Source organism: Eriocheir sinensis, chromosome 23 (assembly GCF_024679095.1).
Source record: "Eriocheir sinensis breed Jianghai 21 chromosome 23, ASM2467909v1, whole genome shotgun sequence".
NCBI lineage: Eukaryota > Metazoa > Arthropoda > Malacostraca > Decapoda > Varunidae > Eriocheir > Eriocheir sinensis.
The window spans coordinates 10,160,068-10,232,156 of record NC_066531.1 but is presented as its reverse complement, the minus strand read 5'-3'; the positions used below and the strand labels follow the sequence as shown (position 1 = coordinate 10,232,156).

At 44.3% G+C, this 72,089-nt stretch overlaps 1 protein-coding gene across 1 annotated transcript; it reads right to left on the bottom strand.

Annotated features, from left to right (window-relative positions):
* Window positions 1-29,824: 29,824 nt before the first annotated feature.
* Window positions 29,825-57,098, bottom strand: LOC127002467 (uncharacterized). The gene is made up of 7 exons (XM_050868453.1): window positions 57,073-57,098; window positions 49,073-49,202; window positions 48,719-48,870; window positions 46,726-46,838; window positions 46,023-46,115; window positions 30,642-30,753; window positions 29,825-30,285 (listed from the first exon to the last, which is right to left on the bottom strand). Exons 2-7 carry the CDS (start codon window positions 49,196-49,198, stop codon window positions 30,090-30,092), a joined length of 792 nt encoding a protein of 263 aa, XP_050724410.1. The 5' UTR covers window positions 49,199-49,202; window positions 57,073-57,098; the 3' UTR covers window positions 29,825-30,089.
* Window positions 57,099-72,089: the final 14,991 nt, after the last annotated feature.

Below are 72,089 nucleotides of genomic sequence, written 5' to 3'. Positions count from 1 at the left end.
TCGTCCTTGGTCATACGAAAGTGTCCGTGACCGTCGCTCGCAGACAGCCTTGACCCGTCTTCGGACGGGTCATACGCGTCTAACACATGGTTACCTCACGTCCCGGGGAGTGCACCCTTATTGTGATGACTGTTTGGTTCCCTTGACCGTGCGGCACTTGCTGGTCGAGTGCCCCAGTTTGGGGGACCTGCGAGTGCGATACCTGTCGCAGTGTCGGGGAGAAGACGGATCATTCCGTCTCTCGCTGATGCTGGGAGGGAGATGCCTTTCCCCGGGACATGAGGTACTCCTCTTTATGGAGAAGGCTGGCCTTCTCCATGAGTTATGACCGTTTTCTGTGTGATTTGTTTCGTCTCGTTTTGTTTGGCTTTGCTCTTAGTTTACTTTTTTAGGTTCCTTTTTTAGCCCTTTTAGTTTTTTTTTTTTCTTCTTTTCTTTAGTTTTTAACTCATTGAATGCGGCGCCATATGACCCTGGCTGTTGCGGCGTCTAATTTAAATCAATCAATCAATTATTATAAACTTGAACCACTGTGGACAAGTGTTTAGACACAGTGCGTCCCCGACAGCTGAGATGACAGCTGTCTGTGCAGTATATCAAGGAAATTAAACAGTTAAGTGTAAATTACTGAACTCTATACAAATTGTGTTCTAGGGTCCGGCGATTTCATCAAATAACCATTTTTCATATTCTAGTCTATATTTAGTAGTACTATTCTTGAAGGCAAAGGATGCAGTACAATAACTTAAACAAAATATCAGGAAAATTTTAAAATTTAACTTTTCCTGCACAACCACGCATAACCACATCTGAAAAAACGTCTGGGATAGCCCGCCAAACACATTCCCTCAAAATCGAGTATTACTTCTTGAACTTTTAATTGTTCTCCCAGAAGGCAGTTTCTCATTACATTGCCGTGAATGTTATTGTCTTAATGACGCGTGAATTTTATTGTTTCAAAGTTTTTATACTTTTGTTTTTTTAACTACTACATTTTAATTTTTAATTTCTTAACCTTGTTGTTTTAAGTTTTTGTAATTTTAGGTTTGTTAATAATGAATTGAAAACAAAATTCATTGATGATGGAGATTTGTTGTTTTAAAGCTTTTGTTTTTACCTTTTGTTCTGTTCATTGATATCTAGATCTGGTCCGAGTTGGTCCACTATTGTGGTCCGAGTTGATATCTTGTGGTCCGAGTTGGTGCCGGTCCGGTCCGAGTTGGCAATGGTCCGAGTTGGAGGTGAACCCCATACTTAATATACAGTTATTTAGTATTCATCAATACCTCCAACGAAGTGTTTGCTACAGATAAACTTCTGGGCTTTCTTGAACGTCGGAGCCTCCAAGCGAGTTGCAAGACCACACAGTCTCCACCACAGGCAGTGTTTGTCTGGATAGTACTTGCTGGGTGGTAATGGTATGTAATAAACTGGGTTCTCCTGACTTGAAGAACCTGAATTCACCCGCCCACAGCCTAAATAAGAGCACCCCTACGCAGGCATTGTCCCAAAATGAAGTATGTTGTTGTTTCGGGCCGCGGCGATCTAGTCGCTCACATGAGCCCTGGTGTCGTCCTGTGAGGGCTTCACAGGCGCGTCAGCTGCCCCGTCTTCTTAAAGAAGGCGCTGGTGAGGCGGATGACAGAGTCCTGCCGTGAGGGGTGGACGCCTGCCGCCGCCAGCAGCGTGGGCAGGTCAAGGGTGGGCACGTCCAGGGCGCGGAGGTGGTGTCGGAGCAGCACTCGGTGGGAGTGGTGGCGTGGGCAGTGCAGCAGCAGGTGCCCAATGGTGTCCTCGACGGTCCTGCACCAGGGGCAGGGAGGGTCGGGGGCCAGGCGCAGGTGGTGGAGGTGAGCGCCGAGGCGTGTGTGGTCCAGGCCACATACGCCACATACGTGACTGGAACAACCTCCCTCAACAGATTTTAGACTGCGGTGCAATAGACTGATTCAAAGAACAAATACATACTCACTTGTAATCATAACACACCAACACTAACAATTACACTTGATTCACTTCCCTCCCCAGCACACTCGGGTCCCCCGTCCCCCCAACAGCCAACACATATGCGTGTTATGCACCTATACAGGTGCCCTACGCATCATTGATCCAGATCCTGATCAAGCTGTAGGCAAAGACTAAAAAAGAAAGATAGAACAGCTTGTATCTAAAACCGATAAAGAAAATGTGAGGTAGATATAGACCAGCAGCGCCATCTGTTGAGCCGACGCCAAACTATATCAAGTACGTCGTCTGCAGGTGTACGGTCTCCTCTTCATCTTCTTGTGACCTTATCGCTTTGTAGTTTGTATCATATGCGTAGATCTTATTTTTGACATTATGTATCAACAATAATTATTTTTTCATCATTAATTATGTATTATATGATTATTATATGCTATCTTTCATCAGTGGTGGGTGGTATAACCACAAAGACCATAGTTCATGAAGTGTAATTTTTTACACACACACACACACACACCTATTTACTTAACTAATTAGTGTATTTTGGACAAAGAAACAATGATATAAAGGTGCAGCTAAGTTGTATTTGTTTAGACAATTATATACAACAAATATATGCTGGGATGTAGATATATGGCACGCCTTGTGCATTATAGAAAATGCATGAACACAGACACACAAGCAAAAATATTGGTCTCATGATTATACACAAAGTAAAGAAAAATAATTGGGCAGTAATGCAAAGGAATACTCTCATGCAATATAGGAATGAGCATAATAAAGAAAATTACACAACAAATAGACAAGTACAGTCACTTAGAAAAGTTACATAATACCAAGCCATATAAATTGGTGTATACCTTTCTTACACAAGGACATAAAGAAGAAGAGTAAAGCAAACATGTATAACAAGCAGAACAGAGATTATCTGAAGTACACAGTGCAGCAGGAGGTGCTTATTGGTCTCCTCGACGGTCCTGCACCAAGGGCAGTGACTCCTTGGGCGGTGAGGGTCGGGGGCTAGGCGCAGGCGGTGGAGGAGAGCGCTGAGTCGTGTGTGCCCAGGCGGAGGCTTGTCAGGTACTCCACGTGTCAAAGGTAAACAAACAGACTTGGGGTCTTGGTCTTGGTCCTGGGTGTCGATATTACACCAATGCCATCTAGCGAGCCGACGCCAGCTGCTGACAGAGTTTCGTTCAGCTTTCCTGTCTTTCTTTTATAGTCTTTGGCTGTGGGACCACGGCCGCTCCGTCAGCCAATATTTGTTTACATACGTTGCCGCTTCTTCTTCTTTAGACCTGGGCCCGAATTCACAAAGGCTTAGTTCATAGTTTTGGGCCCTTAGTGCGTAGTTTTGAGAACATTGAGATTCACAAAGCTCGCGCGGTAATAACTACCAACTAATCGATGACGTCACGGGTTAGCGCACGGATTTACAAAGCTTTACCGCGCTCTGTGTGACGCTAAATTTGTTGTTAAATAACTACTGCCTCGGGAGTGTAGTAAACGCTAACAATATTATCATAATTACGTACAAATGCTTATAAATCGCGTTTTTCAACTTGATATATAACTTTGCGAGTAGAGGAAGCCCATTTCTTTATAAAAATGATGAGATATACACCCTTTGAGAGGTATATGATAAGTGTGGGCCAGGGGATTGCCAGACCTCCCTCCTCCTTCATCTTCCTACCTCCTCATCCATTCATCCATCCATCTCTAGATTTGTCCCTCCGTGGAGCGACCATGGACCTTTGTCGGGTGACAGCTTGCCCATGAGTTGGGCTGCAGATATGGCAAGACAGTCTTAATTTTCCCTCGTTCCTTCCTTCCGTCCTTCGTTCCTGTCTGCCTCGATACCCGTCCCATATTTATATTTGCTTTCTTCCTGCCTCAATCTCCTCCGTATCTTCTTTTTCTTCATCTTAAGCATGCTCGTAGGTAACAAGACATCGAACGGCAAAGTTCCCTTGACGTAAATGTGCAGCAAACAATGAAATAATTGAATTCGTAGATTACGATTTAGTACAGTTTGCCTTAAAAGGAAGAAAAATGGGAAAAGAGAATGGGTTTCTTGAACCAGCAGCTGGAGGGGCCTCCCTAGGATTGGCTGACGGTGATTGTGCTTGCGATTCGCTGCAAGACCAATGACGTCATCAACGAATCAGCGGTCTCGCTGACTTAGCGCGCCTCTAACTACCATCTGAGGTTTGCTTCGTGAATCTGACGCTAACGTCGGTCGCTAAATCAATAGTGCGTAGTTATGTTAGTTCGTAGTTAGTGAGTATGTTTGTGGATTCCGCCCCTGTATCGCACGCAAGGGGCCTCTGGCGGCGAGGAGGTGAACTGATAGCCAATACGGTCCATTCAGCGGTTCTTAATCTGGGGGTCTTGATCTCCTTGGAACGAGGTGAGTAGTTTTGAGGAATATTGGATTTTTTTCGTATGATGTAAGGTTTTCTGCATGTTATACCGTATCAACAACTTTTGTAATAAATTATAAGTGGTAAGAATTTTACAATCTGTAATATCTTCCAAATAAGTCAATGAAGTAGTTAAGACAAATACATTATAATTTTACTGTGTACACTAGCTTATAGTTTTGCATTTAGTTAAACCAGGCTATTATTTTGCATTCATTTACACTAGGCTATTATTTAGCATCTACGAATAATATGCTATTAATTCGAATTCATGAACACTAGGCTATTTAGGAATACCAAGCAATCATTTTGCATTTACGAATACAAAGCTATTATTTGCATTTGGGAGACCAGGCTGTTATTTTGCATTCATGAAACTACTAGGCTATTATGCATTTAGGAATACTAAAATATTGTTTTGCATTTAGGAATACTAAACTATTATTTTGCATTTAGGAAACTAGTAGGCTATTACGCATTTATGAATACTAAACTATTATTTTCCATTCAGGAAACTAGTAGGCTATTACACATTTAGGAATACTAAACTATTATTTTGCATTTAGGAAACTAGTAGCCTATTACGCATTTAGGAATACTAAACTATTATTTTGCATTCAGGAAAGTAGTAGGCTATTACGCATTTAGGAATACTAAACTATTATTTTGCATTCAGGAAACTAGTAGGCTATTACGCATTAAGGAATACTTAACTATTATTTTGCATTTAGGAATACCAAGTATTATTTTTCATTTAAGAAACTAGGCTATTATTTTGCATTTAGAAATACTAAGCTATTATTTTGCATTTAGGAATCTAGGCTATTATTTTGCATTTAGGAATACTAGGCTATTATTTTGCATTTACGCATAGACGTCATTATTATGCATTTAAGAAAACTGGGCTATTATTTTCCATTTACGAATACTAAGTTATTATTATGCATTTAAGAAAACTAGGCTATTATTTTGCAGTAACGTTTTTTTCTTAAGAGAATTCTCTCTCTCTCTCTCTCTCTCTCTCTCTCTCTCTCTCTCTCTCTCCACTTCAGGAATTCCACCTACAACACCTTTCCTCACATCCTTAAAATAAATACCATCTATAAATTTTTCGTGGACTTATGAGTGAATCATGTATTACAGAAAGCAATGCAGAACAGATGTCTAGTAATATAAGTAACAGGGAGCATGAAATTGGATGAGAGGTAATGATATTACGTAAAAAAAAAAAAAAGATAAATCGGTCCAGAGATGCATTAGGCTAATATTTTTTAGTATAATTACTCTCTCTCTCTCTCTCTCTCTCTCTCTCTCTCTCTCTCTCTCTCTCTCAAGCAAGAGTGGCTTAAAATACAGAAACTGAGCGGGCAGAAGAGATGTTAGTGTCGTCTTTTAGCGGTGCTTAATTGTTTTGTATATCTTATTGATACTAACACGAACTTAAATAAAAATGTGACTTCATGGGTCCATGAGCATTATCAGTGGCAGGCTACATGTAAAATTTAGTGAGGCTAGGACAAAAAATAAAGTCATGACGCCTTAGTTTTGTTTTGAGAGTTTGCACGCCTAATATTTAGGCGGTTCCGCCGACACCCGTCAAGGATACGGAGTCTATGGTTCAACTCAGAAGTTTTTTTTCTTCAGATATTCATAGAAGCGTCAAAGAGAGACTACTGGCTACATCTAGGGCTATGTGCTTGCAGCAACACAAGCGTGCCGCCCCAGTTTCCATAAAAGTGGGTGACTTTGTTATGCTTCGAGTCCCAGAGACATTCGAAGTTGTCCCCTAAATTCGTGAACCCACGCCAGATAGACAACTAGGTGGACACAAATTTGAGCTTTATGACCTCACTTTTAATTCGTATGGAATTGTGCATAGTGATCGTCTCAAAAAGACTGACGCCCAGCCTGAGGTCCTTGATTTGACTTTAGTTGAACCCGCGAGAACCGCCTTTTTGCCTCAGCCTGACGATGTCTTGTCAATCTATCTTTCCACCGTACGATTATAACCTGCGTCCTCGCCAATAAGAGTTTTCTGCTTGGTTCCAGGAAATGTTGCCCCTCGCCTTCTACTTCCTTCTGCGCTCTGTTCTGGCTGGAGACTCAAGCCGGGAGCCCTCTCTGCTCATTTGGGCCGGGTTTCTCTTTTTTTTTTACAACAAAGGAGGCAGCTCAAGGGCACACAAAAAAAGAAAACAATAATAAAAAAAAAGCCCGCTACTCGCTGCTCCTAAAGTAAAACAAATGAGGTGGCCGAAAGGAAGATCAAATACAGTTGGAGAGGTGTCCTGATACCCTCCTCTTGAAAGAGTTCAAGTCGTAGGCAGGAGGAAATACAGATGAAGGAAGATTGTTCCAGAGTTTACCAGCGTGAGGGAAGAAAGAGTGAAGCTGCTGGTTAACTCTTGCATAAGGGGTTTGGACAGTATAGGGATGAGCATGAGTAGAAAGTCGAGTGCAGCGGGGCCGCGGGAGGGGGGGAGGCATGCAGTTAGCAAGTTCAGAAGAGCAGTCAGCGTGGAAATATCGATAGAAGATAGAAAGAGAGGCAACATTGCGGCGGAATTTAAGAGGTAGAAGACTATCAGTATGAGGAGGAGAGCTGATGAGACGAAGAGCCTTAGCCTCCACTCTGTCCAGAAGAGCTGTGTGAGTGGAGCCCCCCCCACACATGAGATGCATACTCCATACGAGGTTGAAGATGTCCTGTCGGTCCAGTACCCGTTTACTGCTTAGGTGGAAATACCGGGCACTCTGAGGACAATAGCGGAACAATGACTGAGGTTGTGTTGCAGCTGGATAGGAATGCTCCTGTAGAGGGTATCACGCGTCTGATGCATGAACGCATATGGTACTTGAATGGCACTCTAACCCTGGCTTTGGAGAACTACGCAGACCTTTCCTTTTCTAACCGTACTAAGCGGGGCCTGGTCAATGGGATTGTACAGGACATTGCTTCTTATTCTCGAACCTTAGGGAGTTCCTTTAATGAGTTGTATACCGGCATGGGGAATCTGTACGAAATGGCACGTGTTCAACAAACCTTGCCTGCCTTGGAGAGTGCGGTCAACTCTGTCCTCCATACTAATGCACTAATAATTCAGAATGTAGTGGATGCAGATTGTGGTAGGGTTACTTCTTCTCTTTTCCCTGTCAGAGATTTACAAAGGGCTTTAAAAATAGGAGAAGATGAACACCAACTAACACCTTTATTTGATATGCATGCCATACACCACTACTATCCCTTGCTGGAGTCATTCCTGACGCCGGAAGCTACGTATAGTGATTCACCTTCCCTTCGAGTCAAAGGATGAGTTTGAGGCTTATCAGCTGGAACCTTTCCCTTTCTCTGTCAGTGATTCGGTGATGGTGCTAGACTTACCTGCCACAGTGCTGTTAATTCGTAATGATTTGTCGCTTTATGCAACAGGTCAGGGCCCGTATCCTCGACAACTATTAATACTAAACTTGGTATTAACTTTCGACTTTGGTATTAACTTCACTCTCAAACTGTATCCTCATCGAAAAACAGCAGATATTATTTTTCACCCCTTCCACCCTAACCTCCTCAGTAATAAAAAAAAGTGACAAAATCATAGCCTTGAGGCAGTAATATTCAGCCCCAGGATCAAAAAAAGTATACTGCTGCCCTATGAAAGGTATCTCTTAACCCCGATGAAGTAGGTGGTGACTGTGGTGGAGCAGCTTCATTGTCATCCCTTGCAGTGGCAGGTGTCATTGGGCCAGCAGATGATGAAGCAGTGGCAGGTGTCATTGGGCCAGCAGATGATGAAGCAGTGGCTGGTGTCATAGGGCCAGCATATGTTGAAGCAGTGGCTGTTGCCGGAGCAGCTGATGGTATCTTTTCCACAAGTAATGAACAATGTGCTGGGTTGGTCTCTAGCAATACAGCAGCGGGGCTGAAAAAAAGCGTATATATTAGTCATGATTAATGCATGTAACTTAACCACTTAACTGCGGATTTCCTACAAGAAAACATCACCAAACTACAAAAATGGAACAAAAAGTGGCTGCTACAATTCAGTGAAGAAAATGTAGTCCTACACCTTGGGAGGGGATATCCAGCATACCAGTACCACATGGGAAACACTCCACTCTCCACCGCAGAGGCAGAGAAAGACCTGGGACTATTATGTTACCAGGCTACCAGTGAAAGCCAAATCCATGCCAATCGTAGCGGATGGGTTAAATAGGTACGTAGTTGAAGAAAAAGGGTCTTAAAGGTGAAATATTACTTATTAACAGAAATATTCCACTATTTGTTATTGGTTGTAAAATAATTGACTGATAAAGTGTGTATATGCAAAGTATATCAATTTAAGACTGATTAATAAATTGTCTTAATGAAAATATAAAAGTTTTTGCCAAAAACATACAGGCCAGTCAATATTTCACTGCTGCTTGACTGCTGCCGCTGTTGCTGCTGTCCTAACCCTAGCCCATCATCAGCTGTGTCAATGCTGAATGGCTCTGGTACCCCTTCAAATACATGAGACTAGCAGCCTATGATGTCATACACCAGTTTATCTATCACAGTTAATGTCATAGTTAGGTAGGCGCCTGCGTATCTGTGGTGCCACACGTGGGGCACTCAGGTGCTGGGGAAATGTCATTGTTATGAAGGGCAGGGTAAACCAGTGTATGCTGAGAGGCCTTGGTGTGAAAGTTCCTGTCTGGTCCCCTGCCCTATACAGTGAGGGCAGTGAGGGCCTTTTTTACTCCCTCAGGGGCTGTGCAGCTGAGAGAGTGGTGTACATGAGGGTGAATGTGTGAGTGAGTGTGTGCCTGTCTTGGCTACCACCCTTCATTGGGGGAAGATAGCCAAGGTATTTAGATAGATTGATAGTCATTGACAGATGGACATTAAAAAAAATTATATATCAAATATGCAGTTCACTGCTATGAACTTATTAACTTTAAGCTGAAATAAAGGCATTGTGGCCAGTATAGCTGCATTCTGTGAGCACATAAAAAACTAACTAATATAAGTTTTACATATAAAGACATAACAACAACAAAAAAAAAAAAAGTCTGCCGCTACTCATTCTTGCACTTGGCAATGCGAGGCTTTGATTTTTGTTATACGTTGTACCAACGCCTCTCACAGTCATCCTGCGTACGGGGTCCACTCCCAGGGAAGGCACTGTCAGGGTATAAATGTTAAGCAAGTTTCTTAATCGTTTCACTATGGCATGCTATTTATTTCCCATACCTTCTCCAATAACATTTAATACTTCCTGTGATGCAAAGCTAAATCAGTACCGGTATTTTATTTACATGCATCATAAGACATTAACTTTTTAGTTGTTATGAACATGGCCATAAATACTACTTTTCATTACCTACTTTTCTAAAATGCTTTTCTCTAAGTAGGATGATATTACACAAGACAGCTATACTAAAAAAATCAAAGTATTAATCTTAATTCCATTCTTTTGAGTACTTCTAACCTAACATTATATCACCATAAACTGTTTGACCAATGCTATCAAAATAATATTTTAATCTTACTTTACCATTCTCATCAAATCTACCTATTCCGATATAGTCTTAACATAAAATACTTGTAAAAGTGTTGAGAGAGTGGCATGCCCAACCCCCCCCCCAAAAAAAAAAAAAAAAAAAAATCTAAATAAGGAATAAATAAAATAACCGGTAAATATGACTTGACTCTCTTATACTAACCCCCTTTCCACCGTAACAAACTTGGGGACCTACCATGTTAGGTTAGGACGTGTTAGGTAGGACAGGCTTAGCAGGAGTTGGTTTAGTTATGTTATATTGTTGAGGGAATGGGGGTTGCAGCAGAAATGGTCATGATGATGCTATTCACGTGGAGCAGTAGGAAAAAGTATGTCCTGTTTGGAAACTCTGTGGTTGTGTTTGTATACAAAAATACCCTTTTTTTTTTTTTTTTTTTTACGGCGCGGCCGATAGCGCCGGTAGGCTTCTTCCCGGTGGGGCCTGATGGTCGGCCCAAGGCTTCTTCCCGGTGGGTCCTGATGGTTGGCCCAGCCCGTTCTGGCGCAGGCGAGTGTTTATAGTGGCGCCATCTTGCATTAGCTCATGCTGCCCTCCCGGAGCTCGTCTTTAATCCAAGAATCTAGAGTCCGGGTTGATAGGGGGTCTTCTGGACAGCATGTGGTAGTTTTAAGCCACTCGGCGGCTGAAAATCCTAGCTAGGTGGCACCGGGCGATTAAACTCGTCTCCTGAAAGCGGTGCTGTTACTATGTCGATTCAGCCACCGCCTCCCCGAGGTTAGGTTAGTTTGTAAGTTACTTGAATCATGGATATGTGAATATGTAACAAAAAAAATAAAAGCGTTAACCTTAATTTCATTATCTTGAGTACATTCCAATCTAACATTATATCATCATAATCTGTTTGACCAATGCTATAAATATACTATTTTAATCTTACTTTACCATTCTCACGAAACCTACCTATTCCCATATAGTCTTGACATAAAGTACTTGTAAAAGTGTCCACAGTCTGGCATGCCTAGCATCCCCCCCCAATAAAAATAAATAATAAACAAATAAAAATAAATAAAGAATAAAAACAGGGCAAATATGCCTTAACTATCTATACCAACCCCCTCTTCCCCCCCAACAAACTTGGCATGTTAAGTTAGGATGTGTTCGGTAGGACGGGGAAGGTTTGGCACTTGGGGACCTACCATGTTAGGTTAGGACGTGTTAGGTAGGACAGGTTTAGCAGGAGTTAGTTTAGTTATGTTAGATTGTTGAGAGGGGTTGCAGCAGAAATGGTCATGATGATGCTATTCACGTGAAGCAGTAGGAAAAAGTATGTTCTGTTTGGAAACTCTGTGGTTGTGTTTGTATACAAAAATACCCATTTGACGAGGTTAAGTTAGTTTGCAAGTTACTTGAATCATGAATATGTGAATATGTAACAAAAAAATAAAAGCATTAAAAATAAAAGCATTAACCTTAATTTCATTATCTTGAGTACATTCCAATCTGACATTATATCACCATAATCTGTTTGACCAATGCTATAAATATACTATTTTAATCTTACCATTTACCAAAACCTACCTATTCCTATATAGTCTTGACATAAACTTGCCCTGTTTTTATTCTTTATTTATTTTTATTTGTTTATTAATTTTTTATTGGGGGGATGCTAGGCCATACTATGGACACTATTTACAAGTACTTTCATGTCAAGACTATATAGGAATAGGTAGGTTTTCTGAGAATGGTAAAGTAAGATTAAAATAGTATATTTATAGCATTGGTCAAACAGATTATTTGGAAGGTCAGTGCTTGTGTTATTATGCAAACAATACCCAATTGATTAGGTTAGGTTAGTTTGTAAGCTAATTGAACCATGAATATGTGATTACTAACCTTGTTACAGCTTTTGCCACTTCAGTCCACGCTCTCTTCTTATCCTCAGGGGTGATACTCTTCCCATAACACCCTCTGATTATACGTATTTTTTCTTGAATTTGATGTAAGAAGACCGTTTCATCGGGCGACCAATTAAACTTACTCCTTTTCTGCGCTGGTTCCCCGGCCCGTAGATGCGCTCATTGGGGCAGATGACGTGGTTATGGTGCGGTAATTTCAGCAGAGCAAATCGTGACGCAGGAGGGGAGATAACGGTATTGACGAGTGACGGAGTAAAAGCAGCCTTTGAGGCTGCTTCTATCTGCCACAAAACTCAGTATTTTCTTGTGTTTGCCATTTATTATGTTTCTGTTGTACATTTATACATGTTTTCTTTATTTTTCTTTTGAAATATATACTTAATTCATGTCGGATGTTTACGTTTTGCACGGAGGCGTCCTTAGCAACGAGCCCGCCATAAAGAAGAAGAAGAAGAAGATAATAGTAGCCAGGATTTGCTAATACTTACACTCAAAGTTGACGAGGATAGCTTTTACACTTAATAATTTGAAACTATTAACTTTGATAGTAACTTTAAGAGTAAAAGTTAATAGCTCTCGAGGATACGGGCCCAGGTCCACCGCTCTGGGAGAGAGTGCCCTTATAAACGGCACCGGTTTACAAGCCACCTTGAACCATAGCAACACTCCGGGGTCACCAATTGTAGGTGGTAGCGAGTGTTCCGAGTGCTAATTGGTTCACGGATAGAGAAAGTCAATATCCGTCAGGGTTGTTTATTGACATAAAAATCGTACAGATCATAAGGACAAACAAAACATACAGAAAAGGTGTTTGTGTGTGTATGGGTGTGTATGAACGTTGTATGGTTTAGATGACATATAAATGTTAGTGTGTGTAGTAAACAATATGTATGAGTTAACAATAGGAGGACGAGGACAGACAGTGTAAGATAAACGAGTAACAAGAGAAACAAACATTAAAGACGCAACACGGACAACAAGGAGCGCGACGAGAGACAAGAACATCAAAACATTCACTAATTGAGTCTGTGCTGCCACACCATTTTCCTTGTCTCACCGGAGGAGAGTACGCGACCGTTTCAGCGGTGGCTTGCTACACACGTATTCCCGACCGTCTTGGAGACCGGCCCAACATACTAGACATCTTCCTTACCTCTAACCCTTCTGCTTACTCTGTCAAACTGTTCTCTCCGTTGGGCTCCTCCGATCGCAACCTTATTTCTGTATCCTATCCTATTGCTCCTGCATCCTCTGGAAGCACCGAAGAGTCGATACTTCTGGTACTTTGCTTCAGCTCGGTGGGACGACCTAAGGATGTACTTTCTTCCGATTTCCCGTGGAATGATTACTGCTTCCACAACAGAGACCCCTCTGTGTGCCCACCGCATCAAAGATGTGAGTGTCGCTGGAATGGAGGTATACATTCCACGTACTTTCTCTATTCCCCATGCTAAAAAGCCTTGGTTTAATCACGCTTGTTCTCGTGCTGTCTAAAATAGAGAGGCAGCTCACAAAGGCTACCAGAGCCTTCGAACACCCGCTAACCTTGATCTTTACATTTCCCCCCGGAATCGTGCCAATTATATTCTTCGACTTAACAAAAACGCCTTTATCCATAGCAAATGTCAACACCTTGCTTTCTCTAATTCTTCCAAATTCTGGCACTTAGCACAGTTGCTATCCATTTACAGGGGCCTTGTCCGCCCTCGTATGGAGTATGCATCTCATGTGTGCGGGGGGGTGTCCACTCACAAAACTCTCCTTGACAGAGTGGAGTCAAAGTCTCTTCGTCTCATCAGCTCTCCTCCTCACACTGATAGTCTTCTACCTCTCAAATTCCGCCGCCATGTTGCCTCTCTTTTTATCTTCTATCGATATTTTCATGCTGACTCCTCTTCTGAACTTACTAACTGTATGCCTCGTCCCCCTCCGCGGCCCCGCTGCACACGACTTTTTACTCATACTCATCCCTATACTGTCCAAACCCCTTCTGCAAGAGTCAACCAGCATCTTCACTCTTTCATCCCTCACGCTGGTAAACTCTGGAACAATCTTCCTTCATCTGTATTTCCTCCTGCCTAACGACTTCAACTCTTTCATGAGGGGGGTATCAGGACACCTCTCCTCCCGAAATTGACCTCTCTTTTTGGACACTCCTTTGACCTCTATTCAGGAGCAGTAAGTAGCGGGCTTTTTTATATATATTTTTCTTTACGCCCTTGAACTGTCTCCTTAGCTGTAAAAAAAAAAAAAACAGCCAAAAATATCTCCTCCAGTCTCACTTCTTCCTCTTTCCCGCCTCTTCTTAACCCAGACAGCAGCACTGCCGTCTCATATATCTCTAAGGCTGAACTCTTCGCTCAAACTTTTGGACGATTCTGGGCATATTCCTCCTACTTATCCCCCCTCTGACTTCTTTATGCATGTTATTAAGATTCTTAGGAATGATGTTTTCTATGCCCCCTCTGGCCTCAACTCTCAGAAGGCTTATGGACCTGATGGAGTGCTTCCTATTGTCCTTAAAAACTATGCTACCTGGTCAAACTCTTTCGCCTCTGCCTATCAACATATACCTTTCCTTCTTACTGGAAGTACGCCTTCGTACAGCCTGTGCCTAAGAAGGGTGACCGTTCCAATCCCTCAAACTACCGCTCTATAGCTTTACTTTCCTGTATATCTAAAGCTTTTGAATCAATCCTTAACCGGAAGATTCAAAAGCACCTTTCCACTTCTAACCTTCTATCTGATCGCCAGTATGGGTTTCGCAAGGCGATCTTCTTGGTCTCTCAACTGATTCTTGGTCATCTTCTCTTAGCCGTTTCGGTGAAACTTTCTCAGTTGCGCTAGACATATCGAAAGCCTTCGATAGAGTCTGGGACAAGTCTTTGATTTCTAAACTGCCCTCGTTCGGATTCTATCCCTCTCTCTGTTCCTTTATCTCCAGTTTCCTTTCCGACCGTTCTATCTCTGCTGTGGTAGACGGTCACTGTTCTTCCCTTAAACCTATTAACAGTGGTGTTCCACAGGGCTCTGTCCTATCGTCCACTCTCTTCCTGTTATTCATAAATGATATTTTTTTTCCATAACAAACTGTCCTATCCACTCATACGCTGATGACTCCGCTCTGCATTATTCAACTTCTTTCAACAGAAGACCCTCTCAACAGGAATTACATGACTCCAGACTGGAGGCTGCAGAACGCTTAACCTCAAACCTTACTATCATTTCCGATTGGGGTAAAACGAACCTTGTGTCCATCAATGCCTCAAAAACCCAATTTCTCTACCTATCAACTCGACACAATCTTCCAAACACCTATCTCCTGTTTTTCGACAACACTCAGCTTTCACCATCTTGAATATTAAATATCCTCGGTCTAATCTTAACTCAAAATCTTAACTGGAAACTTCGCATCTCCTCTCTCACTAAATCAGCTTCCTCGAGGTTGGGCGTTCTGTATCGTCTCCGCCAGTTCTTCTCCCCCGCACAGTTGCTATCTATATACAGGGGCCTTGTCCACCCTCGTATGGAGTATGCATCTCACGTGTGGGAGGGGCTCCACTCACACTTTATTCTATGTATTTTGAACCCTATATATCTGCGTCGCAAACTGCTAGAAACGCCACAAACGATTTTTGAAAAGTTAGTTTCTTGCGGGCGCAATGGGGAGGGGGCTGGTAGGAGAGCGTAACACCCATGGGATTCGAGGAGGGAAGACCCCAGCTAGCTAGGTCAGTCAAGTTAGGTTGGATTAGTTTAAATGTATTCGACACTGCGGGGCGACGAAAATATGCAGTGCAGGAAGGGACATGACGGCGGTGGCCCACTACACGGGCCGGTGTTGCGAGAAATACCTCTTGGCAGAAATAAGTGTCACTGCTGTCCACCATGCATGCTCACTGGGGGAATACACAGCAGGAAAAACATTAATTTCCCTGGTTTTGTTCTAGTTTGTCCACTTGTGATCTTGGTGAGCGGAGAGTGAAATACAAAAACAGTGAGCAAGTTGAACCTCTCTGAGATATTTTGTGGTGGCGGCAACAGGTGATTTGTAAAATCGAGAAAAGCCTTGCCCACCCAGTTCATTGGTTCATCTGTCAGCTCCATGGCAATGTGCTGTCACTACGTCACCTTTTTGAAAAACTCGATGGTAAAACAAGTGGGCCACATGGCTTCGCAGGACCAATTGGGAAAAGCAATCTCTAAAGGGACCGTTCCTGACACACTGTCAAGGAGAAATCCAGGAAACCTAAACCACTCCAGATGGCTCACAACAGCCAATAGGATTCTCCGCCTGTATGCTGGTACACAACATCCAACATAACAACGTAAAACACTGGTACATTTTGTAATGGTTGCCTACACTCCGATGTGGTTCAAAATTAAAATGCAGCCCCAGGTTGAATTTGGACCAAAGCATCTGTTTCAGACATTGCACTTGCTTCAAACATTTGATGATGAAGTGAAGTGTGTGGTGTTACCTGTAATTCATCGGAATGCTTTCTTTGAACACTCAGAGAACCTGTTGCTTGTAATTATTCAAGATGAGAGGGAGATATTGCGTAAGCTTGGATGGCGGCGTATCCTAAAAGCCATAAATGATCTCCAAGAAGGTGTACTGCAGTTCATAACTCCTGGCTGGGGAATTGTCCTAGACCCCGCTCAGTTCAACTCCTTAAGCGTGGCCTCTTTCACCATGATCCTCCCCTTAGAAGAGACATCCGTTTTTGGTCTCTATAAAAGGTTATAACGTCTCTCTCTTCCACTAGGTACCAGGACAGACCTTCAGAAATGGATTTCCTAATAATTCCTCGTCGCCCTCGCCTCTAGGTTCAGGTCCTCGCAGCTCAGGACTCTCACGCGTTTTCCCAGCTACACTACATTCACAACAGATGGACCTGCAGTGTCCTTAGCTTCCTCCCCAAAATCGCTAGCCAAGAATGAGCGCCTCGACCACTGTCTCCAACCAGTGGTCATACCAGTCTGGTGCCTGCAAGGCGAGCCTCACCCACTCTGCCCCGTGTCAGCCTTAAGGAACTACATAACAGCTTCTACGGCGCACGAACAACATCACCTTTTCTGTGATCCCGCTTCAGCCCTCCCTCTGTCAATCAGGAGGATTGCAGGCCTCCTAAGGACCGTCATAGAGGAAGGAGATCCGGGACATGACCCGCGTGCTCACGATGTCCGAGGGGTAGCGGCCTCCCTGGCTTTCCTTAGGACCCATTCCCTGGACCGGGTCAAGGAGAGCGTCCAGTGGAGCACTGCTTCCTGTTCCTATCTCTCCGTCTGTGGACGACGCCCCCTGCGTTGCGTTAGGACTTCCCCCGTCGAGGGAGATGGAATAGGAAGAAATTTAACTTTTTTTTTTTACTCCTCGGCAGCAAGGTAAAAAAAACGGAGGGTGAAGGTGCACTCCTACCTCTTCCCTCCTTGTATATATGTTCCTCTTTCTCCCTTGCGTTTTTTTTTGTGCTACGCTATAGGTCGTTGTGCCTATTTTTGCTATCAAATGAAGTTTCACGACTACCTTGGAGATTTATTCTGCTGGTATTTCTCTCGGGTAACGGAGTGGATTACTTAACTTTGACACTACGGTAAGTCCGGGCGACCTCAGTCGGTTCTACACTTACCAACTTCTAGACTCAAGTATGTAGTACTTCGATTGAGCTCCCTTTTCCCCGGCTCCAAGTGGGAGTTAGCTATCGTGCACCCTTTTTGGGGAACCCGGAATGACTAGTGCACATTCCTTACTCCCCCCCTCCTTTCCCTCAGAATGTTCCTCCAGTCTCTGTCGAAGCGCATTGAAGGAATGAGGTGTGGGACTGGCGACACCTTCCTCTACCTGTGCCCAGGTGGCGCTGCTGACGCCGTTCTCGATCGCTTCATTCGACTGTTCCACGTGTTATTACTTCATTTTGCTGGTGCAGCCTAGACACTTTGTAGACTAGAAGTTGGGATATCTGCCGTTTTTCTCGAGGCTTTATCGCGAGAGCGAGGATCTCTCTCCTATAATAACTATCGTCATTCCGGGTTCCCCAGAATAGGTTTTTCAGAGATCAAAAAGTCACTCTGGTTTTAGGCTTAATAGTTTCCTACCCGTGTTTATGTTGTTTCTGTATACCTGAGTGTGTTTATGTGTGTGTGGGGAGGGGGAGGGGGGGGGGTTCAAGGGTAAAACAAAACAAAACAAAAAATCATAATGGAAGAAAATATAGCCCCCTGATCACTGCCCCTATAAAGAGAGTTAGAAGAGTGGCCAAAAAAGAGGTCAATTTCGGAAGGAGAGGCGTCCAGATACTCTCCGCTTGAAAGAGTTCAACTCGTAAGCAGGAGGAAATACAGATAATGAAAGATTGTTCCAGAGTTTACCAGTTTAAGGAACGGAGGAGTAGAGATGACGCAGAGAATAGGAGATAAGACAGTGGGCAGCGGGTGGCGGACGGTGATATCCTCCGTCCGCGCTCTGTGGTGTGGTTGGCTCTCGTTTCGTGCGACTCGCTCACATAACTATTGTGTAAAACTGTTAATATAGTTAAAATTCATCACACCTTTTAATGTCCCTGTGAGAGAGAGAACTAAAGTGAACTAAAGTGAACTTATAACGGCTACCGCTCGGCCACACACCTCACTTAACTAAAGGCTATTGTGTTATCTCACCTACTACAATCAACTTGTGAAGCAGGCCACGGTAACACCGGCCCTGTGACGAGTGAGATAACAGTTCGCGCCTTAAACTTAACATTTAACACCAACCACTTTAAAAGTAACACTTAAAAAGGGTAACAACCTCAGTCGGTTCTATACTTACCAACTTGGCGGAACCCAGATGTAGACTCAAGTACGTGGTACTTCAAGAGAGTTCCCTTTTCTCCAGCTCCAAGTGGGAGTTAGCTATCGTGCACTAGTCATGAAGGGTTCACAAAATGACGGTTTTGATCTCTGAAAAACCTATTTTTGGGAACCCGGAATGACTAGTGCACATTCCTTACTCCCCCCCTCCTTCCCCTGAGAAGGTTCCTCCAGTCTCCGTCGAAGCGCATTGAAAGAATGAGGTGTGGGACTGGCGGCATCTTCCTCTACCTGTGCCCAGGTGGCGCTGCTGACGCCGTTCTCGATCGCTTCATTAGAATGTTCCACGTGTTATTACTTCATTTTGCTGGTGCAGCCTAGACACTTTGTACACTAGAAGTTGGGGTATCTGCCGTTTTTATCTAGGCTTTATCGCGAGAGCGAGGATCCCTCTCTTATAATAGTTATCGTCATTCCGGGTTCCCCAAAATAGGTTTTTCGGAGATCAAAAAAGTCACTCTGGTTTTGGGCTTAATACTTTCCTACCCGTGTTTATGTTGTTTCTGTATACCTGTGTGTGCGTGTGTGTGTGTGTTTGTGGGGGGGGGGGGGGGGGTTCAAGGGCCAAAAAAAAAAAAGAGATCATAATGGAAGAAAATATAGCCCGCTGATCACTACCCCTATAAAAAGAGTTAGAAGAGTGGCCAAAAAAGAGGTCAATTTCGGAAGGAGAGGCGTCCCGATACTCTCCGCTTGAAAGAGTTCAACTCATAAGCAGGAGGAAATACAGATGAAGAAAGATTGTTGCAGAGTTTGCCAGTGTAAGGAACGGAGGAGTAGAGATGCTGGTTAACTCGTGCATAAGGGATTTGGACAGTATAGGGATAAGCTTGATTAAAAACTCGTGTGCAGCGGGGCCGCGGGAGGGGGAGAGGTATGCAGTAAGCAAGTTCAAAAGAGCATATAACACTTTTTAGAAGTTGCTGGGGAACCTGAAGTATGGTGATAGCTCATTTTCTCTTTGGCAGACGTAGAGGATGGATGTATTGCTCCTCGGCCTCTACTGACGTACCACAAATCACGATGTCCCATAACAGCCAAGGTCAAACACAAAAACGACACTGTGTTCGTTTAGACAAGGCAGACATGTGTCCTATCTTTAAGCAAGTGGATGATCTCCCAGAAAACCAACTTCCTACATACAAAGATGTTCTATCATGTGTTCTGTGGCATAAATATAAACTGCTTGAATCATCAAAGAGTCCTTCAGTTCACATGATATCTAAGTGTGTTGCAGAAAAGATAGTTCACATTTACAGCCAGGAAAACATCCCCATAATCAGTCAGAATTGCATTGTTGACAAATTAGTAGCCTATCACAACAAATACAGGAACTTGCTGAAACGTTTCAAAGACCGAAAAAAAAAATGCCCAAGTTATGATAAGAAAGTTAAAGAGTTCATCAGAGATGCTGCTAGATTATTTGAAGTAACAGCTTGCAGGTGCCCTGAATTCCAGTACTGTGCCTGTCCTCGACAGAAAAAAGTCCCCAAAATAGAACAAGAATTTGTAGAGGACCAAATAAATGAACGTAAAATGTTCATTGGAGGAGTGGACAAACGAACAACTGAAGCCATAATGGAAAAGAAAAGAAAGAAGAAATCAATATGCTGCAAGACCATCAGCCAGTTACAAGCATCAGGATGTCTTGTTCAAAGTGATACCTCGTCCTCAAATTTGACTAACTCAGAAGATGAATACACCCCTTCCAAGTACCAGCTCCATCATAGAAAACCAAAAGAAGGTGGAGCTGTGGGACAACAATGAAGAGATGAAAAATAAAAAAAATAGAGAACAAAAACGTCTGTTCTCTTCTTTCCATGAGGTTTGTAACCGGGTTGGAGTGTCCGATCGTGGTGGTGCATTACTATCTAGTGCAATCCTTGAAGATTTAGGGGTTATTACAAAAGAGGATCCTTCCAAAGTCATAGATAGGAACAAAGTACGGAGATCGAGGCAATCAAACGGGAAGCACACGAGAAAGTATAAGTTGCAGGCATCTACTTTGATGGAAGGAAAGAAACTCTTACTACGGAGAAGATTGGAAATAGAGACTATAGGAGAGAGGTAATTGAAGAGCATATTGCTATAGCGGCTGAACCAGGTTCAGAATATCTAGGCCAGTATTCAGCTGCCACTGGTTCTGCAAAGATTATTGCCACTGAGCTAAACAGTTTGCTAATAGAAAAGGAATTTCCATGGAAAACGTACTGGCGATTGGATGTGATGGTACAGCTGTAAATACCGGGAATAAATCTGGGGTGATTTGTCAAGTCGAGAAAAGCCTTGCTCACCCAGTTCATTGGTTCATTTATCAGCTCCATGGCAATGAGCTGTCCCTACGTCACCTATTTGAAAAACTTGATGGTAAATCAAGTGGGCCACATGGCTTCGCAGGACCAATTGGGAAAAGCAATCTCTAACGGGACTGTTCCTAACACACTGTCAAGGAGAAATTCTGGAAACCTAAACCACTCCATATGGTTCACAACAGCCAATTGGATTCTCCGCCTGTATATTGGTACACAACATCCTACAGAACAACGTAAAACACTTTTTTTTTCAACAAAGGAGACAGTTCAAGGGCACAAAAACAAGAAACAATAATAAAAAAATAAAAAACGCTACTCGCTGCTCCTAATCGCTGCTCCTAAAAAAAGAATCAAAAGAGGTGGCCTAAAGAGTGGTCAATTTCGGGAGGAGAGGTGTCCTGATACCCTCCTCTTGAAAGAGTTCAAGTCGTAGGCAGGAGGAAATACAGATGAAGGAAGGCTGTTCCAGAGTCTACCAGCGCGAGGGATGAAACAGTGAAGATGTTGGTTAACTCTTGCATAAGGGGTTTGAACAGTATAGGGATGAGCATGAGTAGAAAGTCGTGTGCAGCGGGGCCGTGGAAGGGGGGGGAGGCATGCAGTTAGCAAGTTCAGAAGAGCAGTCAACGTGAAAATAGCGATAGAAGATAGAAAGAGAGGCAACTTTAAGAGGTAGAAGACTATCAGTAGGAGGAGGAGAGCTGATGAGACGAAGAGCTTTAGACTCCACTCTGTCCAGAAGAACTGTGTGAATGGAGCCCCCCCACACGTGAGATGCATACTCCTTACGAGGGCGGACAAGGCCCCTTTATATGGATAGCAACTGTGCGGGGGAGAAGGACTGTCGGAGACGATACAGAGCGCCCAACCTCGAGGAAGCTGATTTAGCGAGAGAGAAGATATGAAGTTTCCAGTTGAGATTTTGAGTTAAGGATAGACCGAGGATATCTAGTGTTGAGTTTTGTCGATGAATAGGGAATAGGTGTTTGGAAGATTGTTACGAGCTGATAGGTGGATAAATTGAGTTTTTGAGGCACTGAAGGACACAAGGTTCCTTCTACCCCAATCGGAAATGATAGCAAAGTCTGAGGTTAAGCGTTCTGCAGCCTCCAGTCTGGAGTCGTGTACTTCCTGTTAGGATGGCCTTCTATTGAAAGAAGTTGAATAATGCAAAGTGGAGTCGTCGGCGTATGAGTGGACAGGACAGTTTGTTGTGGAAAGATCATTAATGAATAACAGGAAGAGAGTGGGTGATAGGACAGAGCCCTGTGGAACACCAATGTTGATAGGTTTAGGGGAAGAACAGTGACCGTCTACCACAGCAGAGATAGAACGGCCGGAAAGGAAACTGGATATAATGGAACAGAGAGAGGGATAGAATCCGAAAGAGGGCAGATTAGAAAGCGAAGACATGTGCCAGACTCTATCGAAGGCTTTCGATATGTCTAGCACAACTGAGAAAGTTTCAACGAAACGGCTAAGAGAGGATGACCAAGAGTCAGTTAATAGAGCAAGAAGATCGGCAGTAGAACGCCCCTTGCAGAACCCATACTGGAGATCAGAATGATAGAAGGTTAGAAGTGTAAAGGTGTTTTTGAATATTCCAGTTAAGGATTGATTCAAAAGCTTTAGATAGACAGGAAAGTAAAGCTATAGGACGGTAGTTTTAGGGGTTGGAGCGGTCTGCCTTCTTAGGCACAGGCTGTACAAAGGCATACTTCCGGCAGGAAGGATAGGTAGATGTTGATAGGCAGAGACGAACGAGTTTGTCAGCACGGAAGCACAGTTTTTATGGACAATAGGAGGCACTCCATCAAGTCCATAAGCCTTCTGAGTTGAGGCTAGAGAGGGCACATAAAACATCATTATGAAGAAACATAATAACAGGCATAAAGGAGTCAGAGGGGGGAATGAGTAGGAGGAATATGCCCAGAATCGTCCAGGGTGGAGTTGCTACAGAAAGTTTGAGCTAAGAGTTCAGCCTTAGAGACAGATGAGACGGCAGTGCTGCCATCAGGGTTAAGGAGAGGAGGGAAAGAGGAAGAAGTGAAATTGGAGGATATATTTTTGGCTAGATGCCAGAAGTCACGGGAAGAATTAGAAGAAGCAAGGTGTTGACATTTTCTATTTATGAAAGAAGTTTTTGTAAGTCGGAGAATAGATTTGGCATGATTCCGGGCTGAAATGTATAGATCAAAGTTAGTGGGAGTTCGAAGGTTCTGGAACCTTTTGTGAGCTGCCTTTGAGATAGATGAGACGGAAGTGTTTCCGTCAAGGTTAAGGAGAGGAGGGAAAGAGTATAAAGTGAAATTGGTGTAGATATTTTTGGCTAGGTGACAGAAGTCACGGGAAGAATTAGATAAAGCAAGGTGTTGACATTTTCTGTTGATGAAAGAGGTTTTGGTAAGTTGGAGAATAGATTTGGCACGATTCCGGGCTGAAATGTAAAGTTTGTGATTAGTAGGAGTGCAAAGGCTCTGGAACCTTTTGTGAGCTGCCTGTCTATCTTTAATAGCACGAGAACAAGCATGGTTAAACCAAGGCTTTTTAGCATGAGGAGTAGAGAAAGAACGTGGAATGTATGCCTCCATTCCAGAGACCATCACCTCTGTGATGCGCTGGGCACACACAGAGGGGTCTCTCTCCTGGAAACAGTAATCATTCAACGGGAAATCGGAAAAGTACATCCTCAGGACGTCCCACCGAGCTGAGGCAAAATGCCAGAAGCATCGCCTCTTTGGTGGGTCCAGAGGAAGAACAGGAGCGATATGACAAGATACAGAAATAAGGTCGTGATCGGAGGAGCCCAACGGAGAGAACAGTTTGACAGAGTAAGCAGACGGGTTAGAGGTAAGGAAGAGGTCTAGTATGTTGGGCGTGTCTCCAAGACGGTAGGGAATACGTGTAGGGTGCTGAACCAACTGCTCTAGGTCGTTGAGGACAGCAAAGTTGTAGACTTATCCACCAGGCTGGTCAGTGAAAGAGGATGAAAGCCAAAGCTGGTGGTGAACATTGAAATCTCCCAAGATGGAGATTTCAGTGAAGGGAGAGTAGGTCAAGATGTGCTCCACTTTAGAGTTCAAATAGTCAAAGAATTTTACATAGTTAGTAGAGTTGGGTGAGAGATAAACAGCACAGATGTATTTAGTAATAGTATGACAATCAAGTCTTAGCCAGATGGTGGAAAATTCAGAAGAGCCAAGGTCGTGGACACGAAAGCAAGTGATGTCTTTGCGCACGTAGACGCAACATCCAGCTTTGGATTGATATTTAGGATAGAGATAGTAGGAGGGAACAGAGTAGAGATTGCTGTCAGTAGCCTCAGAGACCTGTGTTTCGGTAAGGAAGAGAAGGTGAGGTTTAGAGGAGGAGAGATGGTGGTCCACAGAATGAAAATTATGTATTCTAGATATCATGAAAATATGAAATAGAAACATATACAAGAAGTCATTGTGGTTAATGCTGTCTATATGTTTGTCAACAAATGATGAGCCATAGACTTCACAACTAGTTGACGGGAAATCTCTTCAGTCTTGGCGCGCTGGCTTCGCGTAAGGGGCCGATTGTTATGGCGACTTTCACTGCGACAACTCAAACACACTCTGCGTTCTTACTCCGAATTTAAGTGGAAACAGGACGAAATCTTCAAGTTTTAGTGCATACAAGCAGGCAGGAGTGTCTCTAGAGTGATTTGGTCGAGGATTCAAGGTAACTTATATAAAATAGCACCATGCGTGCACTTTGAAAACGTTGTGTAAAAAATGGCAAATTTGCGTAACTTTAGGTTGAAATCTTTACGTAAAATGAATGATAACTGTAGGATAGTGAAGTCCACAGTTTTACGTATTAGGAAACAAGAAATGTACGTTTAGTTAGTGCCTACATGGCAACTCAGCTCAGTTCCCGCGTCGCCTGCATTTGCTGAAGCTCGTCGGGTTCTTCCCCGGGGACGTGCAGGCCGACCTGGACCGGGCCAAGGCAGAGAAGGAGGACGACGAGGTGATCTTGGCCCAGCTTGCCAGGGAGCTGGCCGACGACCAGCCGGACCCGCCGACGGACGAGTTGCTCCTCGCCGCGGTCGGCAACTACGCCGGCTACCTGGCCAGGAAGGTCCAGGCCAACTCCTCTGTGGCCGAGTGCTGCAAGCAGGAGCTTGCCCAGCAGGAGGAGATGAAGATTACCGTGGAGCTCGAGAGGGGCGACCCGCCCTCTGTGATGTTCGACGCCCTGGTCGAGCTGGTCGACAGGGGAGAGCTGGAGACGGGCCGGGCGGTCCTGAAGCGGCCATCTCTACCAATGGCCCACATGGCGTCCTTCGGGATGTCGCTGTGGGACTCCCTGATGTGCAGGGAGGACAAGAAGGAGCGCAGGTTGAGGTTCCTCTCCCTTGCCATGCGCCACAGGGACGGGTTCAGGCACCTCCTGGAGTTCCTGGCGGCCTCAGACCCGACCTTGCAGGGGTACAGGTGCCAGGAGGGGCACAACCTGGCCAACACCATCTTGCCGCACATCAGCAGGTCCCTCTTCAACTGTTTCGGTGCTAATTTCTCCAAGGACGTGACCTCAGAAGCGAGGAAGAACAAGGCCTTGAAGCAGCCGACCGGCAGGAAGAGGAGCAGTATCGAGGAGGGCAGGAAGGAGACGGCGAGGAACAAGGACGTGTACAAGTCCAGGAAACTGACCGGGGCCCTGTCATAGGCCAAAAGGCTAAAGTGATTGTTCAGGGACGAGGCCAGATAGCCGGCAAGACGTGCTGCGGCAATAGTGACATCGGAATTCAACCAAAATAAGTTGTGATTGTATATAGAAAATGAATATTTTGCTTTTGTTGAGTAAAATTAAGATGTTTCTGCATGCTTTCCTCAAGTATTAAGTTTCTAATGTGAAAATTAAGTGATTTATTAGATGTTAAAACTTACGTAAAAATTGCACTAAATAAAAAAAATAAGTAGCTATTTCGGGCAAAAACTTATAAGATATGCTAAATATTGCTATTGATTCTGAAAATATAAGTGATTATCTCTACATTTGGTGATGTTTGTGCATCTAGCGTAAAATCTGAAGATTTTATAGCCTTTTTAAGTTTTGTTATACTTATATAAAAAACAATTAATCGGGATTTTATTAGGGAACGACTTTGAATTTTTTGATACCGCTGCTCATGGAGACTCATATATGCCTAAGGGAGGTGCCTGTTTTAGTTTCAGGTCGCCAGCTGCTTTGGTTTTGAAAATATTTAAATTTTAAATTTTTGAAAATCGGCCCCCTGCGAATCGGCCCCGCGCCCCGTTTCCCGTCAAGAGATTGTGAAGTCTATGGATGAGCGATGGACCGACAGAGTGGATCATCCGTGTCGAGCGGCCGCTGTTTCGCTGACGTCATTTTGAGGTCATTATTAACGTCGACGGATCCGTCAAAACGATATAGTGGGAACCTCGTCTTACTCATTTCCCTCACCTCCTTCCTTTCCCTCCATCCCCTCCTTTCCTCCCTTATTTTTTTCTCTCCCTCACCTTCCTTTACTTACACCCTTCTCTCCCTCTTATCACCTCCCTTACTCCTTACCTCCCTCCATCCCCTCCTTTCCTCCCTCATTCTCTCTCTCCTCCCTTTCACTCCATCCCCCTCCTTTCTCTCCCTCTCCCCTCCCTTCTCTTTCATCTTCTCTCCTCCTTTACTCTTTATCTCCCTCTCCTTCCTTTTCCTCCTCTCCTCCCTTCCCAGTTCCCACCTCTGTACACCCTTACATTATCTCCCTCTCCTCCCTTACTCTTTCTCAGTCACGTTGTTTTGTTTAGAAGTGAGCCGAGTACCGCACCCCGCCCCCCACCCGCTCTATTGTTATATATTTCCATTATTTCTATTTCCCTTCCTTCTGTTTCCTCTATTCCTTCTTTCTTCTTCTTTATTCTTCTGTAATTCTCTCCTTTCTCCTTTTTTCTTTGATCTTCTTCCTTTTCTCCTTTATCACAATTCTCATATTACTGTTACTGTAATTATTATTATTATTATTATTATTATTATTATTATTATTATTATTATTATTATTATCATCATTATTATCTCTCTCTCATATAGAAGAAAAAACTATTAAAACAAACACAAAAAACACGATCTCTATCTGTGGAAAAGGATTATAATTGGTTTCATGCACTTAATTAATATTCCTTCCTTTACTGTTTTCTGTTATCATATAACGAATCTTATCATTTTCTCCACTGCATGAATATTGCACACATGTTTCTTGTATTAACTGAAAATCACACAGTATGCGCTAACCACTCTTGCAGGAAGGCTGTTACAGTGGCGGACGACTCAATTCGAGGAAGGAAGGAAGGAGGGAGGGAGGGAGGGGGCGGGAGAGCAATTTATTATCTTCTTTATTCTTTGTTCTATATCTCATAATAGAAGGGTGTCGATCCAGTGCAGATGTAGCTAACAGATGTGGAGTAAAGGACCTGCAAGGAAACAGTGCTCAGAAGGGAAAGACTCCGATGGTTTGGACATGTAAAGAGAGCAGGGGAGGATACAGTGCTGGGAGTCGTGGAGAGAATGGTAAGATAGGGTGTCCGGTGCAGATGTAGCTTACAGATGTGGAGTAGAGGACCTGGAAACAGTTTCTTTTTTCCTTTTTAACATGTGACCTAAAGCGCCGGTATGCTTTTTTTATTAGGGGCCTGATGGTGGGCCCGAGCCCGTTATGGCGCAGACAATTGTTTATAGTGGCGCAATTATTATTGGCTCATGCTGTCCCCCGGAGATCATTCTTGATTTCACTTGCATAGCTTCTTCTAGAGTCCGGGTTGGTGGATAGTCTTCAAGGCAGCTTGTGGGTAGTCTTAGGCCCCTCGGCGGTGACTGAAAAATCCCAGGTGGTTAGCGGCGGATTCCAACCCTCATCATCATCAACCCTGCGACTGCGGGGCCGGCACGCTAACCACTCCGCCACCACCTCAGAAACATGGAAACATGGAAATGCAGGCAACATAAATCCTATTGACTCATTACGAGATTGCCGGCTTTGGTGATTTAATCTGCTCGACAGGCACTTGGGGCCTGGGGAGCAGATGAAAGCACTTCGACATTCACGAGCAGATGAAAGCACCTCGATATTGAGGAGCAGATGAAAGCACCTCAATATTCAGTTTACTCCCGACGCAGCGAAGTGAAGGTCGATTCTATATTTGAAGGAGTTGATAGTATTCGCATTTACTACTTCTGAAGGAAGATTGTTCCAGTGACGGATGACTCGGTTTGAAAAGAAACTCCTTCCGATGGGAAAGACTCCGATGGTTTGGACATGTGAAGAGAGCAGGGGAGGATACAGTGCTGGGAGGTTTGGAGAGATTGGCAAGACAGGGTGCGCAGTGCAGATGCAACTAACAGACGTGGAGTAGAGGACCTGGAAACAGTGCTCAGAAGGGAAATACTCCGATGGTTTGGACATGTGAAGGGAGCAGGGGAGGATACAGTGCTGGGAGTTGTGGAGAGATTAGCAAGACAGGGTATCTAGTGCAGCTAGATGTGGATAACAGATGTGGAGTAGAGAACCTGGAAACAGTGCTCAGAAGGGAGACTCCTATAGTTCGGACATGTGAAAAGCAGGGGAGGATACAGTGCTGGGAGTTTTGGAGAGATTGAAAGTAAAAGGAAGGAGACCAGTTGGTAGACCTAGGAAAACGTGGAGAAGGTGTATACAGGAAGACTTGGCAGTGATGGGATTGGATGAGCATCAGGCAGAAGACAGAGCAGAATAGAGGAGACCCATAAAGCATCCAACCGCTCAGGAAGAGTGAAAACGGACGTTAAACGAAATTATGATGATGATGATGATGATATCTCATAATAGAAGAAGAAAAGAACAGAACTAAGAACATTAAGTGACCTTGGATACGTTCAGTTCACTCCCGACGCAGTAAAGTTACTGTCAGTGGAAATGGAGTTGATCGTTTCCGCACTGACTACTTCTGCGGGGAGGCTGTTCCAGTGGCGGACGACTCTGTTCGAGGAAGGAAGTATGGAGGAGGGAGGGATGGGAGCGAGTTTTTTTTATTATTTTCGTTAATATTTGTTCTCTCGTTCCATCTCATCCTTCCACATGCTCATTGCCACATATACTTCACTACTCTGTTACTTAACTTAAATTGCTGATCACTTCACTTTACTTTCAGATTAAATAAGTTAACTTCCTCTGCATTGCGCCACGTAGGGCTACAGCAGACGCTTTTAGAATTAGGAACAGCAGACGCTTTTAAAATTAGGAACAGCAGACGCATTATAAATTAGGAACAGCAGACACATTTAAAATTAGGATAAGTAATCACTTAAATTAACTTGAGAAACAAACAAAGATTAACATGATCCTGAGGGGAAGTAGGCACCCGTTTATTATATATACACATGTCTGTACATCATCAAGACCCCAAGACCCAGACCAAGCATTCCTAAACGTATACTATAGTCGCAGCACATGAGTCTGAGGTCTTCGTTATCGTGCTCTGGCAACTTGCCATTACACACGCACACATACAGCTACATAATCAGCGACCTTATTTTTTTTTTACAACAGAGGAGTGGCCGAAAGATAGAGAAGAGCTGTGTGGGTGGAGCCCCCCACACGTGCGATGCATACTCCATACGAGGGCGGACAAGGCCCCTGTATATGGATAGCAGCGGTGCGGGGCAGAAGAACTGGAGGAGACGATACAGAACGCCCAACCTCGAGGAAGCTGATTTAGTGAGAGAAGAGATGAGAAGTTTCCATTTAAGATTTTGAGTTAAGGATAGACCGAGGATATTTAGTTCTGAAGAATTATAAGGTGACAGCTGAGTGTAGTTGAAGAAGAGGGGATAGGTGTTTGGAAGATTGTGCCGAGTTGAAAGGTGGATAAATTGGGTTTTTGCGGCATTGAAGGACACAAAAACCCAAAGGTTCCTTTTATCCCAATCGGAGATGATAGCAAGGTCTGAGGTTAAGGATTCTGCAGCCTCAGTCTTATAAACTAAAACAGATTTTTACGACAATTTCAATAATATGATTAATACTGACAAATATGCCCTATGCGTAGACTATCATATAACATCGTAGAAGCCATGATACCACGATAATTCACACCTCAGTCTCGGGTGCCGCGACGAGAGCCAAGGCTGTTACACAGAGACGGCCTTGGCACAGCACCACTATAACTCCTCTTCTTCATCTCTCTCCTTTCCCTTCCCTCCTCTTCCTCCTCACTCAGGCTTAGTGATGCGGAAGACGAAGACGAGACCCTCCTTGTCACAGAAATAGTTTGGGACGATGCGCCGCTCCACCTGAAGGAATTATGACCATCATTTGAAATACGTGACCTTCTCCCCCTGGCCAGCTCCTGACCATCTCCTTATACCAGAGTGTCGTGACAGGCGCCCATACAGTGAACAGCCCCGCCAGACAGAAGCCTCGATTAGAGTAAATGTTTTCTTGTACCAATGTTGCCAGATAGTTGTACTCAGCCTCTTATATTTACCAACTTCCGACCCCAAAACTGTCTCCTGGGGCTCAATAACTAGATTCATTTATATCTATCGTTAAAATAGTGAATTCCTGATGTTTCTTGGCAATAGTTAGGTGTCAAAAAACGGTAAATACTATGCTCTCAGTACGATCATCTGGCAACGGTGCTCCCTACCTTCTTCCACTTCCCGTCCGCCTCCAGCTGGTCCATGTAGGCTCCAGCTTGTCCTTGTAGGAAGGCACGGTCTGTAGGAACTCATGGCGCATCACGATGATCACGAAGCCTCCTGGAGTGCCGGAGAGGAGGAAATCAGTTAATCATTGGGGCATACGCTAGGGGGCGCGTCGTCTAGCCCACCCTAGGGAGACCGCCTCAAGGTTTACTCCAGGCAAATCTGAAGTCTCTATGTAGGCTCTTTCCCATCCTAGACGGCGCCTAAGTTCGCCTGTTTGAAAAGCCTCTCGTAAAAGTTGCTGGGATTACCATGAACTGTTTTGCGATCCTATAGTAGGAGTAGGTAGGAAGACACCTATCGAACGGGTGTGACCTACTCCCGGTGAGGATATATGGGAAGCGAGGAGGGTGCTGAAGCCCTTCAAAGACCCTTCCCATGTCCTCACTAACCGTTTCCCTTTTGTCTCATCAACACCAGAGAGCAGTTCAGCATGCTCTCTAAAGACAGTTCCTTTCTCTTTCTACACCACGCTACATTCACACAACACACACACCTTTTCCCCCCGCCTGGGGGGGAACCATAAATTCCCCTTCTGGCTGCCGACTTGAGAGGTGTCCTGATAACTCCTCGAACCTCCTCCTTATCAATTTCTGCAACATTCGCGGTCTTCGTTCTAATTTTCATTCTGTGGAACACCATCTCTCCTCCTCTAAACCTTATTTTCTCTTCCTCACCGAAACACAGGTTACTGAGGCTACTGACAGCAACTTCTACTCTGTTCCCTCTTACTATCTCTATCCTAAATTTTAATCCTAAGCTGGATGTTGCACCTACGTGCGCAGCGACATCACTTGCTCTCGTGCCCACGACCTTGACTCTTCTGAATTTTCCACCACCTGGCTAAGACTTCATTGTCATTCTATTACTAAATACATCTGTGCTGTTTATCTCTCACCTAGCTCTACTAACTATGTAAAATTCTTTGACTATTTGAATTCTAAAGTGGAGCACATCTTGACTCACTCTCCCTTCGCTGAAATCTCCATCATGGGAGATTTGAATGTTCACCACCAGCTTTGGCTCTCATCCTCTTTCACAGACCAGCCTGGTAAACAAGCCTACAACTTTGCTCTCCTCAACGACCTAGAGCAGTTGGTTCAGCACCCTACACGTCTTCCCGACCGTTTCGGAGACAGGCCCAACATTCTAGACCTCTTCCTTACCTCTAATCCTTTTGCTTACTCTGTCAAACTGTTTTCTCCGTTGGGTTCCTCCGACCATAACCTTATTTCTGTTTCCTGTCCTATCGCTCCTGTACATCCTCTGGACCCACCGAAGAGGCGATGCTTCTGGCATTTTGCTTCAGCTCGGTGGGACGACCTTGTTATAGTAATTGTAGTATATCAATGGAAAAAAAAACACGACAGATAGATCACGCCACCTTGTAGGAATGTCAGCTGTCAGTGTTTACCATCTCAGTTTGTATACAAAGCATTTCATCAAGCTTAGAGGTCACCTTGACATATGTGACCAATTGTAACTTCATTATTTTCCACTCTGTAACTTGTCACTCCTTCGAGAGAGCTCGCACGACACACACCTATCGTCTCGTCTCTCTCACCCACGCTACGCTGTATCTTAGGTTAAGAATATATTTCTTCTAAGACAGCAAGAGTTTCCCTTCACGCCCGCAAGTCCCCGCAACCAAGCGTTCACCAGTGGCAGACGGTGTCCCAACGCGCTCGAGCCCTTCGCTACCTAGTTCTCCTACAAGAGCTCCAAGCCACAAGAACTCACCAACAAATCCGGGGACAGGCGTAGAAGGAAGGAAGGAGTCAAAATCCCTGCTACAGGCCAACTACAGGCCTACGCACTTCTACAAGCTCTCTACAGGCTAACAACCAGCCACTCCCAGCTCACTCCAAGCCCTCCGTGGTACGCAGAAGGAGGCACTCCCCGCAGAGCCCATAAGCTCCAAGCAGCACAGCGGCAACACCGCCGCTGCCGGGAGCATCGGCCCAAACCTCTTCCGGCAAACAGTCAACCAGGGCAAACGCGGACATCTCCCGGTGACTGCAAGCAGTACCCACCACCGTTACTACAAGGCGCTTTCTCAAGAGGTTGCACACCCAGGTTGCCATATCTACAACCGCTGCCCCCACAACTATCAAAATAACAAGAGCATCGCAGCCGTCCTACGTCTGGCAGCAGTGTTCCGGCACCCGCCCTGCCACACACCTGCCCGACTACATCGTCAGCAGTTTCCAGCAGCCATTACGGGGGTCAGTCTCCACGCCATCAGTCAACCTTCTACGCGCTCCTGCCGCGGCCAAGGTCTTCCAACGCGACTCCAAAGGCTCCAGGTACCCCATGAGCGACGACATCCTTCGTCACCAGCTCTACGTCAGCTGAATATTATCGGTATTGTACCTGTTCCAAATATTTTCACAAGTGCAAACTCAGCAAAATTGCATCAGAGGCACGACTCTTTTAATTATGTGTATCTAACACTGTTAATCAGTCGTAATTGTGAGAGTAACGCTCATTTGCGTACGGTATTGATCCTTCTTGTTGTCTGTTAGCGGTAAAACTGTGATTTCCCTGCTCTAATTCAAACTTCCTCAGTGTGCCCTTGCTCCGTTTTCTCTTCGCTGTTCGGGAGAAACCCGCACTTTAAGGGCATGCTCACTTATTTCTCCTAACCAAATAACGGCTGCGTTATTGGGTCATTATTTCATATAACCATAACATTATAACATTACATTATAAACTGACATTATAACCTTCACTTTCTATTACGTCTAACGGCCACCTTGCTTACCATCCCTTCTTGTTTTTAGGGGTACAGCGCAAACTTTTAACTCAGACGCGTTACGTTAATATTTACAGCAATTAAAATATGCTCATATATTGTAACTGATTTAAGCCATAATATGAATAAAGACACTCTCGCTAAACTCGGTGACACCTTTAAACAGTAAACGAGTCCCTCAGGTAAGGAGGAAGTGGAACACGGTTCAGGCACCAATGATCTTAATGTTGTAAATTTACGTTCAGGTACTCAGTATTCCTCAATTCCAAACAGGGACCCTTCACCTCCGGGTTCTTCGGGATACTTCACCCCCACTCAACCGGTCACAATGCCTACCAACCCACCCCCCCCCCCCCCCCCCTCCACCGTTTCGGGTCATTCCAACTCACGCCAGTTTTCGACAGTTCCTAGATCTATGTGAGTCTGCCATCGTAAATTCCTCCATTACGGAAGATCCTGATAAAATTGCATTCATTCGGTCCCGGTTACTACCAGGCTCTCGGGCACTAAATTTGATGCAGTCCTCAGCGTTTGCTTCGGTGGACATTGGAGTAAACTATGATATTTTTAAAAGGAATTTCATAAAAATCTCCGGAGGCGGGAGTAAACCAGGCGTCGTTAGCCAGATCGCACACACGGTTGAGCCCCTCCAAATAAAAAAATCCTCCACAAACCCGTTTTGGGACGCCATGACTGAGGCAAATCAGCTGGCGGTGACTGTGTCAAAAGTCTAGAAGACGCGCAATGGCTCTCAGGGGGCAGTATGCAAAAACACCAGGTGAAGACAGTCTTTGAGTTGCTTTTTTACTTATTTCATATTTCAGAGAAGAACCGCCGTTCTGCCCTTTCCTTGACCTTCAAACCGGGCGGGAAGTTGGTTGACTTCGTCTCAGAGTTAGAAGTCAAGGTTCAAGAACACACTCACCATCAACCCTCGCAACTGCCGCAGCATTGCAGGCACAAAGTAAGGCATCTCTCACCTGTAGTTTTTGCATACAATCAGGACATTCCGAGAATTCTTGCTTCGCGAAACGTAGGGACTCAACACACTCAAGACAGGGATCTGATAGGAGATCAGGAGGTTACAGGGGTGGCCATCGCTCATCACACAGGAACCCTAGGCCAAACCATCAGCGGAAGGCTGCCTTTTGCCATGTCCACGGGAATTGTTTTCATGATTCAGACAGTTGTTATGCAATACAAAAGGCCAAGGAGGAACAGAAGAACAAGTCCTCGGCGGACAGTAATCCACACTCCTCCTCTTCTCAGAATAAAAAGGCATGACTTCGTGACAGCCCCAAGGCGTACATCCAAGTATCCCATAAGGACGATACTAATTGGGAGCAACTTGACTCAGTCATTGCCGCCTTGGGACGGACAAGCATAATTGCCCTCCCTTGCAAGGTGGGCAAAATTTCACTCACCTTAGCGGTAGACACAGGTGCGACAGTCAATGTAATCTCAGACTCCGCTTACAGGTCACTGACACGACAGGCGAGAGGGGGAAATTGGCCGCTCCAAGAGAACGACCTGAATGTGGTAGGCGTGACAGGCACCACTTTGGGAATCTTTGGGCGAGTACCACTAACAGTCAGCTTACATGAAAAGGTATGTTCCTTTCGAGATTTCTTTTATGTATCTAGCAGGTTTGCCTTACCTGTGGATGGGATCTTAGGATTATACGCCATGAAAGACCTGCACATAACCATAAACCCTGAAAGCAACGCGATTGTGTATCAAGGACGACGCATACAGGGGATGGTAAATCCATCGCCTATGTCACCTGTAATCCCGCCCTCAGAGGGGGAAAATGACCAACCCACCACAGACTCAGGGTCTCCCACCGCCCAAGTGTCACCTCTTATGGTCAAACCACACGAAAATATTACAGACTTGTGGCGGACAGTAACGGCAGTCGTAGAAGGTCCTCAAGTAGTTCCGGATCGTGCTGCAAAACTTGTTAAAATCCGGTTACCTAACGCTCCTCCAACGGGCAGTGATGTGTATCGACGGAGCACCACATACACCGGGTGACGGTGGAGGTAACTCTCGCGATAGTCAAAGAGGGAGGTATTGCAGAGGCATTGGTAATAAACACGTCAGGATCCCCTGTATCCTTAAAACACGGGGTTAGATTATGCCAGTGTCTAGTGTATGGGAAAAATGTAGCCCCAGAACCAGCTGCATACCCTTCAGCCCAAGTCTCAGGCATAACCTCGGCGTGTCAGGCTTCTCCCGAACAAGACACAGCTAATTTAGAGGCATTCCTAAAAGTTGCACACAATTCCGAAATTAAGTCAACCTTAGTCCGGCTGCTGGAACATTATAGGGGGGCGCTTGCTCTACCAGGCGAGCCGCTTGGAGTTACGCAGTGTCCTGAACACAATCACATTAAGTTAAAACCCAATACCAATCCTGTATATATCAATGCATACAAGCTCCCCCACAGTCAGAGGGAAGTAGTGCAGCAACTTATATCTGATATGTTAGAACAAGGTGTCATCAAAGAATCGAACTCCCCGTGGAATTCACCCTTGTTTCTGGTTCCAAAGAAAGACGGTTCTTATCGTCCTGTGATTGATTTCCGGCGTGTGAACACCGCGACCGTGGATGATCATTTTCCGTTTCCCGTTCTTAGAGATCTTCTGATGTGTCTCGGTAGAGGAAATAAAGTCTTTGCGAGTCTAGATCTGGTCAGTGGCTACTGGCAACTGCCTATGGCCCCCGAGTCCCGTGAAATAACGACTTTCAGCACGCCTCATGGACACTATGAGTGGACGAGGATGCCGTTCGGACTCAAAGGAGCTCCCTTGACCTTCCAAAGGACAATGAACAGTATTTTTGGTGACTTGCTGGGCAACTGTCTATGTGTATTTAGACGACCTCATCATAGCAAGTAAAGACGTGCATGCACACATGGCAACACTAAAAGCAGTCCTACACAGACTTCAAGAGGTCGGATTTAAGCTCAAACTCACCAAATGTGAATTCTTAAAACCTCGGATCAAGTTCTTGGGGCATGTCGTGGACGAATTCGGCATCCACACAGTGGACGACAAAATAAAAGCTATTTCCGAGTTCCCTCAGCCAACGTCGGCGGACAAGGTACGGTCTTTCTTGGGAGACGGACGTTATTACAGGCCTTTCATAAAGGACTTCGCAGCACGCGAGAGTCCCCTAACCCATCTATTAAAGAAAGACGTACCATTTCAGTGGCTCCCAGCTCAACAAACGAGCTTTGAGGATTTAAAGAAAGCGCTTACACAGGCTCCGGTCCTTGTCTTTCCGGATTTCAAGGACCCCTTTCAGCTTTGTACCGACGCTTCGGCTAGTGGACTAGGAGCCGCTCTTATGCAAACAGATAAGTCCGGCAAAAAGCATGTAATAGCGTTCGCCAGTCGAGTACTAACAGCTCCGGAAAAGAACTATTCTGTTACCCACCTAGAGGCTCTTGCCATTGTGTGGGCTCTGAAGCATTTTCGAGACATAGTGATGGGGTACATAATTGTGGTGTATACGGACCACGCGGCCATAACTGATCTTTTCAAGGGAATAAACCTACACGATGGTTCTTAACGATCCAAGCATACAATCCGGAGATAAAATATATCACCGGGAAAACAAATGTGGTCGCAGATGCCTTATCTCGGAATATTCCGATAGGTGCGATTACCACCCCAGAGGTCATCCACAACTTCACTTCACCTGAGCTACACACTGCTCAGCGAGACCACCCTGTGTGGAAGAGGTTAATTTAAGCCCTCGAGTCGGGAGACGAAACAAACCTTCCTGAATTGCCAGTTCCCTTTTCACAATTCTTCCTATCAGAGGACAACCTCCTTTGTAGGTCATGGCCAACCAAACCGGTACCTATAGAACAACTGGTCATCCCAGACAAATACGTCCCCGTGACGCTTAAGGGAGTGCAGGGCGCGAATATTCGAAAAATTCTGGGAAATGGGCGAATTTTAGGTATACATTTAAAAATAATCTCTATGATGGTGGCAACAATCCTACCAAGTTACAGAGCTGTATTTCTTTTCATTTTTTTTATACTGAATAAAATAGATAAAATATTGGCAACATCTGGCAACCCTATTACATAGAAAAAACATTACTTATATTGAAATAACGTCAAAATTTCGATAGATACTTCGTTTTTTGTTCCAGAATTGTGTTTATGAAGATAATTGGCAACTCGATCAACCAGCATATATCACGAAGACAGACTCTTTCAGCTTCAGTGCTCTTCAAAATGTCAGAGTGAGAGGATATTGCTCCTTGACCTCTCAACTTCTTACGCCACAGTTTTGATTCCTCGACCTGGACTAGTGCTGCAATCATGGGAAGAGTTAAAAGAAGCAAAACAGCGAAGCGTCAGAATGCAGAGAGGGCCCGTGAGTGCTTGAAAGAGAAACAAGGAGGAGAAACATCGAAGGAGTGTCGCGTCACACCTGCAGCCACTTCGCATGCTTCTACCAGCCACACCCACCCTCCACCGCCACAGCACTCAGTCTCACCTCACACTACTCATGTTCTCCTCTCACCTCAAACCTCGTCAGCAAAGAAGAGGAAATTGGAAGTTTACCAGACATCACAACCCTCAATCAAGACCACAGTTGATGACGAGAACTTGATTTTGAAAAAAAGTTATCTTGAAGAATTATTTACACATGTTACTTGCAGTCACTGCTTTGGGAAACTAAATGTGAGCTTTGTGAACAAGTTCTTGGACCATAAAATTGACTTAGAGTGTGCAGAGTGTGGTAAAAAGTATGGTGATTCAGATGTGAAAGACACTCCAGTGACGAACGCCATTGTGTACAGTACAATGGATGTAGGTTTAGGCTATGCAGGGTTTCATAAATTGACTGAGAACATGAGTATGAAGCCTCTGTATAAAAATTATGCAAACTTCCAGTCGCTAGCACTTGAGAAAACAAAGGAAAAGGCAAAAGAAATATTAAAAAAGAGTATTGAAGCAGCAAAACAACATTATGTACCTGACCAGCATGGAATTTATGACATGAAAGTGATATATGACGGGTCGTGGCAGAAACGAGGCCATACGAGTCTGCTAGCTGTTGGTGCTATCATCGACGCTGACTCTGCATGTGTTTTAGATTATGAGGTAGTCAGTAAATTTTGTGAAGTGTGTGGAAAGAAAAAAAAAGGTTTGGAGCAAAAGAAAGTGAGTCAAGAAGAGTTTGATGAATGGTTGAAAAATCATAGTGAACAATGTATGAAAAACTATGAAGGAAGTTCGGGAGGGATGGAAGCTGCAGCAGCTATGAAGTTATTTAGTAGGAGTTTGGACAATGATATGAGGTATACTGTATTTATCTCAGATGGGGACAGTTCAGCCTATAATGCTGTGTGCAGTATGAATGATGGAAAAGGACCATACAATGGAATTGAAATAGAAAAAGGTGAATGTATAAATCATGTGGGAAAGAGACTAGGCACAGCACTAAGAAAAGTAAGAGAACAAGTAATAACAGAAAAGAAAACAAAAACAGGAAAAACTAGAAGAGTAAAGGAGATGGGAGGGAAAGGAAAGCTGACAGACTTTGTAATCGCCAAGCTACAGAAATACTATACTGCTGCAATTAGACGTCATGTTGGAGGGACAGTGGAGGCGCTTAGAAAGGACATTTATGCATCATTCCTCCACTGTTCATCGTCTGATAATAATCCTCAACATCACTTATGCCCTAAGACACCTGACAGTTATTGCTTTTACCAGAAAGCAATCGCAAACAACAAGCCAATACCATCCCACAAGAACATGAAAGTCAGTTTCCTACTGCCAAGTGAACTTCGTCAGAAGGTTTGGGGAGAATACAGAAGACTGACTTCTGACAAGATTTTATCTGCTTGTCTACTGGGAAAAACGCAAAACCCGAATGAGCATTTACACTCAAGAATCTGGCGTTATTGCTCAAAATATAAGAATGCCAACAAGAAGATTCTTGAGTTCAGTGTTGCCCAAGCCGTCCGAGACTACAATGTTGGCTATGAAGAATGATTTGTTGTTCCCCTCCTTGGAGAGCCATTTACTAATATTCAAAAGTCTGCCCTCCAAAGGAGAGACAGAGTGCGCGAGAAGGAGAGGGCAGTTAAAAAAAACGTGGTTAAAGGGACAGACAGGGGAGACTATGAGGCTGGCGCCTTTTAACAATGGCAGCGCGGTGATTTAAAAACCGTCTCCTGTAAAGTTTATGTTTTGTTCTTTCTTTTGCCAATATCTTCGGTTATTTTCATGGGATTTTTGTAGTCTTTTTTTTATTTGAAAGAAAACATTGTGTTCTTCATTTTCTATAGATAAAAATAAAGGAAATTTGAAAAGAAATTTTTCTTTGATTTATGAAACCTGAATTTTGCCGCATTTTTTCCTTAAGTACACAGATAAATTAATAAAAAATCAGAGGTATGAGTTTGATGAAATGTATCCTATAAGTTTTGTTCCCTAGACTCTAAGCTTTAATTTCATATGAAGCTGAATGATGTGGAAGCATATCCCATAAAGTAATATAAGCTTCATTATATCTTCACTATAACCTCACTACACTTGATATATAAGTGGGAGGAATACAATACCTTGAGGAATTATGCACTAATGTAAGGGGTAATAATACCTAAGTTCATTAAAGAGATTGGAAAAAAATCTTCGGACACGTTCACCTATATTGCATGCCAACAGGCCATATCACACCCATTGCGGGTCACCCAGGAAGAGACAAGACGCTATCTGTCACCAGACGAAAATTATACTGGCCCACATTACGAGTTGATGTAGAAACACATGTCGCACATTGCGTCGTTTGTGCTAAGCACAAGGGGGTGCGTAAAAGGGCCAGCACCTATGTTGCAATACCCAGTACCAGAGGCGCCATGGGATGTTGTTAATATAGACTTATTACAGCTCCCCCAGAGCCAACATGGTTCGCGCTACTTATTGTTGTGCGTCGACCAGTTCTCTAGGTTTCTAGTTCTAGCGCCTCTCAAGGACAAGACAGCCACACGCGTTGCCCATGCCCTCGTGACTCACGTGTTGTGTCCACATTCGTCTCCTCTAATTCTTTTGAGTGACATTGGCACCGAGTTTAGGAACACAGTATTGAGCGAAATATGCGCTCAGGTAAAATCACGCAATCCTTCATCACAGCTTACCACCCAGCTGCTAATGGGTTGGCGGAGAGGGCTAATAGGAAAATCTTACAGGTCCTCAGGCCTATCGTGAACGATCTCCACGATAACTGGGAGGATTGGCTATCGCACCTAGCCGCTTCCATAAATACGTCGGTAAACGACTCTACGGGGAAGTCTCCCTACCACATCTTATATGGGGTGGAGAAACGTCTTCCGTACGACTTCCTAACAAAACCATACCAACCTTTATACAACATTGATAGGTACGCGCAACAGCAGATGCATATGTTTTCCAAGATACACTCCGAGGTCAGGTGTACGTTAAACGCTACAAAGGTTGAAATGATGCCAAAACAAAACAAACAGGCCGTCCCGGTGGAATTAAAAGAGGGTGACACAGTCATGATTAAGCAAGCGGAAAGTTCAAAACTGGGGGTAAAATTTGTGGGTCCTTACCGTGTTGTTCGGAATGTCAGGGGAAATAATAGGTTCGAGGTTCTTGAGTCAAATAGTGGAGTTAGTCTAGAAGTTCACAGTGATCGTCTGAAAGTAATTCCCTCACCTTTGGACCTTGATATTGGTAATTCCCCTCAGAGTCAAATGTTCAACAAGATAATCCCAACACCCATAGCTATAACTTGAGACCACGAGTTTAAATACTTCATTCCCACCACTTTCAGATCATGATGTTGCGTTTTGTGATCATCTTGTTGTACCTCGGCTTCCTGCTTGCAACGACACCCATCCACCTGAAGCCTGGCGCCCTCACGGCACACACAGGAGAGGTCTTCCTCATAGAAGATGTGCTCCTCGTAAAATATCTATATACTTCCTTGACCAACACCACAGACACAATCAGGATAGTCTCAGAAAAACTACTCGGTATGGCAGACGCCATACGGGTAACGAAGACTAAGGAATCAAAGGCACCTTCTAGTACCAACTCTGAATATTTTTCAACTACTGGAGGATATGATTCTGTTCTTACGGCAAAAAGTTTATGAGGTAGACATGGATTATTGTTTTCACTCAGTTCACTCTCGGGTAAAGAGGGGGTTGCTCAACATCGTTGAGTCCGCCTCAAGTTCCTCTTTGGTACGGCAACCGACGAGAACGTGCGCGATTTGCGGGACCACTACTCTCATGTACTTTCCTTTGCTGCCCGAAATCGCAGGGTGATCAACGCCAATTGTAGAAAACTTGCGCGATTGCATACTCACATTGAGGAACTGCTAGAGCAAACAAATAAGATGGTAGAGGTTATCAACATAGTTGTCAAGCAGATCGACCAGGTGAATCAGTTTCTCCTCCTAGATCAGGCCTTGCATGTACTGGAAAACGTCATTAACTCTGTCGCAACGGCAAATCAGCAGGTTATTAGCAGCATGGTAGATGCGGCGCACGGTAGAGTCACACCTGCCTTGTTCCCTCTACACAATTTGAGAACGACTATCCATATCGGGTATCAAAATTATAGTCTCAAGCCTTTATTCACCCCAGACACGAGTCAATATTTTTACCCCTTGATCGAGTCCACCCTCATGCCCGATGCCATAATCATTCATGTTCCGTTTCAGACGGCGGACGTGTTTGAGGCCCATGAAATTGTTCCATTTCCCTTTTCCGCCAAGGACAGTGTGTTAGCCCTGGACACGTACCCGTCTCTTTTCTTAATCGCGGAAGATTTCGCTCTGTATTCAACGGGTAGCTACTCACTCTTGCAATATTGCAAGGAAACGGTCTTCAGGCAATTCTATTGCTCTGCGTCTCTTGTTGCCTTCCTACCGGTCGGGGAGGAGTGTGCGAGATCGCCCTCACCCGAGTGAACGCGTCTGACGCTCTTTCCCTGTGCCCTTACAAGCAACTACCACCAACACCTGTTTTCCATAAGAACTTTCAGGGTCTTCAATATTTCTATTTTCCTCAGTCCTTCTATGTATCTGTAATCTGCCCGGAGGGTACCACTTATCAACGGGTTACTGGTCACTATGCCATAGCGGAAGCATGCTATATCCGCTCCACTAACATAACGTACCCGTCCCGGATCCGTCTGGTGTTTACGGCCAATATTTCCCATCGAGTGTTTCCTCTGCGGTCTCTCGATAACATTCATTTCTCCAGCATCTCTTATGTGACTAATTCCCTTAATTCATTATCTTTCGCAAACGAAACAGAGTTTGCAGAAACCCTGGAGGAAACGCTGCCTGAATACTTGCACCTCACCTACTTGTACCCTGGAATTTTTGTGCCAATGTTTCTGATGTTCGTCAGTCTCGTCGTCATGTGCTACCTTATTAGGAGGAACTCTGTCCTGCACGATTATTTGGTGGTTCAGACAAGGCGACAGGATGCAGGGAAGCCACTGGCTAGGTAATTTTTTTTTCTCACCTAAGACAAAGGCAAGAAATCTGTCATTTCTCCTGCTCCTGTACCTTACACTGTACTATGTTCCCACCTATTGTTGTTGTTCTTCTTATTTTTTGGAATCTGGATGAGCATTTCATGTTCTGTAACTATGCCACTTGTTAACTACAGATACTTGTGTCTTTATGTTTCTCCATTTAGAGATTATTTCTCTGATTTATGTCGCACCCGCTGGTGTTACCTCTCATTATTTATGTCATTACTACACGAGTATTCCTGCTTAGCCATTGTTTTCATATACTTGTCCCATAAGCAGTCTGCTCAACATGTTCACACTATATCGGGTCCACTACTAATTAGATTTTTGGGGGGGTGTCGCGAGGTCGCGATCAGCGGTAGGTGACCGAACAGTGTTATAGTAATTGTAGTATATCAATGTATTATTATTATTACTTATTATCACCACGGATTAGGCATGCAATATCAATGGAAAAAATCCACGACAGATAGATCACGCCACCTTGTAGGAATGTCAGCTGTCAGTGTTTACCATCTCAGTTTGTATACAAAGCATTTCATCAAGCTTAGAGGTCACCTTGACATACGTGACCAATTGTAACTTCATTATTTTCCACTCTGAAACTCGTCACTCCTTCGAGAGAGCTCGCACGACACACGCCTAGCGTCTCGTCTCTCTCACCCATGCTACGCTGTATCTTAGGTTAAGAATATATTTCTTCTAAGACAGCAAGAGTTTCCCTTCACGCCCGCAAGTCCCGCAACCAAGCGTTACACCGTTACAACCTGAGGATGTACTTTCCGATTTCCCGTGGAATGATTACTGCCTCCAGGAGAGAGACCCCTCTGTGTGTGCCCAGCGCATCTCAGAGGTGATTGTCCTTGGAATGGAGGCATACATTCCACGTTCTTTTTTTACTCCTCATACTAAAAATCCTTGGTTTAATCGTGCTTGTTCTCGTTCTATTAAAGATAGAGAGGCAGCTCACAAAAAGTTCGAGCCTTCGAACTCCCGCTAACTATGGCTTTTAAATTTCAGCCCGGAATCGGGCCAAATCTATTCTCTGACTTACCAAAACTGCTTTAATCAATAGAAAATGTCAACACCTTGCTTCTTCTAATTCTTCTCGTGACTTCTGGCATCTAGCCAAAAATGTCTCCTCCAATTTCACTTCTTACTCTTTCCCTCTTTTCCTTAACCCTGACGGAAGCACTGCCGTCTCATCTGTCTCTAAGGCTCAAACTTTCTGTAAGAACTCCACCCTGGACGATTCTGGGCATATTCCTCCTACTCACCCCCCCTCTGACTCCTTTATGGCCGTTATTAAGATTCTTCCAAATGATGTTTTCTATGCCATCTCTGGCCTCAACTCTCAGAAGGCTTATGGACCTGATGGAGTCTCTTATTGTCCTTCAAAACTGTGCTTCCGTGCTGACACCCTGCCTGGTCAAACTCTTTCGTCTCTGCCTATCAATATCTACCTATCCTTCCTGTTGGAAGTATGCCTTTGTACAGCCTGTGCCTAAGAAGGGTGACCGTTCCAATCCCTCAAACTACCGCCCTATAGCTTTACTTTCATGTATATCTAAAGGTTTTGAATCAATCCTTAACCGGAAGATTCAAAAGCACCTTTCCACTTCCAACCTTCTATCTGATCGCCAGTATGGGTTCTGCAATGGGCGTTCTACTGGCGATCTTCTTGCTCTCTTAACTGACTCTTGGTCATCCTCTTTTAGCCATTTCGGTGAAACTTTCTCAGTTGCGCTAGACATATCGAAAGCCTTCGATAGAGTCTGGCACAAGTCTTTACTTTCTAAACTGCCCTCTTTCAGATTCTATCCCTCTCTCTGTTCCTTTATCTCCAGTTTCCTTTCCGGCCGTTGTATCTCTGCGGTGGTAGACGGTCACTGTTCTTCCCCTAAACCTATCAACAGTTGTGTTCCAAAGGGCTCTGTCCTATCAGCCACTCTCTTCTTGTTATTCATCAGTGATCTTCTTAAAATAACAAACTGTCCTGTCCACTCATACGCCGACGACTCCACTCTGCATTATTCAACTTCACACACGACTCCAGACTGGAGGCTGCAGAACGCTTAACCTCACACCTTGCAATCATTTCCGATTGGGGTAGAAGAAACCTTGTGTCCTTCAATGCCTCAAAAACTCAATTTCCCCACCTATCAAATCGACACAATCTTCCAAACACCTATCCGCTATTCTTCAACAACACTCAGTTGTCACCTTCTTCAACACTAAATATCCTCGGTCTATTCTTAACTCAAAATCTCAACTGGAAACTTCAGATTTCCACTCGCTAAATCAGTTTCCTTAAGGTTGGGCGTTCTGTATCGTCTCAACCAGTTCTTCATTTCTCAGATGCTGTCCATATAAAAGGGCCTTGTCCGTCCTCGTATGGAGTATGCATCTCATGTGTGAGGGGGCTCCACTCACACCTTTTCTGGACAGCGCGAAGACTAAGGCTCTTCGTCTCATCAGCTCTCCTCTTCCAACTGATAGTTTTCTACTTCTTAAATTCCGTCGCGATGTTGCCTTTCTTTTTATCTTCTATCGCTATTTTCACGCTGACTGCTCTTCTGAACTTGCTAACTGAATGCCTCCTTCCCTCCCGCGACCCTGCTGCACACGACTTTATACTCTTGTTCATCCCTATACTGTCCAAACCCCTTGTGCAAGATTTAACCAGCATCTTCACTCTTTCATCCCTCAAGCTGGTAAACTCTGGAACAATCTTCCTTCATCTGTATTTCCTCCTACTTACGACTTGAACTCTTTCAAGAGGAGGGTATCAGGACACCTCTCCTCCCGAAATTGACCTCTCTTTCGGCCACCTCTTTTGATTTTCTTTTTCTCAGGAGCAGCGAGTAGCGGGCTTGTTTTTATATTATTGTTTCTTTTTTGTGCCATTGAGCTGTCTCCTTTTTTGTAAAAACACTTTCACACTCACACTCACTCACGCACGCACGCACGCACGCACGCACGCACGCAGGCACGCAGGCTCACTTACTCACTCACCGTTCTTTGCGACGCGCACCAGGTCGTCGAGGCCACTGTGTGAGATGTGACCTTCGCCCATACCGCCCGAAGTGACCACCAGGTCGTATGTGTCTGAGAGAGAGAGAGAGAGAGAGAGAGAGAGAGAGAGAGAGAGAGAGAGAGAGAGAGAGAGAGATGTAAAAGAAAAATACGTATATTAATATTTAAATATCAAACAACAACAATAACAATAATTCCACTCACACAGCTCTCCTGGACAGAGTGAAGTCTAAGGCTCTTCGTCTCATCAGTTCTCCTCCTCTTACTGACAACCTTCTACCTCTTAATTAAATTCCGCCGCTATGTTGCCTCTTTTTCTATCTTTTATCGATATCTTCATGATGACTGCTCTTCTGAACTTGCTAACTGCATGCCTCCCTCCCTCCCGCGGTCCCGCTGCACACGACTTTCTACTCATGCTCATCCCTATACTATCCAAAACCCTTATGCAAGAGGTAAACTCTGGAACAACCTTCCTTCGTCTGTATTTCCCCCTGTCTATGACTTGACATGTTTCAAGAAGTGTATCAAGACACCTCTCCTCTCGAAATTGACCTCTATTTTGGCAACTCTTTACTTTTATCTTTTATGGGAGCGGCGAGTAGCAGGCTTTTTTTTGTACTCTTCTTGTTGCCCTTGAACCGTGTCCTTTGACGTAAAAAAAAAAAAAAACTACTAATACCTTTGGGCACGGTGGAGTGTCCGCTGCCGATAAACTCCAGGAAGTCGTTGGTATAGATGCCAGTCTCCCGCTGCTGCATCATGCCCTCCGACGGGTCCACAGCGTCTATGTGCCTGTGGGAGCGGCTGTAGTAGTTGTAGTAGTAGTAGTAGTAGTAGAAGTTATAGCAGTAGTAGTAGTTGTTGGGAATCAGTAAATTTACCCTACCCGACAGTTAGGTCACTCGCAAAGTGAATAACACACCCGTCAGACAATCCCAAACAAACAAGTGCTTACCAGCTATTAGGTGGTGAAGGTATCCAACAAGCAACTCCAGACAGCCGAACAAATAATAATCCTACCGGATCCGTGTAGTAAAATCTATCTGTCTCAAATAACTGCTGGGGCACTTAGCTGAGAAGCGGGTTTCAAAAGATATTGTTGTCTCTGAAGTCTCGTTGCCGGGTGTAGAATCCCTCAGTCAGTTAATAGAAGGCACAGTGCGTCCGAGTTAATGGGTGGGTTGCAGTGCCTTCGTCTTTACTTTGTGAAGGCCGGTGGTGGAGTGAGAGAAAACCAACCACGTGGGTCTGAAGCGATATTTTGTATTTCTCTCGCCAGGTGGCGTGGCTTTCCTCTCTGTTTCCATAGGTTAAATTATCCTTGCTCTTTAATTTTAATTCAGCAAGAACAATTAGTTATTATTTCATGAAAGGAAACACTTCACTATTGTTATTCCTTTCATGGTAAATGTGGTTAGTCTTCAGGCAGTGAATAAGTTGATTCTGTCTCGGTTTGGGAGCCGATGACCGAAGTATTCAAGTACCATCGAAGACTAGTTCCATAAGGATAATAGTTAATTTGTCTAGTCCCCCGGTTAACTGGCCTAATTCCTAACATAGTATAGCCTATCGATTTTAACTTGAGCCCTTGGGCGCGACACAAGGATTCCCCACGAGACCGCGCTTCTGCCACATCACTCCATTACTCTCCTCAGAGAGGGTGGCTCTCTCTCTCTCTCTCTCTCTCTCTCTCTCTCTCTCTGCATGGCTGCGCAGGGCGCGAGAGTGAGATCTACTTCATTTGTCCATTGTGGCGTAACGTTGAATGGTGCGGCCTGGCGCCTGTTGCCAAGGTCCGTCAGGCGGGAAAGTTGCATGAGCCACGTTGCCAAGTGCTATGGAAGGTTTACTGAGTCGTTGTCTTTCCCTCTAATCCCAGGTCGAGTGCCCCAGTCTGCGGGATCTGCGAGAGCAGTACCTCTCCCGGTGTCGTGATGTACATGGGAATTTTTCCCTTTCCCTAATGCTGGGTGAAAAGGCGTTCACCCCTGGACATGACGTCATGGGGTATCTGCAGGAGATGGGCATCCTCCATCTCTTGTAGGGTCTCTTTATAGAAAGTTCTTTGTATTTCACTAATGCATTTTTAATAAACATTTTATTATATTTTAAACTAGTGCTATATTTAAATGGACCATTTCAAAACTATCTTCCTAATAACTTTTATCACCCTTAGATTATTTTAATTATTTGCCTTCCATTTTATTACTCCGGTGCCATATGACCAAGATGTTGCGGCCCCATGAAATAAACTCTATATCAATCAATCAATCAATCCCTCTAATCCCAAGCCATTCATAACACCACGCAGTCGTATTATGAATGTATGTAAATTCCATAAATAGATAACGTACAGACTAACAGTGAGAGAAAACGTCATGCGTAGGTCATCGCTAGATCTGTAAACAATGGAGTTTCCCCGGGCCAAGTCACAGGGCTCAATTTTAAGTTAGAGTTGATGGACTATAGTAATGCCGCTCCTGCCCGCTCCCAGTTCCCACCCAGCGGGCCTGCCTCTACACAAGCAGCTGTAATTTCCAACACATCATCTTCATCTCTTGGCGTTAGACTCGTGTTGAGGCTGAGGCACTGGCAGGCAGGAGGGAGTGGACTGGAGGATATTTAAGTATGGTGACCGGACATCTCCCTGTCTGCGGCCCTGCGGCACCCACCTGAAGCCTTCCCGGTGGAGTTCGCGGCCCACGCAGCCCGTCCCAGCGGCCACGTCCAGCACCCTGGCCTTAGCTCGCCGCTCCGGGGGTACCCAACGCAGCGCCTCCTCCAGCGTGATGGCGGGGCCACGGTACCTGCCTTTCCAGATCATCTAAGGGGACGGGGAAGCGGGTGATTACAGGTGGGTACCCCAGGGGCCGCATCACTTCACTCCCGGACCTCAAGGAGTAGTCGCCGGTTTAACGCAAAATCATTCCAGCGATACCCCATGATTCTGCGTATGCACTTGGTACCGAAGGCATCTCTCTCTCTCTCTCTCTCTCTCTCTCTCTCTCTCTCTCTCTCTCTCTCACCATCTCCTCGTAGTTCTCGGACCAATCGTTGTAGCCGACCACCATCTCCTCCGGCGTGACCCCCGGCCTGTGGACTTTCGCGATCACCCTCATTGCCACGTCGCCCCGACTGCCGCCCTCAGACATTATCCTGCAGCAGGGAAGAGACAGAAGAATCACAGGCAGGGCATGAATACAGTACAGTACAATGTCTTTATACATCCTTTATATATTTACAATGGTAGGTACAGTTTTCTAGCCCCGCGCCGCACTCCTCGCTGATTTGCCGGCTGGCTCTCAAGCTCCGCCCACCTCCATGGCAAGTGTGGCCCGCCTCTCTCTCTCTCTCTCTCTCTCTCTCTCTGGAATGGAATAGACTAAGCAATCACATAGTTAGTGCAGCGACGATAGCTTGGTTTGAGTAGACTGGATAGCTACATGGACGAGGATGACAGGTGACAGTGAGGTGTGGGTGCAGTAAGGCTCTCTGGCTTATTGCACGGCCAGCTGAAGTTGCTCACTCTCTCTCTTTCTCTCTCTCTCTCTCTCTGTGTGTGTGTGTGTGTGTGTGTGAGAGAGAGAGAGAGAGAGAGAGAGAGAGAGAGAGAGAGAGAGAGAGAGAGAGAGAGACTCGTGATCAGGGTGTTATGAATGAACTACACACACACACACACACACTCCCAGGCTTCACGGTCTGACAGGGCGGCAGTTTGAGCCCGCTCAGGCCGGATTCTTTCCGTTGACTAGGAGTGGTTACTATCCCCCCTTGAGCAAAGGGGATGGAGTGTGTGGTGTGTGAGGTCCTGGCAGTACTCATAGATCGACGATAAAGAGCACTTGCTCATGTCGGGAGGGTACCTGCTGCTGGCGATTACGAGACCAACGCGTGATCAGGTCGTGGTGAATTACACACACACACACACACACACACACACACACACACACACACACACACACTTTACACGTGGCAATTCCTGGCCGGCAATACACCCGCGACGATCTAGCGGCTAGACCGGCTGGGTGCTCTCGGGAGAAAGTACCTTCACACGTGGGAGGAGCCGCCGGGAGCATCAAGACGTAAACTGCTAGTAAATGCAAGGGCATGAATTCACCCCAGACACCCCAAAAGGCTACTACCATATCTTAAAACCACAATGAGTTTGGTCCATCAGCCTAATATTGTAGAAATACTTTAAGTAAACGAGTTTTATCATAAGTAGTATTGATTGATTGATTGATTGTTTATTGTTGCATTTAACAACAAAGGAGAAGGGAGGAACATGCCATCCCAACCCCCAGGCATTACATAGTGTGATTATATAATACACGAAAATAACCGTTCCTTATACCTCCTTCGATATCTCGCAAAGAGAGAAACATTTCCCGCAGTGTTGCTGCCACTCTCTCAAAAGTTGTTTTGCGCAGACTCTGCTTCTTGTAGAGCTTATCTTGTGGGTCCCACAAGTGTCGATGCTGTCTCACTTCCTCTAGCAATGCCACCTCGGCCTCCCGGCTCCAAATCTTGTTATCTGCATCTGTCATTTCTTGTTTTATTGGCGCCGACATGTTGTTTACCTGGTCGCCAGTCGGCAATATAAGACGGACACGCTCAGCTGCACAGAACTTGCCGCGAGAAGAGCTCCCAGACCCAGACCCAGACCAAAAATGCTGCCGCGCCTGTATTGCCAGCCGCGAATTGCCAAGTGTAAAGCCGCCTTTAGAGGTGAGGTTCGTGATTTAAATGAGAAGAGATCGCAAGAAGAGAAGAGGGAGTTTTTTTGGAGAGTAATGGATTATGAAAGTGAGAAAATATTTCATAGGGTCGAGAGGAAGAAGGGAATAAAACTAACAGAAAAGGAGAAAGGGTGGAAAGTGACATATACGAATATTAATGGAATATTTTCATCGTAGATAGAATTAACGACTATTTGAGAGACAAAGAACCTGATATTGTGGGGCTGACGGAAACTAAGTTGTGACTCAATTGAGGTGGTGGGGATTGGAGAAGGTGCAAACAACATATGGAGGAGAGACAGAAAGATAAAACAGGGAGGAGGTGTGATGTTGATGGTTAAAAAAGGCATTAGGGTGGAGGAGGTAATTGAGGGTGAAGGCTTGACAGAGGTGTTGAAAGTGAAAACTGTGGGTGCTGAAGGAAGAAGGAGGCATTATGTAGTAGGGTATGTGCCCCCATGAACAAGCGTATGGGGTTGCGGGAATAAAATATAAACAAATGATACAAGAGACGGTGAGTTGCAAGGATGAAATGTTGAGGGCGTGTGAGAGAATACTTATAATGGGTGATTTCAACTGCATGGAGGTGGAATGGGAGGATTGGGAGACGCAGGGAGCAGACGAGTCGTGGGGAGGAAGACAACTGCAACTGGCAGTGGAACATGTGCTGACTCAGTGGATCAAGGAACATACCAGATTCGGGAAAAAAGGCGAGGCATCAAGACTAGACCTGGTATATATTTAGTAAGGCGCCGGAAATAATATAAAATCTTAACGTAGATTGTCCAATAGCGAAGAGTGACCATGAGGTTGTGGAATTTGAAGTATCAGAAAAGAAAACGATTGACCGAAAAGAAAATCACAAAATTGGGAGAAGCAACTACTGTGACTTTGTTAGCATGAGAACCTTTTTTGAAAATGCAAATTGGAGTGGGCTGTTCAAAGCCAAGAGTACACAGGATAAGTGGGAGGCGTTTTTAAAGCTATACAAGGAAACCGAAAATAGATATGTCCCCTAGGTAACCAAAAAGGATGTTGGTAAAAAGGAGTGGTTTAACAAGAGATCCGATATAATTAGAAAGAGAAAAGAGGAAGCTTGGAAGGGATGGAGGAGACGAAGAAGAATTAACTCGTGGAACGATTTCAAACAAGCAAGGAATGAATATACAAAGATTAGAAGAGAAGAAAAAAGGAAATATGAAAAAGATATAATCGACAAGTGAAAAGACCTACCCAAACTATTTTATAGACGTGTGAACGGCAAATTAAAGAATAGAGAAAAAATCGATAAACTGAAAATGGATGAAACCACATATGAGGACCCAGCAAAGATGGCAGAGGTGATGAATAACAGCTTCCATAGAATTTTACAAAAGAAGAATTTGTACAACCCCCGGGCCAAGAAAAAGGAAGGGTTATGCAAGAGATTCAGTTAACGGTGCAGGAGGTCAAAGAAAGTTTGAACAAATTGGATGTAAGAAAGGCGACGGGGCCGGATGGAGTATCAGGGTGGATCTTGAAAGAATGTAGTGATCAGCTTGCAGAGAAACTGCACTCCATAATGAGTGCCTCTCTGAGTGAAGAAAAGGTACTACAAGATTGGAAAAGAGCAAACATAGTACGGTACCGATTTTTAAGGGAGGCAAGAGAGCGGACCCATTAAATTACAGACCGGTATCACTCACTAGTGTGGTTGCGAAGGTATGTGAGAGACTGGTTAAAAACAGGTGGCCGGATTTCTTAGAAAGTGAGAAAATTATATCGGATTTCCATCGAGAGAGAGAGAGAGAGAGAGAGAGTGTGCACACGTTCACACGTGAATGCTGATGAAGGAGCGGATCATCAAAGTCTCGACTCTAGATAATACGCCTCGTCTTCTCTCTGGTGTTATTATTTTGTAGTGATATCTTGGTTTAACATGTGTTACATACACATGCTACATTTATTTTCACCTCTTAATTATGGATAAAGCCTCCCTTACACTTCCTAAATAGCAGTTAACCTCTCCGCCACTCACAGCCGAACGCGACCAACATCGTTTATTCACAACAACACTTGAGTAGCACTACTGCGACGTTGCCGGTTGGAGGGAAGGCTTACCACAGTGGGTACAGGAACTCATTTCCGCAAATGTACCAGGAACATCAACAGCTCTCTCCTCCTGAATTTTGCAAAATCCAGAAAGTTGAGAATTGCGGGTTCCTGGTACCAGAGACCAGAGCTGCACCGCTGGACTTTAAATAGCGATGCCGGAGGTGTAGCTAAGGAGATCGACCACATTCTCGTAAATACTCGTTGGAGGATCCTTCAGAACTGCAGGGTTTACCGGAGTGCTGTGTTCTTTGCAACTGACCATAGGCTTGTTGTTGCAACACTCAAGCTTCATGTTAGGTCAAAAAGAATCTCGAGATGCAACACTACTGTGTTCCATCTCGAGAGGCTGAAGGACCTGGCATGTGCTCAGGAGTATGCAGTGACGGTCTCAAATCGGTTCGATGTGCTCAGCACCCTGGAAGACCCTGTAGAACTGTGGAATACCTTCAAACGTAAGACTCTGCAAGATGCCGAGGAGTGCACTGGAGAGCGCCCGAGATCTAGGAGTGCCTTTGCCTCGGTGGAGACGTTGGATAATATTGAGGAGAGTCGCGCTGCCAGACTTGCTGGGAAGCGGGACCAATACAGGGCTCTGTCGCGTAGGACTAGAGCTCTCCTGAGGAGAGACAAGGAGAGGTATGTCAGGAGTCTCGCTGAGGAAGTCGAGGGCCATTTAAATGCGAATGACCCCCGACCTGCTTATCGAGCCGTGAAGATGCTCCGCTCCAAGTCTCCCTCTTATTAGGTGAGCACTATCCGAACAGCTGACGGCTGCCTCGTGTCTTACATGAATGGGCAGAGGGCACGTTGGGCTCAGAACTTTGAGCAACTGTACATGGTGGACTCTTCACGTCGGCAGCTTCCAGTTGCTGGGTTACAAGTGATGGATGCTAACCCACCCATTGACGAAAGTTCATCCTCTCTGGTTGAGGTCAAAGAGGCTGTGGCTAAGTTGAGGGGTGGGAAGGCACTTGGCATGCTGTCCGGATCTTCAATCAACCTTAACTTCAGCAACTTCGGCCAAGAGGAGCACCGGGAGGCAGCATGGGCCAAGCAAGTCATACATCACGCCAGCCACCATAAATTAAATTAGCTTGCGCCACTAACAGGCTGGGGCCGTCTATAACGCCCTTCAAAAAACCCTACCGGCGCTACAGACAGCACAAAAAAGTGTAGCAAATCTGAGGCATTCCAGTGGAAAACAAGTTCGCGGTCCTCGGCCTGTGTTTCTGGAGTGACGGGAGGAAATGTGGGCAGCCCGGCGTGGCGATAAATCTCATCAATGTATTTTAGTCTATCCGATCCTGATCTGCGCATGCGCAGAACCCAATGTTTACTATCACAGAGTGTTGATATTAGTTTGTCCAGGCAAGATGGCGGCAATACAGCATGCTAGTTTTTTATGAGAGAATGGCCAAATTCCAGGATGACATTCAAGGGTTATCACATTTATCACATTTACCGACATACAAGGGGTATAGGTTATCACATTTATTACATTTACCGACATACAAGGGGTATAGGTTATTACATTTATTACATTTACCGACATACAAGGGGTATAGGTTATCACATTTATCACATTTACCGACGTACAGGGGGTGCAGGTTATCTCACCAATCACATTTACCGACGTACAAGGGGTGCAGGTTATCTCACTTATCACATTTACCGACACAGGGGAAGGTGGGGCAAAACGGCACCCTTAAGGTTTCACTCCAGATTTTGCATCAATTTTGTAGTATATTCAGAGATAGCTGGTGTTTTTGCAATCTTTATTCATCATTAAACAAAATAAACTCTCTTTGGAAGAACTACTTTGGATCCTTTACTCATGAATTAAAAAAATAAAATAGCCACAAGTGGACCATTTTGTACAACGGTCGGGGCAAAACGGACCTCACGTATGGGGCAAAATGGCCCTCATATGGAAATGCTTGGTAACATGCCAAACATACGTTTTGACAGATAATCACATTAGAAAGATTACTTAACAAAACTAAAATAATCTAGTTCTTATTCCATTAGAAAACAATTGCTCTTAGGCTCAGTAGCATGTACAACAATGAATTCCAAATGAAAAGTGATATTACCTTCCTGAACATAAAATTAATATTCATATAAATGAAACAGAGAACACTTTGTCCTTATCTTTGTTCACTGAAGTTGTGAGTTAGTTAGCAGCAAAAAATAATTATTATTGTTAAGTGGGCCGTTTTGCCCCAAGGGCAATGGAAATGTTAACAACAATCTCAGCGGAACAATGGCGGTGCAGAAAAATGTTTCAGTAGTCAGACTCATGCACAGAGTAATACCAAAGAATCATGCAATAACACATGAAATTATGAGTCACAGTACTCCTATAAACACGATTTTATCAGACCCTTACCAATAGATCAGCTGGTGATAAAATATTCTGGGATTTTTCACACACAAACACACGACGGCGTCCAAACTTGCCCAGATGTTACAGCTGACTAATGAGCCGAGGAGTAAGTCCATATCATTATCAATAGCTGGCAGAAGCTAAAAACACAGAAAACGGAGTGGTCCATATTACCCACCTATGCCATTTTGCCCCACCTCCCCCTACAAGTGGTGCAGGTTATCTTATTTATCACATTTACCGACATACAAGGGGTGCAGGTTATCTCATTTATCACATTTGCTGACATACAAGAGGTGCAGGAATCAACTTTCATATTTCACGCATTTTCCAAATTCAAAACATACGTCATCATCTACTTTCATAAAAAACAAATATAAACTCGGGTGGGACAGATCACAATAAGTAAGCGAGAAAAGACACGGTACCGTGCCGAAAATAATCCGCCCTGTGTATGTAAACAAAGTCCGCGCATGCGCAGATCAGGATGGGATGTTCACCCATAGCGGATCGTTGGCAACACTGCTTACATCACAATGGCCGCTTCCCCGCTCCAACCAAAACAAATGTAGGCTATGCCTTTTCACTGGTGTTCTAATGCGATTCTGTTGATTTCTCGACCTCATTTGAAATGCATATTAGTCGATTTCATGCTCCCCCACCCAAAAACCCCGTGTTCCCACAGGTCCCCCAAGATCGTTTAGGGAAGGGGAAAGGCATAACTTGAAAAGAGGCATAACTCGAAAAGTAGACATTTGCGACGGAAATGAGGAAGAAAATCACGGAATTCTCAACATCTATCAGTAGAAAAACATGAACCACGTGAGAAAATCGTTGGTTGGGTGAAACCGTAAATTGACCAAAAAAAGTTACTGCAAAATAATAGCAGTTTTCTTATATGCATAATAATAACTTAGTATTCGTAAATGCAAAGTAATGGCTTAGTTTCATAAATGCAAACGAATCGCTTAGTATTCTTAAATGCAAAATAATAGCTTTGTAATTCAATTCACAATAGCCTACTAGTTTCCTAAATGCGCCGGCTGGCATGGTCGATGACGTCATTACATAACATTGTCAAGCGAGAGTTAAATAGTTTCATCATTATATATTTTTAGATCATATCAGAATATTTGTGCAAGTTATCAATGTTTTCTTCGTATTTTCTTAGGGAGGACGTTGCAGAAATGAATACAACATTTATTCAAATGCATAACAGCCTTGTAAACAACTTTAGCTGTCCTTGACTAAATTTGAACGAAATGTAAAAAGATACATTTTCCTCCACAAATTACAAACGTGTTATCAGTGTGCACAACTGACAAATTCATATATAATAAATGATGGAGAGTGTATATGTAGTGACATATCTGAACATTAGCCTCTTTCCATGCGGTGTATATATTTTAAAGTCAGGGCCGGTGAACGAAACCCAGTGGACAGTGTGTCAACACTTGTGTCCCACGATTGTACAACAGTAGTTTTCCTGGGTTATTGGTCATGGAGATCCCTGACTTTAGGCACTGTAAAGCCAAAGACAGGGAGGGGATGGTAGCTGGGGTAGTGCTAATTGCCATTTGACCTATGTAAAAAAGCAACGAAAAGGGGGTGGGGGGGGGGGGGTGAAAAGGGGCAGTATACACGATTTGCCGTTTCTGTCGTAACCGACGGTGGAATTTACGAGCTCACATAACTATACACGGAAGGAAGTACTCTTGTAGATGATACAATCCTTTCACTTTCTTATTCCAGAAACATCAGTACAAACCTCTTGTGCTGCTACGAGGCAACCCGCGGAAGTACTTACCAGGAATCGGTGTTCGGTCCCTCAAGCTGCCCCTCCGTCGCTGCGTCAATCTAGGTTACACACGACACAACAACTGGTCACATGCGTTCGGAAGAGTATTTAGGAGCCTCAAAGGGTACGTGATGGTTACACTTATGACAGGGCACGCGCCACTACCGCCGGACTCCTCATATATGAGCTCCGTCACCTCAGGCAGCCGTGCGCCACCCTGCAGTGTTGCCACCGGCCGTTGGGGTAGATTCCCTGGGACAAGGTTACCCGAGGTCTCCTCAGAATAGTATACTCAGTATGACTTGATTAACGATGAGTGAAGGGTATTTGCTTTGGAGACTATTTGAGAAAATATCACCCGCTAAGAGTTAAAAAGTAAAGTTGATTATGGCGGAATTTGAAAACTTTCCATCGCCTATAGATGAATGAACTTCTGTTGGAGAAACAAGCAATGAAACCTACTCGTCCCCGGATCCGATGCGCGTTAACAAACAACGTCGTTGTCTGAGAATTACAATGCATTTCTTATACATTTTTATTTTCTTGAAAATGAAGTTTACGAGGATTCAAAACAATTACTTCCTTAAACGCTGAGCTGCATACACAAAACAAAGCAAATATTACAAGTGTAAACACAAGATTTACTCATGCTCGTTAAGTGCTTGCTTCGTGCCTACGTGTGGAGCGCTGCCACCACTAGTGGAGGGGTACAGTGGAAGTGATGCAACATCTTGTCAGGATGGCACGACAGTGTAGCGCAAGTCATATGCAACCCTTACCTCCCATAATGGAGGCTCGTTACTCTTCATAAATTATTATACCTACCGTTCGTGATTTCCCTCAGTTTAGTGAGGACATACAGGTCAGTAGACGGATGATTTGCTCTCTCTCTCTCTCTCTCTCTCTCTCTCTCTCTCTCTCTCTCTCTCTCTCTCTCTCCACACCCCACCCCACACGTCAGGCTCGTCGGGTTATCAATTTTTTTCCCGTCCGCTGCTGATTGTTAATAAAAAACTTGACTTTGGAAATAAGCGAGATACGGTCATTTTCAATTTAGATATGTTTGCTTGAATTACACTGTACGTGTGTGTGTGTGTGTGTGTGTGTGTGTGTGTGACTGAGGACTGTATATATTTTTTGGCTCGGAGCTCCTAGTTAGGGGGAAGTGGGGTAAGATGAACCACTTTTTAGATTTTTCGACCTGGGGTCTTCCCTGGTAACGTGACCCTGTCTCTGTCAGTGTTCATTTGAGCAGCTGTCATTTACCTTTAACCATAAACAAAATTGATATTCTCCTGATAAGGCTTTCACCTTTTTAAAGCCTTTAAAAAAGAGGATAGTACACATTTTTTTATGTATCAATAGTACATATACATCCTTTTGAAAATTTAGCAAAATGCACTTATGTCCATCAACAGGCCTACGAGAGATAGAATCTTCCCAAGTCACATGGGAACACAAACTGGTTCGACTTTCGCAGACTACCAGACAAGTTTTTCGGAGCTGGTAGTGTCACCGAAATATCTTTTTTATCGAATGATGCTTCATCATTGTGGTCGATTATGAAGGCCTATTTGCTTTCAATGGGCCTGTGTCCCGGGATTCTCTTCATGAAAACTCCCTCGATTTCATCACCGTCGATTACGTCGACTCTTACGACATATCTTTGTGTGGTTCCCTTCATGCTATGAATGTTCACTACCACGAAACCGCCTTCCATTAACTCGTCATCCGATATATCGTCATCAGAGTCTTGTGTAAGTGAATCCATGGTCTCGCATGCATCGTCCTCACTATCATCATCCGAAGTGGCATTATAGATGCTGTCTGTCTTGACTTCTGTCTCTTACCAAACAAATTCTTCACAATTTCTTTATTCGCCTTTGCGGCCTATTTTTCTTCTCTGTCTGCTGCTACTTCATCCCGGACTGGCGTATCAGTCAGTATTTTTGTGGCCCTTTTCTTTTCTTTCTTTCTTCTTTTTTCCATCGTCGAATGCAGCGGAGGCCCTTTTCATCATATCGAGGGGTACAGGGGCCCGGCCCGTTTTTCTGATGTACTTTCGCGGCATCTGATATCAAACTGATTACAATGAGGATTAAAAATAATCATTCACACATGATGGATAAGATGAACTGATGGTTCATCTGTCCCCAAACTTAAAGGTTCATCTTACCCCTCCGCGGCCATTTTGAATGAATCGTTTGTAAATATGTTAATACAAACCGTTACCATCGAAAACATGGACAGAAGAATTATCAAATACTAAACTAATCACCAGCAATTTGCAACAAAAGTAAGACTAATACATACCAGAGTAATTGACGATATTCTCGGCTTCCAATATTTTACTTTTCAATGGAAGAAACATTTTTTGCTGTAAAAACTGACAGACTCTCCACAGGAACGTCTCGCTGCTACCAGAGACACGTGGTGACTACTGGTTTGGTTGTGCAGCATTAGAGCTTGATGCAATCTGTGATCACGTGATCGCAAGGGGTGGTTCATCTTACCCTACGGTTCATCTTACCCCACTTTCGCCTACTCGTATTACAGAGGTATCTGACACAGCCGCACGACGCGCGGGGGAGATAACCTACCCCCCTTTTCAAGGCCACATCACTCTAGCTTCCTCACCCGCAGGCAGAGCTCGGGTCAAAATTAGGGCCGACATGTGCTGTAAAACCACCATTTACTTCTATAATCTTGGCTTTACCCTCGAAACAAGCAGTTTCAAGATTGCAAAGGGAAGGGTTTTCAAATAAGTTTGTCTTCAGTAATATAAGTGAAGCCATGCCCATTCCCGAGGTGTTCCTTCAATTGTAGGTTCTTCCCTTTTTCATTTTATTCATAATTTTTCCTTAAAGTGCATATGACGAACAACACATCTTTGATTTAGTTCCTCATGGGTGCAGTTGCAAAGGACGGGGGTGGATGGACGAGAGTGAATGGGAAGATGGGTAAGGCAAGGAAGGGGATGAATGAAGAAGGGAAGGAGTGGGTGGAAACATGGAAACAACGAAATGAGACAACAGAAAGCCTATTGGCTCATTACGAGGTCGCCGCGTTGGTGATCTAATCTGCTCGACAGCCACTTGGGGCTTGAGGAGCAGATGAAAGCACCTCGATATTGAGGAGCAGATGGAAGCCCCTCGTTATTCTGTTTACTCCCGACGCAGCGAAATGACGGTCGATTCTATATTTGAAGGAGTTGATGGTATTCGCATTTACTACTTCTGAGGGAAGATTGTTCCAGTGGCGGATGGCTCGGTTTGAAAAGAAACTCCTTCCAATGTCTGTGTTACATCGACTCAACTGAATGGGTAAACCGTTATTTCTAGTTCTTGAGTTGGTTTGCAGTTCAAAGAATTTGGAGTAATCGACGTTATTGAACTTTTTTAGATACTTGAAGACTTGAATCATATCCCCTCGTAGGCGTCTTTTCTCCAATGTAAGGAGATTGAGTCGCTTGAGTCGTTCCTCGTACGGTTGAGCCCTGAAGGTTGGAATCATCTTTGTGGCGCGTCGTTGAATCCTTTCCAGTAAAGCAATGTCCTTTCTGTAATTGGGAGACCAGAACTGCACTGCATACTCGAGGTGCGGTCTTACCATGGAATTATACAAGGATAGCATCACGTCTGGTGTTTTACACTCGAAGTTCCTCGCTATGAACCCGAGCATAATGTTGGCCTTGTTGTATGCTGGCCTTGTATGCTGGACATGTCGCCGAATGGCCAAGACTATTCGGGGACATGTCCCCGAATATTCGGCGAATAAATCACGACACGGCAAACGGGTCGCGGTGGGAGGTGTACACGGGGGTCTATCTATCTATATATCTATTTATGGATTATCTCTCTCTCTCTCTCTCTCTCTCTCTCTCTCTCTCTCTATATATATATATATATATATTTTTTTTTTTACATTGCTGCCTATTGCGCCGGTAGGCTTCTTCCCGGTGGGTCCTGATGGTCGGCCCAGCCCGTTCTGGCGCAGGCGAGTGTTTATAGTGGCGCCATCTTGCATTGGCTCATGCTGCCCTCCCAGAGCTCATTTTTGATCCTTGAATCTAGAGTCCGGGTTGATAGGTGGTCTTCTGGACAGCATGTGGGTAGTTTTAAGCCACTCGGCGGCGGCTGAAAATCCCAGCTTGGTGGCACCGGGCGGATTGAACTCGTCCTCCTGAACACGAGGGCGTTACTTTGACGACTCAGACACCGCCACCCACATATATATATATATATATATATATATATATATATATATATATATATATATATATATATATATATATATATATATATATATATATATATATATATATATACGGAATAAAATAATACTATAATAAAAAGTAAACAAGAAAATATGAAAAACAAGAAGAATCATGAATATATAAAATAGGTATGGAACTAACATTTTCATTTATTTCATAATTAATTTACTATTTCTTTCTTTATTTATTTCTTAATATCATTATTCTGCCATTATTTAACCTTTGTTTCATTTTCAGTTATTTAGATTTATTTAGTTTTATATAGTTTACTGATATTACGTAAACATTCATTCATTCTAAAATATTTGTAGGAGAGTAAAACAAAAACAAGTCACATTTATACATTTTATTACACATACTATCATACATATTACTACACATATTACCACACATGGTATTTACTCGCCCACAATTCTGTCCTGCCAGGCCACTGCTCCCCGGGTGTTGTAGTAGTCCATGAGGTAGGCGCGGATTCCCGTGCTCTTGTATGCCACATGGGCATCAGATGATCAGCTGTCAGAAATCTTGGCACTGTCGGAGAACTGGCCCCGACATGTCGCCGACACTTCGGGGACATGCGAAGACAATTCGGAGACTTGTCGCCAGTTATTCCGCGACAAAAAAAAAAAAAAAAAAAAAAAAAAAAATTAACATTTCAGATTTTGAGCTCGGCGACTTGGACGCCGAATAGTCGGCGACATGTCTCCGAACTGTCCCCGAATTGTCTTGAGAATTCGCTGACATGTCGCCGAATGGTCACGAACTGTAAGAATCTTGGTCATGTTGGCGAACCGGTCGCTGAATTTTTTCACGAACTGATTCGGCGTCAAGTTCGTGGCCAAAATTCGGCAGTGTATTTGGGGCTTAAGGCGTCTCCTAGAAGTGATAATCAAGACTAAATCAAATGACAGAGCAGTAGCAGAAAGACGTCGCACTGCTATTGCCCATAGTATAATATCTGCTGTCAGACCTCAATCATTCATATCACCAATTTTGCTAGGAATATCTGTGTATATTAATAGAAAACTGGAGTCACGTGAACTCATTGATCTTCTCGGTAGTTTATCTTTTGCAGATAACTACAGGGAGGTTCAAAGACTATATGATGCCCTTTTACCAAAAGGAGAGCAGTTTTTTTACCTTTCTGGAGATCTAGTCAATTTTATTTTTGACAATGTAGATATAAATGTTCGCACTCTAACATGTCATGGCACGTGGCATACCAAGGGTGGCATTGCATGTGTAACCCTGTCATTCCTTCTGCTGGAGCAGAAGCAATGACAGGACACAACTATGCTGATCAGAAAATGAGGCGAAAAGACAGGGTTTTGTCAATCAGCAGCGCTAGATCTCAAGTTTCTATAAGAGGACAGAGTGTGGAAGTCAACGCAGCCGTTCTTTTCATGCGTGTGACATGTATTATGAAGCATCATAATGAAATGCGGGATTTCCTTTGTTATGAATTTGGGACCCACCCTCCCTCCCTTTTTCATCATGGGATGATGCGCAAAAACACCAAAAGTGTCCTTGCCATTATGCTGAAGTCAAAGGTGAATGGCCAGTTACAGATTCCCGAGAACTTACAATTCATTATTGATGGTGGCCACCTCTTACACAGTGTAACTTGGTCATGTGACGCTACATATGGAAAGGTGTGTGACACCTATGTGACACATGTTCTTAATTATTATGGAAGGGGCTCAGCAATCATATTTGATGGATACGATTGCACCATATCAACAAAAACACTAGAACAACACAGGAGAGCAGTCCATAATGCATCTGCAGGTATTATATTTGAGGTGGACATGGTGCCTACCACCTCCCAAACGTCATACCTGGCAAACAGTAAGAACAAGCAGCGGTTGATTGGTATACTCATGAAAAAAATAAGTCTAATGGTGTGAACTGTTAGCAGAGCACTGCAGATGCAGATCATCTCGTTGTAGCCACATCACTGACTGCAGCAGCTGGTGACCATGAACGACCAGTTGTAGTTGTTGGGAAGGATACTGATTTGCTGGTGATGCTCACTGCCCAGGCAACTAGAGATATGAACATTTTCATGATGTTTGAACGTGATCCATCAGTTTACAGCATACATGCTATTCAACAGGCCATCAGTCCCAACCTTAAAACCAATCTCTTGTTCCTACATGCTATAACAGGCTGTGATACTGTTTCAGCCTTATACGATGTAGGTAAGATGAAGGCAGTGTCCATTATTGAAGGCAGGAACGAATGGGGAATGTTGGATGTGTTTCATCAGCCTTCATCAAGTCATGAAGAGGTGGCAAGAGTTGGAGAACAATTTTTGCTAAAACTGTATGGGGCAGTTCAGTCCACCTCTCTGGATATGCTTCGGTATGTACTGTACATGAGGCAGGTTGGTAGAAAATCTGTGTACTCAAGTGGAGTCAACTTAGAGAGCCTGCCACCAACATCAGCTGCCACCAAATATCATTCATATCGGGCCTACTTAGCAGTGCAGCAGTGGTCCGGAAATGAGCTGGCACCTACTGAATGGGGATGGAAAGTACAAGATGGAAGGTTGCTTCCAGTTGCAACAGACCAACCTGTGCCACCTGATCGGGTGTTGCGAATGATATCATGTGGGTGCATAATAGGATGTGGAAAAAATGCAGTTGTTACAGAGCTGGGCTATTTTACACTGAGATGTGTTCCTCGTGTATTGGGAGGACATGTAACAACAGCCAATCCATAGATTCAGATGAGGGTTGGAACTAGAATTGTGTTGTAAATATTATGACATAAATGTACTCACATTTGGTACCTGCCAGATTGGACCAATGGTTTATTTGTTGTATTATTTGCTTCTTGATATATATGCTGTATGGATATGCCTTTCTATGTATTGTATGTTTCACAGTTTGTAGCGGTTAGCATCCTACTGAAATTGGATTTCGTTAATTTAATCTTGTGCCCTTTTTGTGAACCAGATTACTTATGGTAGTTCTGCAATTTGGCAGAATCATTTCTTGAGACAGCACATGGTTATTTTGAAAGTAATGCTTGGATTGAATTTCGAACGGTATATTTACACTCCTTGCCCACAAAAACATGGGGTTAGACCCCAAAATAATCTCTCTCTGATGAATAGTAACAAAGTTATTACATTTTAAGTGTCTTTCTGGTGTCTGGTCGACTCATCAGCGGTCATCTTGGATTGTGAATTTTCCACAGACTGGATTTTAGGGGACTTTGTACCATGTTACTAGATAGATTTCCTGAAAAAATCATCTTTCTACATTTTTTTCCCGGTTCAACACTAATGCTCCTGGGCTATTAGAAATTTAGGCTATTTTGCATTTAGGAATACTAAGCTATTATTTTGCATTTAGGAATCAAGGCTATTATTTTGCATTTAGGAATACTAAATTATTATTTTCCATTTAGGAAAACTAGGCTATTTTTTTGCATTTAAGAATACTAAGCGATTATTTTGCATTTATAAAACTAGGTTATTATGTTGCATTTACGAATACTAAGTTATTATTTTGTATTTAAGAACACTAGGCTTATTTTGCAGTAACTTTTTTCTTAAGCGAAGTAATTCTCTCTCTCTCTCTCTCTCTCTCTCTCTCTCTCTCTCTCTCTCTCAAGCAACAGTGGCTTTAAAAAGCAGAGATTGAGTGGGCAGAAGGGATGTTAGTGTCGTGTTTTAGCGGTGCTTAAATGTTTTATATATGTTATTGATACTAAAACGAACTGAAATGAAAATGTGACTTCATGGGTCCATGCGCATTACCAGTGGGGGGCTACATGCCAAATTTGGTTAGGCTAGGTAAAAAAAATAAAGTCAGGACGCCTTAATTTTGTTTTGAGAGTTTGCCCGCCTAATATTTAGGCGGTTCCGCCGACATCCGTCAAGGATACAGAGTCTATGTCATGACCCAATATGAGTTAGTGTAATTTTCAGTTCATAAAATTACCTACCACTCTCGTGTTTGCCAGCATTGCTATTGTGCATCTTATATTTGCAACCAGCTCTGCCACAAGGTTGCAATCATTTTTGTCATTCAGCTTTATGCTCGTGCTGACAGTACTTAACCTGTTTGAGTTTGGTCTTCGTGGCCGTCTCCCTGTTTTTATTCAGGAGTTTTTATCTCATCGTCCTTTACGGGTTAGAGTGGGGAGTACTCTTTCCGAGGTTTGTCCACTTGAGGATGGTGTACCACAGGGAAGTATTCTCAGTGTTGCGCTATTTGCTGTGGCTATTAATGGAGTCGTTGGAGTCCTGCCTGATGGAGTTCATAGCTCCTTATATGTAGAAGATTTATCCATTTCGTTTTCTGCGGCAAGGATGTCGTTGATTGAACGAAAACTGCAATTGACTATAAATAGAGTCGCCAATTGGGCAAATACGCGCGGCTTTCGATTTTTGTCCTCAAAGACAGTAGCTATGCATTTCTGTCGTCTTCGAGGCGTTCATCCGGACCCTGACTTATATCTTGGTAATAGGCGACTGTCCTGTGTAGAGACGACTCGTTACCTCGGTCTTTTATTTGATAGCCGCCTAACCTGGGTGCCTCATTTACGTTACGTTAAGGCGGCTTGTCAGAAAGCCCTGTCCCTCCTTCGTGTTTTAGCTCATACCTCTTGGGGTGCAGACAGGGACACGCTACTCCTCCTCCACAAAACACTCATCCTTTCCAAGTTGGAATATGGCTGCGAGGTATACTCCTCCGCCAAGGAGGCTCACCTATGCGTGTACAGTACATCACGCCGGGGTCCGCTTGGCTACTGGTGCATTCCGGTCTTCACCGATACCTAGCCTCCTCGTGGATGCTGGCGTCCTGCCTCTGGATTTGAGACGCCAGTCCTCTCTATTCCGTTGCTGGTTCCGCGTCCAACGCCTTCCAGAATCAGTTCCTGTTGTGTCAATTTTGCGGGATTCCCGTTCGCCTGCATATGATGAGCGACCTAGTCTCTCTAAACCTTTTGGGTTTCGGGTAGCGTCTGCCATGACACCGTTGTCTTTCCCTCCCATTCCTATCTGCCCTTATCGAGTACCTAGGGTTGGATACGGACAGTTGCCCGGTGTATCCTTGTGTTCTCCCACTATAGATAGTAAGAGTGATTTACCGCCATATGCGTCCCGAGCCTTATTTTTAGAGCATTTCACTGAACACTCGGACTCCATCCCTGTCTTTACTGATGGCTCTAAATTGGATGCTGGAGTTGGCTTTGGTGTTGTGTTCCCCTCCTTCTGTCGGGGAGGTAGTCTTTCTTCTGTTGCTTCTGTATTTACTGCAGAGCTGTCTGCAATAGTCCTCTCTTTATATATTATTTTTACCCTTCCTGTGGACTCTTTTATGATTTTTAGTGATTCTCGTAGCGCTCTTTCTGCGCTGGGCTCCTTTACTCCCTCTGTTAATCCCCTAGTTTTATCTGCTCTCGAGTGGTTGTATTTGCTTAGCAACAGGGGATATCGCGTTGGGTTTTGTTGGGTTCCAGGACACGTTGGCGTACACGGGAACGAACGAGCTGATGGACTTGCAAGGGAGGCAGCAGCAAGAGCTGCCCCTCCTAGTGCTGTCCCATGTACAGATATGTTTCCAGAGATTCGCAAGGCAATTCTTGCCAGTTGGCAGGAGAGGTGGAATGCTCGGGGTGCGACTTCCAAAATGGGAGAGATTACCAGGACTGTGTCTCGTCCTTGGTCATACGAGAGTGTCCGTGACCGTCGCTCGCAGACAGCCTTGACCCGTCTTCGGACGGGTCATACGCGTCTAACACATGGTTACCTCATGTCCTGGGGAGTGCAACCTTATTGTGATGACTGCTTGGTTCCCCTGACCGTGCGGCACTTGCTGGTCGAGTGCCCCAGTTTGGGGGACCTGAAAGTGCGATACCTGTCGCAGTGTCGGGGAGAAGACGGATCATTCCGTCTCTCGCTGATGCTGGGAGGGATATGCCTTTCCCCGGGACATGAGGTACTTCTCTTAATGGAGAAGGCTGGCCTTCTCCATGAGTTATGACCGTTTTCTGTGTGATTTGTTTCGTCTCGTTTTGTTTGGCTTTGATCTTAGTTTCCTTTTTTAGGTTCCTTTTTTAGCCCTTTTAGTTTAGTCTTTTTTTTTTTTTTTTTTTAGTTTTTAACACATTGAATGCGGCGCCATATGACCCTGGGTGTTGCGGCGCCTAATTTAAATCAATCAATCAATCAATCAATCGTGCTGACAGCTCCTCTGATATTACTAACGACATACGTCATGGGCACTTTGCATTGCTGCAGTGTTATGCTCAGTGAGCTACAAAGGTATGTGAAATTTTCCAAGATATCAATGTTCTTTGCACATGCATAAACACACATAACTTTTTCATCCAGTGAGCTTCCAAACATTTGTATCTTAGTAGTGGCAAAGGTAACCTGCATTTCCAAAGGCTTTGCCTTCTCGTGTAGGGCCTGTAGACCCATTACCAGAGCCTCCAGCAAATTGATGAAGGTTACTGCATCATTGAGATTGACTTAGGCTGCAAGCGTCCCTTGTCGAACCTCACGTTGACAGTCCACCAGTTCACGACGGTCAGTTATTGACTTACAAGGCGTAAACCCAGACTGCTCAAGCCTCGTCAACTTCACCAATGCTTGACACTGACCAGTGAAATACCACTGTAGTTGTTACAATCAGGAGGTACTATTGTACCAGATTACAATATTGTAGTTCAAGACCTCATGCAACTCGCGGATCATGCATGGGCTCACCTCCAGATTTGATGAGTTCCATACTGATGTTACAAACACCAGTTACCTTTCCAGACCCAAATCTTGCCACAGCCCCTCTGATTTTCTTCAGAGAGGCTTTTGCCAATGGGTGGATCAACAGTTACTACTACTACTGTTGTTACTATTGGTTAGGGGCTGCTCAATTTGAGCATCTGCCGTGAACAACTGCTCAAAGTACTCACTCCAAAGCTATCTCTACTCATCCATGTCATTCACGAAGCAACCAGTTCTCTTCGGATATCGCTTGCTTGAGAGAGAGACCGAGAGCAGAGGTTCTTCAGGGCTCAGTAGGCAGGTCAGAGGTCATTTGCACTGAAATGGCCCTCGACGTTCTCAACAAGACTGCTGCCATACCTCTCCTTGTCTCTTCTCAGATTTACAGAGATTTACATAGATACCCATACCACATACCCTATCGTCCAGACGATAGTCTGTTTCATTTCATCTGTTAATCAACAGAGCGGGATTTTCCATGGACGTGGTACCTGCGCATTTCTAGTTCGGGAATACGTTAAAATCAACTGTTGTGATAGACATTCAAGCTATTTTTTTTCAATAACATATTTGAATGTTTATGTATACAAAAAACACCAGTCATATGCATCGATAAATATAGTGTAACATACAAACCCCCATACATTCCCCCAGGGAGGACTCCCCTTCTGGATGCCGACTTAAGAGGTGTCCTGATAACTCCTCGAACCTCCTTTTCAGTTTCTGCAAGATTCGTGGTCTTAGTTCTAACTTCCATTCTGTGGAACACAATCTCTCATCCTCTAAACGACTCCGTCTATGTGGAAATAACTGCGAATAATAAGAAACTAACACTTGCGACCGTATACAGGCCTCCAAAACAACAGGCAGCCGATGACACTGCCCTGTACGAAGAGCTTCACTCTTTAACACAAAGTAAAGAAGCAATAATAATTGGGGACTTTAATTGCCCTAACATTGACTGGGGACAATTGACTGGAGATCAAGAGGGTAACAGGCTTATAGAAATGGTGGAGGATTCGTTCCTCACTCAAGTTGTAACTCAACCAACAAGAGAAAACAATCTGCTGGATCTGGTATTAGTAAGCGACCCCGACCTCATTCGCGACTGTGAAGTTGGTGAAAAAATTAACGGTTGCGATCACCACTTAATCCGTTTCAATGTCAACATAAGTCACAAACTCGTAGACAATCCGTCAGTGATACCAGACTACAAAAAAGCAAATTTCAACCTAGCCCGTGAGCTGCTTCCCTCTGCGACCTGGGACCAACTTCACCTAACCGACAATACAATCGACAACGATTTGAACAACTTCAAAGATAAGCTTTTGGGAGTAGAAAAGGCTACAGTGCCGACGAAACCCAGGCGAGTAAATGGTGCCGTAGATCCACCGTGGATGACCAGATAAATAAAAAGGGCGGTAAACTTAAAAAAAAGGAATTATAACCTAATGAAAGAGAATGACACGGCCGAAGCCCGTACTCAGTACCACAACAGCCTCAGAGCTTGTCGCACCCTTATTCGGAGTAGTAAACGCAACTACGAAAACAAATAGCGCGTGACATCAAGACAAACTCAAAAAATTCTTCACATACATCAGATCGAAAAGAAAGTAAAATCCAATATTGGTCCCTGACAGACGAGACTGGAGCTGCAACTCAGGACAGTAAACAGATGGCCAGAATCCTCAACAGTAACTTCGCATCCGTATTCACAGTCGAAAACATCGAAACCATGCCCGAGAACCTGACCTGCCGAGGGAATCACGCCCCTGAAAATTGACTCAATATGCGACCAAGAAGTGAAAGAGTATTTGGATAAACTCGACACGAACAAGTCAACAGGACCTGACGGTTTGTCCCGCGGTTATTAAAGAGCTTAAACAACAAATACTTCAGCCACTCACTAACATATTCAACCAGTCTGTTCAATTGAAAAGGTCCCGGAAGACTGGAAGATGGCGAACGTAACACCAATTTTCAAAAGGAGACAAAAGCGTTGCATTAAACTACAGGCCCATAAGTTTGACATCAGTGGCAGGAAAAATACTCGAAAAGATTATTAGAGACAAACTTGTTAAGTTTCTAGAAGACAATAATGTAATCTCCGACACCCAGCATGGCTTCAGAAACAAGCGCTCCTGCCTAACGAATTTATTAGACTTCTTCACAGGTATATATAAGAACTGGGATGCCCACATCCCCAGTGATGTTATATACCTGGACTTTCAGAAAGCCTTCGACAAAGTACCGCACGAGCGACTCCTTAAGAAACTGCACTCGGCGGGCATTGGAGCCAATCTGATCGCGTGGATAAGAAATTGGCTCACCGACAGAAAACAACGAGTACTACTCAACGGACAGCCTTCCGATTGGCTTCCAGTCACTAGTGGAGTGCCTCAAGGGTCAGTGCTGGGACCCATTCTCTTCATCATATATATCAACGACCTCGAAGCAGGACTGAAATCCACAATATCGAAATTTGCTGATGACACTAAGGTGGGGGGAAAGGCCCTCACAAAGACCGACTGCGAAATCATTCAGAAAGACCTCAATCACATTATCGAATGGTCGGAAAAATGGCAAATGTCTTTTAATGTTGACAAATGCAAAGTCATGCACATTGGGTCCAGAAATAGTAACCACACATACATCATGAATGGGAGACCTCTGCAAGCGATGCAGGAGGAAAAGGATCTTGGAGTCACTATCAGCAGTGACCTGAAACACGCGAATCACTGTAAAAAGCATACAACAAAGCCAACACTATGCTCGGGTTCATAGCGAGGAACTTCGAGTGTAAAACGCCAGACGTGATGCTATCCTTGTATAATTCCATGGTAAGACCGCACCTCGAGTATGCAGTACAGTTCTGGTCTCCTAATTACAGAAAGGACATTGATTTACTGGAAAGGATTCAGCGACGCGCCACGAAAATGATACCAACCTTAAGGGCTCAACCGTACGAGGAACGACTCAAGCGACTCAATCTCTTTACATTAGAGAAAAGACGCCTACGAGGAGATATGATTCAAGTCTTCAAGTATCTGAAAACATTCAATAACGTCGATTACTCCAATTTCTTTGAATTGCAAACCAACCTAAGAACTAGAAATAACGGTTTACCCATTCAGTCTAAGCGATGTAACACAGACATCGGAAGGAGTTTCTTTTCAAACCGAGTCATCCGTCACTGGAACAATCTTCCTTCAGAAGTAGTAAATGCGAATACTATCAACTCCTTCAAATATAGAATCGACCGTCACTTCGCTGCGTCGGGAGTAAACTGAATATTGAGTTGCTTTCATCTGCTCCTCAATATCGAGGTGCTTTCATCTACTCCTCAATGTCGAGGTGCTTTCATCTGCTCCCCAGGCCCCAGGCTGTCGAGCAGATTAAATCACCAAAGCGGGCAACCTCGTAATGAGCCAATAGGCTTTCTGTTGCCTGCGTTTCCATGTTTCCATGTTTCCATGTTTCTCTTCCTCACCGAAACACAGGTTTCTGAGGCTACTGACACCAATCTCTACTCTGTTCCCTCCTACTATCTCTATCCTAAATTTCAATGCAAAGCTGGATGTTGCGCCTACGTGCGTATCGACATTACTTGCTCTCGTGACCTTGACTCTTCTGAATTTTCCACCATCTGGCTAAGACTTCATTGTCATTCTATTACTAAATACATATGTGCTGTTTATCTCTCACCTAACTCTACTAACTTTGTGAAATTCTTTGACTAAAGTAAAGTGGAGCACATTTTGGCTCACTGTCCCATCGCTGAAATCTCCAGTTTGGAAGATTTCAATGTTCACCACCAGCTTTGGCTTTCATCCTCTTTCACTGAGCAGCCTGGTGAACAAGCCTACAACTTTGCTATCCTCAACGATCTAGAGCAGCTGGTTCAGCACCCTACATGTATTGCCGACCGTCTTGGAGACAGGGCCAACATTCTAGACCTCTTCCTTACCTCTAATCCTTCTGCTTATTCTGTCAAACTGTTTTCTC

What these genes read in the sequence shown, in the direction of transcription:
- LOC127002467 (XM_050868453.1), bottom strand. Translation starts at nt 49,198, where the DNA reads ATGTCTGAGGGCGGCAGTCGGGGCGACGTGGCAATGAGGGTGATCGCG. An exon ending in CTCCACCGGGAAGGCTTCAG is followed by an intron (nt 46,839 to 48,718) that starts GTGGGTGCCGCA and finishes CCGCTCCCACAG; the next exon opens with GCACATAGACGCTGTGGACC. An exon ending in ACACTCCACCGTGCCCAAAG is followed by an intron (nt 46,116 to 46,725) that starts GTATTAGTAGTT and finishes TCTCTCTCTCAG; the next exon opens with ACACATACGACCTGGTGGTC.